The 72,089-nt window shown below is 35.4% G+C and overlaps 2 protein-coding genes and 1 pseudogene across 2 annotated transcripts in view; 2 read left to right on the forward strand and 1 right to left on the reverse strand.

Annotated features, from left to right (window-relative positions):
- Positions 1-5,605: 5,605 nt before the first annotated feature.
- Positions 5,606-37,544, forward strand: LOC120427759 (activating signal cointegrator 1 complex subunit 2 homolog). The gene is made up of 5 exons (XM_039592668.2): positions 5,606-6,049; positions 6,126-6,211; positions 10,706-10,813; positions 35,988-36,067; positions 36,324-37,544. The coding sequence occupies exons 1-5, from the start codon at positions 6,005-6,007 to the stop codon at positions 37,427-37,429; spliced, it is 1,425 nt and encodes a 474-aa protein (XP_039448602.1). The 5' UTR covers positions 5,606-6,004; the 3' UTR covers positions 37,430-37,544.
- A 3,741-nt stretch (positions 37,545-41,285) lies between these two features.
- Positions 41,286-44,382, reverse strand: LOC120427744 (keratin-associated protein 16-1-like; annotated as a pseudogene).
- Positions 44,383-71,703: 27,321 nt separating this feature from the next.
- Positions 71,704-72,089, forward strand: part of LOC120421728 (myosin-IIIb-like) — a 330,131-nt gene continuing 329,745 nt past the window's right edge. The window contains exon 1 of the mRNA XM_052709031.1: positions 71,704-72,089. This exon is cut by the window's right edge and continues 401 nt beyond it. The gene's annotated coding sequence lies outside the window, so the exon portion shown is untranslated.

A 72,089-nucleotide genomic window follows, 5' to 3' on the forward strand; every position in this document is an offset into this window, starting at 1 on the left:
AAATACTGCATTGAGCACTGTGACCTGGAACCTAAGGAAGTACCTAGATGTTGTGGCGAGAGAAGATTGATTGTTTGTCATGTGTGACACCTTTTTTATTGTGGTTGGAACAAATGTTGGATTTAGAACAGCAAAGTTTCAAAGATATGTTTTATGGTCAACACAAACCTTGGAGTAATCAAGTTTTCTTGGTAGTATACAGAGCTCTAAAGTCAATGTGGAACATCAAAAATTGAAAGTCGGACAGTGAAGTGATACGGAAAAATAAGGTAAGCAAAAGCAGTTTATGCAAAACATGCATGCATTTTTTGTCGCCACTTTCCTTATCAGGAAAACTGTTTCATGCACCCTATGCCATGCTTGTCAAACCATGAAACCCTTCTTCAATCGCCATGTTTTTCCTCACTAGTGCACTAGTGTCGGCGGCAACTTTGTGCCACTCACAAACCTGTACAATAAAAAAATGCAAAAAAATTAACACTTTCAACAAAACAACCACCAACTACAACATTTGTACAAGAAAATCCACCAGAAGCCATCGGCGTCTACTTCCGACAACAAATGTGCAATGTTTTCATACACTCCTCACACACACACAAAACGTTTCCGTCACTGCGAGGGGTGAAACACGATACCACTGCCATGTACTCAAGCCAGTATGTAAAATTGCACTTAAATTGCTGTACCTTTTCACGTATAGCAAACTTACTTAGAACCTTCTTGGCAATTAGCTGACGGGGCTTCTCTCATTTGAGCTCCTCCTTGATCGCCATCTCAGAATGGATTTCATTCATATACGCGTTGGCGTACAACAATCAAATTATCCGCTCAAGTCAACTGTGCACGACGAAACAGTGAGCGGTAGAGTTGCCAGTTTAATTTTTTGAAACAAATTAAGTTAAGGCATGCGCGAGCTACTGAATTTTCCGAAAAAAAATATACGATTGAGTTTGACAGGTGGAAACGTCGAAAACTGGTCTAAAGTGGGCACATTTTCACGCGAAACCGGAAAAAGATGACGAGCACTCTTCGATTCACGTGCTCTAAGGGGTTATTTTAGGCCTTGATCACGAATCCGAGGTTCATGGTCCGATATCTCTGACGGATGGGGCGGTACGACCCCTTCTATTTTACTTAAACAGTTTTTTTGTGAAAAATGTACATTTCACAGTATTTAAAAACGGCCAAAACATTCAATATTACGCCCTTTTGAAATGCTAGTCTTGATTTAAAATTTTTGAATATATTTTTTTCGAAAAGATCGGAAAATTTCACGAATGTTTCATATTTTAACATTGAAAATCAGACCATTAGTTGCTGAGATATCGACATTAGAAAATGTTGGGTTGTTTGGGTGAGACTTAGAAAATATCAATTTTCCTGGTTTTAAACCTTTGCATGGCAATATCTCAGCAACTAAGGGTCGTATCGACAAAGTTCAAAAAAGCAAAATATATAGAATTTTCTCAGCTTTTCAAAAATATTTTTTTCAAAGCTGGGCAAACATGAGCACTAATTTAAAAAAAATGAAAAACTGGGACTATTTTCAAAAAAGTTACCTAAAAATGGCTATGACTTGAAAACGGTGCACTTTATCAAAAAATCACTAAAATACTTTTTGATTGCTAATTCGATTTAACATCGAAAAATGAAGTTGTAAAAATTTTTGCGACCATCATTTCGATTTTTTGAAAAAATCTGTATTGATTCAATAAATCATAACTCGGTCAAAGATTTTTTGCCCATTCTGTCTGGAAATTTCTGAAAAGTTGGCATTTGATGTCCTCTAAAACATATCAAAAAATAAAAAATAAAAATAGTGTTTTTTTGCAAATCAAGTTTTGGTGACAAAAAGTGAAATTAAAATCACCAAATTTTTTTTTACCGTGTATCATATTTTTTCAGTGTAGTCCATACCCATACCTGCAACTTTGCCGAAGACACCAAATCGATCAAAAAAATCCTTCAAAAGATACAGATTTTTGAATTTTCACATATCATTTTTGTATGGATAGCTGCCAAATTTGTATGGAAAATTATATGAACGAACTAATGATGCAAAATGGCTTCTTTGGGCATACCGAAGGCACCAAAAAAGTTTCAGCCGGATTAAAAAATGCAAAAATTAAAATTAAAGAAAAAAGACCGATTCCTTAGAGAACTGCTCTACTTTCAAACCTGCAATTACTCAGAAAGGTGATTTTTTAATTTAGATAATTTTTTTTTTCATTTTAATATTAAGTGCTGCAGGATTACTTTTTAGAGTAAAAAAATATTGAACAATGACTGATCAGACAAAAACAAACATTTTGATGCATTCTTCACGAGTTATCGAAATTCTATGAAAAGTTTTTAGAAAACCTGTGGGTTGAAAATGAGAGTTTTTTTTTTATCTTTTTCAATATTTCAATGTTTTCTTGAAGATTTCTTCCATTAACCCTCTACTGCCCAATTTTTTTCGAAAATATTTATTTTACCCGTTTTCAGGAGGTCATTTTGAGCAACTTTTGATCTACGAAAAACTTAACTTCTCTTGTTTTATTTTTAGTATTTTAATTTGCATTTATCTTGTTTAGTTTATGTTTGTTTTTGGTAGTATTTGGCCTATTCTATCACCTTATATAAATACATTTTGCCAATCGATTTTTTTCACGTTTTTACAGTCACTCTTTCAATTTTTTTTTCATGTTTATCACATTTTCTGCTATATAATGGCACCATCATCATTTAAATTGTAAAAAAAAAAATGCGTAGAGGCATAGTCTGGGACACTACAAAAATTACTGCATACTTCTTTTTACTGAAAATATTGGAAATGTTAGTAAAAAACACTGCCAAAGTTGACACCTGAAAAATTTACATTTTTAAAAACATTGGCAAAGTCACATAAAACAAGTTAAACTTCCAACCCAGAAATTTTCTGAAATTCTAAGAGTTCTTCTTTCCAATGCTTTTTAAAGATCAAAAATCGGTTGGAAATTGATTTTTGGTGATTTTTTTAGATCGAAGCCCGTCTTAAGGCGGGGTTAGGTTGTAGAGGGTTAAGCAAATTAATATAATTAGAAAAATTTAAAGTCCCAAATCAAAGAAAGTTAAGTGCGTTTGATATTGTTAATTTACAAAAAAAAAAAAACATTTTACATATTAAATTGAAGAAAAAACAGCTTAAGATAAGATAAAATTCACTTTTATATTTTTTACAGTATCTGAGAATTGTGGATAAAATAATAAGTTTAGCTGTGTTTCCAAAATCATTTCGAAATAATAAAAAATTGCTATTATACTTGACAAAATCAGAAACAGAAATAAAGATAAAAGTTAATTTTCAATTACATTCCAGGTCGAATTTTAAAAAGTGATCAAAACCAATTCTAAGGTAATTTTTCAAAGGGACGTAACCTTGCTTTAAAACGCCCAAGGTTACGTCCTAGAGTAAAGTTATCTTAGAGTTTTGCAATGCATTAAATAATTGTTGGATCTGCTTTGCTTTTTGTAGTCAAAACATCACAAGTAGCAATAGGGTTTTGAATAACTTCAACCAGAAAATTTATGTTTATGAATATCAACCAAAAAATTTATGATTTTTTTTTTAGAAAATTCCAAATTTAAAAAAAAAATGAGTATGTTATTTTGGGGACCTTTTGGTTTATGATTTCCCTTGAATTGAGAATGTGCAAAATACAGTTGATGTGATATGAATAACTATCATTATGTATAAAACAGATTTCAATAAACATTAACTACCAACATTTTGCAGAGCGATGAATTTATGATGAAATTGCAAAAACTAAAAAAATATTTAATACCCGATAATAATAAACATATTATCAATAACAAAAAAATATTTCTGATAAATTGTAAAACTTTTTAAACAAATAGATTATTTATATAGACCAAATTTATGAATCATGAAATTATTTTTATCATAAAAGTTTTTTTTAAGTATCGAAAATTGAACCAATAGTTTTCTAAATATCGTTAGTTAAAAATTAAAGGCTGATTTTGTGACACATAAAAAAGTCATTTTCAATTCGAATTCTTTGTTAGGCTGTGTCTCGGAAACTAATTGTCCAATTTTCAGCCTTTCAATAATTTTTCAATTCTGTTATTAAATTTTTTGTCTGTTTTTTTGGACATTAAATAAACAGTACGTTTTCATAAATTCATTTCACCTGAACCAGATTTTGTAGTCATGGCCCAAAAGATTTATTTTTTTAGTCTCCTAAAACATATCAAAAAATTTAGAAAATAAATAGATACGGATTTCGGGAATTCAACTTTTAGTCATGAAAAGTAAATTAAAAATCGTTTTTTTTCTTATCCTTCAACTTTGCTGAAAAAAATAAAATGTCTTCTCAAGATACAAAATTTCATGGATTTGACACATTCTCCAGCGACGAAATGACATGTTTTGGCAATTGGGTTGTACATTTTGAACAAATCGCGAAATAATTTGGGGAAATCTAGAGAACTACTAAACTAAATTTGTATCGCACTTATTGAAATTATTGTTAAAATTTTTTTCGATTGAACATATGTGCACTTGTTTTTTGTTTCATGCGTTTCTTCATTGTTTTCTAAATGTTTTTTAGTATCTTTTATTAATTTTTCTGATTTCCATTAAAATTATTTTGAATAAATTTTCTCCTGGAATTTTTGTTCCTTGTTATGATTTGGCTTAGTTAACCCTCTGCAACCCAACCCCGCCTCTAGACTGGCTTCGATTTAAAAAATCACCAAAAATCCATTTTTCAACCAATTTTTGATCTTTAAAAAGCATTAGAAAGAAGAACTTTTAAAATTTTGGAAAATTTTAGGGTTTGAAGTTTGACTTGTTTTATGTGACTTTGCCAATGTTTTTAAAAATGTATTTTTTTTAGGGGTCAACTTTGGCTGTGTTTTTTACTAACATTTCCTATATTTTAAGTAAAAAGAAGTATGCAGTAATTTTTCTAGTGCCCCAGACTATGCCTCTACGCATTTATTTACAATTTAAATGATAATGGTTCCATTTTATAGCAGAAAATGTGAAAAACATGCAAAAAAATTAAAAAGTTACTGTAAAAACATGAAAAAATTAGATAGGCAAAATGTAATGATAGGAGGTGGTAGAGTAGGCCAAATACTACCAAAAGCAAACATAAACTAAACAAGATAAATGCAAATTAAAATACTAAAAATGAAACAAGAAAAACATAAAACAAGAGAAGTTAAGTTTTTCGTAGAACAAAAGTTGCTCAAAATGACCTCCTAAACACGGGAAAAATAAAAAAATTCGAAAAAAATTTGGGCAGTAGAGGGTTAAATTTCAAAGTTTTTTTTTGCGCTCCGAAGAAGTAATTTCACGTTACAAGAACTGACAACCCTAAACCTAAGCTGCTAAAACGAGTATGTACTTAACATTTAGCGTGCTTACCTGTAGCGCTCGCACGCGCGTGAAAAAAGGTATTGTTTTTCATTTTATGTTTCTTTTTCCCCTCGCAGCGCGCTTGTCGAATGGAGATTACTATCAACCGCTACACACACTTAAGTTACGGTTGATAGTGTCTGTCTGGCTGTAAGTGTTCAAGTCGGAGGGCGCGAAAACCTTTGAATGGCACCAGGGAAATTATTTATCGTTTGACCGCCGAACGGAACGGATCGCGACGTTTGTTGGGAAATTGTGTCACCAAATAGTTTGAAACCCAGGAAAACGTAGTGATAACACGTTGATTTGCGAAATAACCAGCAATGAAAGCAATGAATCTTCATTCCAAGTGGGTTGGTGTAACTTTCCCGCGGTAACGCGAGCACATGTGCAACAAAACAATGAAAGTGGAAACCAGTTGGCCCTTCTTTCGAGAGCTTGGCTGATAACGATTCGTGTTTTTATTTCTGAGGAAAGAGAAAGAAGTGTTCAACAAGAAAATTGATAGATTTCCATTTAGTGTGTAATTTTTGGTGATTGATTTGGGAGCGAGTGTGTGTAAAAAGCAGAGCAAATCAAAAAGCAATCGTTGAAAATATGGTTAAGCCAGCGTCTAGAATAGTGATCAAGTTTCTCGAATTAGTAAGTGTTGCTAAAAGCTAGCGAGGCTGGAAAAGTTTCATTGATGGAATGCTGTTGTTGTTCGTTTCATTCACAGCTAGGATGTGTTGCGTGCATTATCACTAAAATCATCACCGATCACGAGTCGCGGCGAGTGTTCGTGAGGAATCAAAAATTATCTAGGTAAGATTCTTGATCGAGCTGGAAGGAGGAAGATCAAATGAGTCATTCTGGCAGAGTTTAAGGGGATATCTATTCACCACTTGTACAATTTAATGGTAGGTGGCCACTCTCCACACTCTCCATATCTGCTTTTTGTATGAACAATTGTCCACAAAAGAAGGGAGGGGCTAAAATGTATTGGTGCCTTCCTCACTCCCTACCATAAATTGTTCAAACAAAACATCAGAAAATAATTGATATTCTACATGAAACTTGTTCGATTTGCCAACGATAGGTTGAATGCCTCAAAAAAATATAATAAACAAGCTAAACCCGACAAACTTCGTCTTGTCTTTTTTTGTTTCTTGACGTTTTTAGCTTGTTTGCTTATTCAGCCTCCTGCGATCAAAGTTAGATTTAACATAACTGTTCCCATACAATCTGTAGATTTTCCGGAATCGTTTCCAGAGTGGCCAAAGTTGTCACTTTTTGGCGAAGAACCTTCCTTGGACTTATACGAACCCATCGCAACAAAGAGCACCTCGATCCGACGCTTCGTATTATTCGCGTTCGAACAAAACCATCGAAAAAAAGATATCACTTAATTGATGCATAACATCACCTAATTTGATTTTCGGTCACTTATACAACATCCAGATAACACATTGTTATACATAACTTTAAAACTTCGTGTCAAAAATTGAAACAAAAATCAATAGCAACGTAATTCTTAACCAAGTCGAATGCGACAGCTAGTGCGGAAAAAAGTCAATTCCCGAAATCGTGAACTGTGTTCATGAATATGAGAACCACGAAGTAATATATTCACGTTTATACACTCAACCCCCGGTGGTTTGTCACTTTTTCGCTTGCACTTTTTAGTTTGTACCCCGATGGTTTGACAAAGTCAAACTAAAAAGTGATGAACTGTCACTTTTTACACGGGACACACACTAACTTTAAAACCAATCGTTTGGTAGTGTGTGTGAGCTCCGTGTAAAGAGGGTGTCAAACTAAAAAGTGACCCCGGTCGTTTGACAATCATTGATGGTAAACCATCGGGGTTTGAGTGTAGTGCAAATGCACCATTAGGGTGGAATCGAATTTTTTTTTTTCGGCAGCACATTTTTTGGGTCCCTTTTCGGATCCCAAACAACCTCCAAAAATTGGGGAGCAATTGGTTAAGCCCACGATTAGCAAAATAAAATTTGTATGGAAAATTCCATGAGGAAACTTGCATTTCCACATTTTTGAAATAACAAAATTCAATGCTATATTCCCGGATTTCAACAGATCAGAATCAGAACAGATCATCTCTTTTTTTGGCACCGTCCAAAGGTTTGAGATTTTCGTATTTTTTCAAACCTTTGTTTTCTAATGGCCATATGGAAATTGAATGTTGGTAAACTATCTAAGATTAATCCTAAGTCAAAAGTTGTTTGATGTCATTCGAATTGTGTTTGTTTTAGAAAATCACGTGAGGTGTATCGATTTTTGACCTGTAGTCACCCCAACTGAAGATACTTAAAACCTGGTATGTAATTTTTAAAGATTTAGCCGAGCTACCTTAGTCGAGAGGTTACGGGTTTCACCTTGTAAGCGGAAGGTGATGGGTTCGATTCCTGTCTGGCTCGGCAAGTTAGATCCCTTCAAAGAAAAAATCTGCTCACTGGTAATACTGACCGGTAGGGGATGGGTTTCGACTAGTGGCGTGCTGGATTTCCAATCCAGAGGTCGTGAGTTCGATTCTCGTACCGGGATGATGATGTTTTTAAAGATAATTTTTTTGTTTATGTTTTTATTATTCAAAATCTTTTCAACAATTTATTGAAGTGCAGCAAATATGTTTAAAATTAGATAAATGTAATTATTATAAGAAAGATTCAATAAAGTATATTTAATTCAAAAAAAAATGTTAAAAATTAGATGATGTTTCAAATGTAGTTTTTCATTCTTTTTATGGTTTAAGAATATTCTTTGTCATGAAATTATAAAAAATCGATCGGTATATAAAAATGTTTCTCTTATGATCAATGTTGTTATTTATTTATTAACGTGACTTTAACCTAGAGAGGTCATTTGTCACTTCATGATCATCAAAATAAAGCCTTTGTTTGCACAAGTTCTTATAATCTACATAGTTGCCTGTTTCGGATTAAGTTAACATTACCGTTTGATTATATTGCTTTATTTTTTGCTTTTTTATATTATTAATAATATTTCTGCCTTCAAATTAAATCATTAACCTTGTGTCTTTTGCAGCCGGCTGCCTAAGATTAAAACATAAACCGATAAACATTTCGCTTTTTGTCGCATCACCTATCACGGTGATTCCACTTTCCCGTGTCTTACCACTGCACAGTGGGATAAAATCGTGAAAAAGGCGATTACATCCACATCTCGGAACGCGGCTGGTTTCCCAAGTCCTGCCAGGTTCCAGGTGCCCCGGGGGAAGAATTGGCCACTTTGGCCCAGTAAAAAGGGCAAGATGCATGTCAAACTTCATGATTTTTCAAAACTAATGCATATAAACGTTGAGCATGAGCATGAGCATGAGCATGGTTGACTGCCAATGAGCTGCTACTCCGTTATTGACGGATCAGCTGAAGTTAAACAATGAATCAAAAATGATCAGTGGGAGCCAACCATCCGTTCACTGTTTAACCTCTGAAGATCCCTACTTTATTAGTCAATACCGGCACCCTCTCAAGAAGCCTGCAGTTCAACGAAAGGGAGGAATGTTAGTCCGATAGTTGAACACACACATGATTATTATTTTTTTTGGGTTAGTAGGATAAGGTATTGGCTTTTCGATGCCTCCCGAGCTACGATGCTATGGGGAGGACTTTCATAACAAACCCGTCGGCGAGCCTTCCGAGCAACGATGCTATGGGAAGGTCTTTCTGGTTAACAAACAAAGTCACTCACACACAATTATTTCACTCCACTATTAATTAATCCAAAATGTCAGTGCGTCTTTCGATCATTATATAGAAATGGCTTTTTCACCAAAAAAAATAAAACCTTATTCGAAAAAAATATACACAATTTACCCGACGCCGTGCCTTCCGATCAACGATGATATAGGAAGGGCTTTGAAAATAACAAAACAATTAATTAAGATCACAAAAAAATCACAAAAAACACCAATTACTCAACGAAAATTACGCTCAAGACACAAACTATTCAGTAAGTCATGCTATTATTCGATTACCACAATCACTCACCCCATACGAATAGCGACACAAAAGCACACCAAAAAATTAACCTGAATAATCACGACTTCGCGTCCCAACTTTCAGCGCACCAATGATGCTATTATTCGATTACCACAATCACTCACCCCATATGAATAGCGACACAAAAGCACACCAAAAAATTAACCTGAATAATCACGACTTCGCGTCCCCACTTCCAGCGCACCAATCTCAAAACTAATGCATATAAACGTTCTCTAAAAACAAAAAAATATGATTATGATTTCAAAAGAAGTATCCCAAATTCTTCAATTGGTCTTGAAAACGCTTCTTATGCATTATTTTTGAAAAATCATGAAGTTTGACATGCATCTTGCCCTTTTTATTGGACCAAAGTGGCCAATTCTTCCCCCAGGGCACCTGGAACCGGTCACAGTAGTTCAGAATTGATCACGTAATTGGACACTAGTAGTAGGCTGCTCTGTTGGAATCATGACGTTTTAAATGCAAAATGCCATAATTATTGGACCTTCCTGGTCAATCTTCCACCGGGGTCCCGGAACATGGTTCCTGTGGTCGATTTTGTACTGTCTTATCTTGGGGGATTTTTATACGTCATATTTTGTCTAGAGCACTTTTTCGTTGATATTTGGCCACTGGGATTTTTTTTAAAATCGTCGGAAAAAAAGTTCCGGTGAAAATACGGCCATATCTCGGTTCCGCGTGGTCCACGCAGGATGAAACCCCCTCCAATCGATTCCCAGGACTTTTTTACATAGTCGTGGCAGGACTTGGGGAACACTAGCCGCGTTCCGAGATGTAGACGTAATCGCCTTTTCACGATTTTATACCACTGTGCACTGGTCGTGGCCGGCACCGGTATTGATCAGCATGATCTTTGGGGGGGGGGGGGGGATCTTTGGAACATGCGAAGTGGTGATGATTGGTTCCTACTTTTCATCTTTCCATGGAGCATTTTTTGAAGTTCTGGTCACTTTTCATCATAACTAATCGTTTTAAAACTTTGAAAACAAAGTTTTTCAAATCGATGCCTCTGTGCTCTCTTGTACTAAACTTCCTGGGATTATCTAGTTAGCATAATAGAGCACAGAGGCATCGAAATGTTTACAACCTCATTTAGCAGGCCAGAATATTTAAAAAAATGATTTAAAACATAATTCAAGCAGTCGATAGAAAAGGTAAATGACAAGATCAAATAAAACAAAACCTACATTTAAAATACGCGTTTTCAAATGATACAAATAACTTTGAAACTTCTATTTATTCACATTTTGTTTTGCTATACCCATCTTTCCAGAGAATGGAGTCTGATTCACAATGTCACCTGGAGCAGCGGTGGCAACGCATTTACCAATATCGTCTACGGCGGTTACACGATAGTCATCGCACTAATGCTAATCACAAGGTCAGTAGTAAAGTCGTTAATCTCAGCAGTGGTTAGTAGGTATAGCTTGCTAAAATATTCGTCCCTCAACCGGTTCAGTAATGATTCACATGCAAACAAAACGAAAAAAAAGTCTCAAAGTTCTCATGCACTTGGTCTTGAACGGCGGTTAGTTGAAGTCACTAACAGCATATGAGAAAGATACCATCATCAAGCCAAGAGCGACTAAAAGAAACAATTGATTCGGCGTAGTTTTTCCCACAACCGTCGTCACACGTGTGTGCCCCTCCCACCTTTCCACCCGTTTCCTTCCCTTTGGCGTGCGATAACTTCATTACCGGACAGTTGTGACGGCGCACGGTAAAGCACACACCGTGTTTACCACTCGAATAAATCATTTCCTTCCTTTGAGGAAAAACAGGCCTTTATGGTTGGGTTAGGAGGTGCAGCGATACGTATGGTGGATGAACGACACTTCTTTTACGGCGTTTTGTTAAATTCCACGAGTTTAGGGTGGAGTTGTGATTACTAGCTTTGGGAAGTTTCAGCTGTTTACATTTTTTTTGGATTATTTTACAAAAAAATAAAAAAATAATATTTGAAATTAAAAAGATTTAAGATAAAGTGAGTAAGATTACAAAAGGTCTTGACAAATCAACTCAAATACATTGAAAATTTTGTTTGTTTTAGAGAGCAATTCTCGGAGATTTCGGTCATTATTTTTTTTTGTATTTTTTAATTCGGCTGAACTTTTTTGGTGCCTTCTGTATGCCCAAAAAAGTCATTTAACATCATTAGTTATGTAATTATATATAATATTATATTATTTTAAATACAAATTTGGCAGCTATCCATACAAAAATGATATATGATTTTTTTTTCTTATATGTCTTAGGGGATGTCCCCCAAATGCCAACTTTTCAGAAATTTCCAGAACGGGCAAAAAATCTATGATCGAGTTATGAATTTTTGAATCGATACTGATTTTTCAAAAAATCGAAATCAATAATAATTTTTCAACTTCATTTTTCGATGTTAAATCGAATTTGTAATCAAAAAGTACTTTAGTGAAATTAAAAAAAAGTGCACCGTTTTCATGTTATAGCCATGTTTAGGCAACTTTTTGGAAAATAGTCGCAGTTATTCATTTTTTCAAACAAGTGCCCATGTTTGCCCACTTTTGAAAAAAATATTTTTGAAAAGCTGAGAAAATTCTCCATATTTTGCTTTTTTGAATTTTGTTGATACGATATATTGCCATGCAAAGGTTTAAAAACAAGAAAATTGATGTTTTCTAAGTCTCACCCAAACAACGCTCCATTTTCTAATATGGATATCTCAGCAATTAATGGTCAGATTTTCAATATTAATATATAAAACATTCGTGAAATTTTCCGATCTTTTCGAAAAAAAATATTTTCAAAATTTTAAATCAAGGCTAACATTTCAAAACATTAAATTTTACGCCCTTTTGTCTCATTGATCCTTTAATAAACTTTTCAAAATTTATGTTAATCTTTCAAAACATGGATTGAAAGTGGTTTTTGGCATAATTATTGAGTTTTAAATCCATTTAACAAAAAATATAAAGTCATTTGGTATAAATATATGGATTTTACAAAATTTAAATACATTTGTTAATTAAAGTTTCAAGTTGGTAAAATTGATTAAAAATAATTAAGGCGAGTAAGGCGTCATCCATACAGTACGTACGCTCTTTGGGGGGGGGGGGTTCCGTAGGTGTGACAAGATGTGACGAAGGGGGGGGGGGGTTTGTGAGACTGTGACGTCACGCTAGGTTTTTTTATGAATGCATATTATTAATAAGAATTGTGTTCAGTTAAATGTGAAGTTCATTTCCTCAATTTTTTGCTTACTGTTATTAAGAAGCATCACATTATAATTGATAGTATAGTCAAAATTCTATTTTTTATTCAGCTTGAACTTTAATATTTTCCAATTTCTGGCTTGGTACAAACAAATTCTTTGAATGCAGGGTGTTCATAAGGAAACTGCTACAAATGGTATGGACTTATTAGACACAAAGCTGTGAAAAACATGTTTTCATGATTTTTTTATACTAAGTTATGCCAGGTCTTCTTATTTTAATTAGGTAAAAATCTTTTTTTTATATCGCTATGTTAATTCTTTAAAAAATATTTGAGTGTATTTTATTAGACAACCTATCATTTTTTGCCTTTCTTACTAAAGAAAGGTATAGGTTTTTTACTTTGCCAGGACGTCATTTCCATCTTCGTAAATATGTCGATTCAGCATGAATTTTAAGCGGAAAAATCGCCAAAAAACCACACTGCATCGATTTTCGACGCTCTATCGATTCACCTTGACAGAACTCGTCTATCTCGAACCCTCGAATTTTGAGAAAATAAATTCCGTGGAGGTCGAGTGATGTTCGTATGTGGTAAAATTTTGCAAAATTTTGTGTCGCGCCGTTCTCATATATCCGATTTCGATTCTTCTAAATTCAGATGAAAGCTAGTGTGCTGAACCTGGGCGAGTTGCCGCGCAAATTTCGAAATATCCATCTGTTTTTGGATGCGGCCAGACTTTTCAACAAAATACACAGTTTTCAAATGAAAATATGGTCAAATTTTTTCATTTTCATATATTTTATTTATCTCAAAAATTGCATTTTTCGAGCCCTACAACCTCCCAAATTTTCATCCAGATTCATAATATGGTTCTGGAGTTAGAGCCGTTTGATTGACCTACCATAAGAAAAAAAAATCCCTAAAAAAAGGTAAAAGCCCACCTGGTGACCTTCGCCAACATTTTTCATTTCTGATTTTATTCGAAATTTCTTGCTACATTCATAGTACAGACCATGAGTGAGCATCTGAAACAAATTCAACATCGATCGACAATCCTGATCAATTTTTAGAACGATTTACTTTTTGCCTTTCTTACTAAAGAAAGGTATAGGTTTTACTTTAAGCCAGGACGTCATTTCCATCTTCGTAAATATGTCAATTCAGCTTGAATTTTAATCGGAAAAATCGTCAAAAAATCACACTGCATCGATTTTCGACGCTTCGTCGCCAAGTCGACAAGTTGTCAAGTTGAGCTTCGAATACTGGCGCGAGAATGCTGGCGCATCTATTTTGTGGCTCGACTAATACTCATTTTGTAGTAGCTTGTCTACCGATGTTTCCTTCAATATGTAAGATATTGTAGCTTTTCTGTTTCTTTTGCCCTGTCCGTTTTTGCATAACTGTCCAATGTTTATGCAAAAACCTTTGTGACATAGAACATTCATCCGGCTACAATCAACTTGTTTCCCGTGCGTTTCTAAAATCGCCTAAATGTAGACTTCATTTTCGTAAGTTTATTTAACAGGGTTCATTGGATTCCAATAGGAGCTTTCTAAGCTTTTCATCGTTTATATCGTTTTCAAAGTGTTCAATGCTGGCGACTCCAACCCACATAGAAAAATGGGCGGAAAACGGCCAAAAAGCGGGGACGTTTTGCCTGAAAGCGGGCCCTATTTTCAGCACGCTTTTTCCCCTCGTTGTGGCCCATTTCGTGCCAGAATGCAACATTTAGGCGGGCGTTACGCATTTTGGCCGCTGTGTTACGCCCGTCTGTGGCACGCTTTTGGGCCCGTTTTGACCACGATAACGGGCCTATAAATGGGGGACCGACGTGCCGGAAACCGGGGGGTTTTTCCTTCCTGTTTACTTCGGATTTCAAGTTAGGGCGATTAAATAAAATAGGGTGACAAATAAACACGACAGATTATTTTTTTTATTTAAAAAAATATTTAATTAACAACAAAACATAAACCAATTACCTAACTAGCTAAACAAAATATAAGTTGGGTTAGTATGTTAACAGGACTTTAAATTGATTTTATTGGTAATTTGGACAAATTTAGTTAGATTTCGTTAAATTTAGTTAAACTTAGTTAAATTTAGTTAAATTCAGTTAAAATCAGTAAACTTTAGTTAAATTTAGTTGAATATAGTTGAATAAAGTAAAATTTAGTTAAATTTGTTAAGACTTAATTAAGTTTAGTTGAATTTAGTTATATTTAGTTACCATTGTAAAAATTAGTTAGATTAAATCAAATTTGACAAGGTTTCGTATAATTTCGCTTCATTTATTTCTAATTAGTAAACTTTGGCTAAATTAAGTTATATCAAGTGAAAATTAGTTAAAATAAGTTAAATTGACTTAAATTGAGTTATATATAGTTAATGTTAGTTATATTTAGTTAAACTAAATTAAATGTAGTAAAATTTAATTAAATATATTTAATTTTAGTTAGATTTAGTAAAATTTATTTCAATTTAGTAACATTTGATTAAATTTAGTTACATTTAGTCAAAATATGTCAAATTTAGTTAGATTAAGTAAAAGTTAATTCAGTTTCGTAAAATAACGCTTAATTTATTTCAATTTAGTAAAATTTAGTTACATTCAGCTAAATTTAGTTATATTTAATTAAACTAAGTTAAATTTTGTCAAATTCAATTGAATTTAGTAAAATTTAATTAAATTTAGTTGAATTTAGTTACATTTAATTAAAATAAGTAACATTTATTTAAAATAAGTTACATTTAGTTAGAATAAGCAAAATTTAATAAAGTTTCGTAAAACTTCACATAATTTATTTCAATTTATTGGAATTTAGTAAGCTTTTGCTAATTTTTGTTATATTAACTTTAAATTAGTTCAATTAATTTAAATTTAGTTCAATTGAGTTACATTAAGATACATTGAGTTAAATTTAGTTATATTTAGTTAAACTTAGTTAAATTTAGTTTTGTTTAGTTAAATTCAGTTAAATTAAGTTAAATTTAGTTGAATTATGTTGGACCTAATTAAATTTAGTTGAATTTAGTTACATTTAGTCAAAATAAGTCAAATTAGATAAGAATTAGATAAAGTAAAATTTAATTAAGTTTCATTAAATTTCGCGTAATTTATTTCAATTGAGTTAAATTTAGTTAAACTTTGTTAAATTAAGTAAAATTTAGTTGAGTTTAGTTAAATTCAGTTGAATTCAGTTAGATTTAGTTAAATTTAGGTCAATTTAGTTAGATTTAGTCAAATTAAGTTAAATTTAGTTAGATTTAATTAATGTTAGTTGAATTTAGTAACATTTAGGTAAAATAAGTGTGAATTAGTTAGATTAAGTAAAATTTAATTAAGTTTCGTAAAATTTCGCTTAATTTAGTTCAATTTAGTTAATTTTGGCTAAATTAAGTTATATTAAGTTAAAATTAGTGAAAATAATTTAAATTTAGTTAAATTGAGTTATATTTAGATACATTTAGTAAAATTAAGTTATATTTAATTAAACTTAGTTAAATTTAGTTAAATTTACTTAAATTTAGATAAATTAAGTTAAATTCAGTTGAATTTAGTTATATTTAATTAAACTTAGTCAAAATAAGTCAAATTTAGATTAGAATTAGATTAAGTAAAATTTTATAAAGTTTCGTGAAATTTCGCCTGATTTATTTCAATTTAGTTAAATTCAGTTAAACTTTGTTAAATTTAGTAATATTTAGTTGAATTTAGTTAAATTCAATTGAATTTAGTTAGATTCAGTTAAATTTAGTTAAATTTATTTAAATTTAGTTAAATTTAGTAAAATTTAGTTAAACTTAGTTAGATTTAGTCAAATTAAGTCGAATTTAGTTCAATTTAGTTAGGTTTAATTAAAGTTAGTCGAATTTAATAACATTTAGGCAAAATAAGTGAGTTAACTTCGGCTTAATTAAGTTATATCAAGTTAAAATTAGTTGAATTAATTTAAATTGACTTAAATTGAGTTAGTTGAACGAAATATAGTAAAATTTAGTTAAATTTAATTAGATTTAATTTAACTATAGGAATTTAGTTACATTTAGTCAAAATAAGTAAAATTTAGTTAGATTAAATAAAATTCAATTAAGTTTCGTAAAATTTTGATTAATATATTTCAATTTAGTTAAACTTAGTAAAATTTAGTAAAATTAAGTTAAATTTAGTTAAATACAGTTGAATTTAGTAAGATTTAAATAAATTTAGTTGAATTTAGTTACATTTAGTTAAAATAAGTAAAATTTAGTTAGATTAAGTAAAATTTAATTAAGTTTCGTAAGACTTAGCATAATTCATTTCAATTTAGTTAACTTTGGCTAAATTAAGTTATATTAGGTTTAAATTAGTGAAATTTAATTCAATTTAGTTAAATTGAATAATATAGTATAAAATATATAGTAGAACTTCGATTAATTTATTTATCTGTAATATTATTACATTTAGTTATATTTAGTTAAACTTAGTTAAATTTAGTTGGATTTAGTAACATTTAATTTAATTTAGCTAAATTGATTTAAATTTAGTTAAAATAATAAAATTTAGTTAGATTTAGTTAAATTACATTAAATTTGGTAAAATTTAATTAAGTTTCGTAAAACTAAGCATAATTTATTTCAATTTAATTAACTTTGACTAAATTAATTTATATTATGTTAAAATTAGTGAAATTGAATTCAATTTAGTTAATTTAAATTACATTTAGATACATTTAGTTACATTTAGTCAAACTTAGTTAAATTTAGTAACGTTCAGTTGAATTTAGTTAAATCGATTTAAGTTTAGTAAAATTTAATTGAATTTAGTTAAAATAATAAAATTTAGTTAGATTTAGTTAAAATTTAACTAAATTTAGTAAAATTTCGTTTAATTTATTTAAATTTAGCTAAATTTGGCTTAATTAAGTTATATTAAGTTAAAACTAGTTAAATTCAGTTATATTTAGGTCAATTTAGTAGAAATAAGTAATTTTTTTTAAGTTCATTACAATGTCGGTTAATTTACTTTAAATTGGATAAATTTAGTTCGATTAAGCTTGATTTCTTTGAATGTACTCAAATTTAGTCTTATTCTCTTTAATGTGGCTAAATTTGAATAAAATCAGTTTAAAAAAGTTGAATTAATTTAAATTAAGTCGAATTAAATTTAATTTAGAAAAACTAGGTTAAATTTAGTAAAATTAAGTAAAATTTTGCTGTATTTAGTTAAATTAAGCTAAATTAAGCAAAAATAAGTTGAATAATCTTTGACAAATTTATTTAAATGAAGATAAATTTATTCAAGTTGATTTGAATTTAGCTAAATTGATTAAAATTTAGTTGAATTGATTTTAATTTAGTAAAAGAATTGAAATTTAGTGAAATTAATAAACAGTAAGTAAAATTTAGTTCAATTTACGTCATTTTACTTAATTTTAAGTAAATTTATTCGATTTTTGTTTAATTCAATTTAATTCTGTTAAATGTAGTTATATTTAGTTAAATTAAAGTTAATTTAGAGTAATCTTGTTCAATTCAGTTAAATTTAGTTAAATGTAGTAAAAATTAGTATAAATTTAGTTAAACTTATCTAAATTGAGTTAACTTAACGTAATTTAGTGATATCAGTAAATTTTAGTTTAAATTCAGCTAAATATAATTAATTTTTGATAAATTTATTTAGATGAAGATAAATTTAGTTAAGTTGATTTGAATTTAGTTAAATTGATTCAATTTAGCTAATTTTAACTAAATTTAACTCAAATTAACAAATTTTTACTGCAATCAACTAAATTTATTCATATTACTAAATTACGTTAAGTTAAATCAATTTAACTTAATTTAACTAATTTTTATCACATTCAACTAAATTTAATTGAATTGAACAAAGTTACACTAAATTTACTTAAATTTAACTAAGTATAACTACATTGAACTGAATTGAACTAACATTAACAAAATTTACTTAATTTACTTAATATTAACTAAATTTTATTAATTTTTAATGAATTTAACTATATTTTGAATTATTTTGCTAAATTAAAATCAATTCAACTAAATTTGAATCGATTTAACATAATTCAAATCAACTTAACTTAATTTATCTTCATATAAATAAATTTACCTAAAATTAACTAAATTTAGCTCAATTTAAACTAAATTTTACTGATATCACTAAATTACGTTAAGTTAACTCAATTTAGCAAAATTTAACTCAATTTAACTAAATTTTACTACACTTAACTAAATTTAACTGAATTGAACTAAAATTAACTAAATTCACATAAGTTGGTTTGAATTAAGTTGAATTGATTCAAATTTAGTTGAATTGATTTTAATTTAGTAAAATAATTAAAATTTAGTTACATTCATTAACAATTAGCAAAATTTTGTTCAATTTAAGTAAATTTAGTGTAATTTTGTTCAATTCAGTTGTATTTAGTTGAATTTAGTAAAAATTAGTTAAATTCAGTTAAATTTAGCTAAGTTGAGTTAACTTAACGTAATTTAGTGATATGAGTAAAATTAAGTTTGAATTTAGCTAAATTTAGTTAAGTTGATTTTAATTTAGTTAGTTAACTTAACGTAATTAAGTTAATTCAACTAAATTTGAATCAATTTAACTTAATTCAAACCAACTTAAATAAATTTAGTTAATTTAGTGTAATTTTGTTCAATTCAGTTAAATTTAGTTAAATGTAGTAAAAATTAGTTAAATTTAGTTAGATTATGGTAAATTGAGTTAAATGAATTTAAGAGTGGCTAAATTAAGTTCAATGCAAATAAATTAAATATCATTAAGTGAAATTCAATTAAATTTATTTAGCTTTATTTACATTTTTTATGAATTTTGTTAAATTTATTTAAATTATGTTAAATATAGTTTATGTTAGTTGAATTTAGTTCTATTTAGCTAAATTTAGTTTATTTTAGCAAAATGTATTTAAATTAAATTGAAGTTTTGAATGAATTGAAATCAACTTAAATTTCAATAAATTTGGCTAAATTTGGATAAAATTAGTCAAATTTAATTAAATTTGGCTAAATTCAGTTGAATTGAATTATTTTAGTTATAAAAAGTATTAAATTTAATAATATTCAGTTAAATTTATTTAAACGTGGTAAAATTCAGTTACTTTTAGATCAAATTGGTTAATTTACGTTAAATTTTATTAAATTAAGTTAAATTTAGGTTGATTTGGGTTTTTTTTTATGCGTGCAAAAGTTAGAAAAAAGATACATTATTTTTAATAACTCCAAATAAGTAAAAAAAAAATTGGAAAATTCTAGATTATAAAAAAATAGCCTTATTTGTTTAAATTACATAAAATTTTCCAAAGTATTTTAATTATTTTAGATTTAGTTAAATGAAATTAAATTTAGTCGAGTTTAGGTAAATTTATTTAAAATAAGTGAAAAATAAAAATATAGTTAAAAAATTTCAAAATTAGATCATGTTTGTTAAATTAGGTGAATAGAAGTTAAAATAAGTAAATTTAATTGAAATGATTTAAGACTAGCGAAATAGATTTTATTTACTAAAGATTAGTTAAATTGAATAAAATTAGTTTAAAATCGAAAAATATAGTTGAAATTTGTCAAATATATACAATAAATTTCTTCGATAGAACTACTTAAAATAAGTCAAAAGACCTTAATTAAATTATGTTTAGGAAATTTTAGTTAAATTTGCGTATATTAAGTTGAATATTATTTAAAATAAATACGTAAGTTCAATTGAATTTTATCAAGATAAATTATTCTTAATTGAGTAAATCTCAGTTCGATTTTGTAAAATTTAGGTAAATATAGTTAAATTAAGTTGGGTCTCGTGGCGCAGGGGTAGCGGCTTCGGCTGCCGATCCCGATGATGCTATGAGACGCGGGTTCGATTCCCGCCTTATCCACTGAGCTTCTATCGGATGGTGAAGTAAAACGTCGGTCCCGGTTTCTCCTGTCTCGTCAGAGGCGCTGGAGCAGAAATCCCACGTTAGAGGAAGGCCATGCCCCGGGGGGCGTAGTGCCAATAGTTTCGTTTCGTTTTTTTTCGTTTTTCGTTAAATTAACTTAAATTTACATAAAATTTGTTAAATATTGTTACTCTAAGTAATGTTTAGTTAACCTAAGTTAACTTTAATATAGTTTATGTAAATTTAGTTAAATTAAGGCATATTTAGTTGTATAAAGTAAAACCAGCCAAATTAGCAAACATAAGAAAAAAAAATGCTCGTGGAAGCTTTGCCGAAGTGACCTCAGCCGGTACCGACGTCGTGACGCCCCCTGTGGAGATGCAGCATCTGCTGCAGCGAGTTAGACAGCACGGCCACGGTTGATCCGCCGAGGAACATTGAGTTGCCATTGGTGACGGCGCGGATAATTGGTTTGCTCCGGCGGCCGATTGGCTCAACCGACAGACTGCGCTGGATGTTGGGGCAGACGTACTGGACAAACTGCAGAATGTCCGGGTTGGCTACGAACGATTCGACGGCTCGGACGGAACATCTTGTCTCTAGGTGTGGCAGCTGTAGCTCTTGCTGGGTCAGAATGCGACGCTGTTGACTTGTCGGCTGCCGTTGCTGTTGGTTTGTGTCGGCCACGACGTTGTTCACGGCGTTCTTTATGAGCAGCCGGCGCAAGACCTCGCTCTACACCACGGCTGAAACGCGATCCGGATTGGGCGCCACTGTTGCCGGTGCCGCCATCGGTCCATAAACTCCTCACGTTGTCCCGCTGGCCTAACCTCTGCTTCTCATTCCCATCCGGCGACCATATCCTCCTCGATGACCGTGTCCTGGTGGCAGTCGTGGTGGTGGTGGCGGTGATCATCGCCGTAGCCGCGGTGTTGGCCGTTTTGCTCGCCGGAGGTGCGCGTGCCCGTCGTGAAGACGGCTGCGGAACTTCCGCAGCTGCGATGTCGTCCTTGATTTTGTTCCGAAGCTGATTCCGAAGCACCTTGAACGAGGTTCCTCCTTGGTTTGGCCAGGGCCATAGCGGCCGTTTTAGTCTCCGGGATGCCTGCGGTGCGCCACTTGGAGAGGTGGCGGAGGAGAAAGCTGCAAAGTTGTCCCCGGTGGTTTTTCCACAGTCTGGGGAAATCATTCAAAACCTGTTGTCGGGAAATGTAGTAAAAGCTTGAATGATTAATTAATATAACTAATTACCTTCAATTCCGCCAAAACAAAAAAACGCACCAACTAACAAACTGTTTTATCACGTTTGAAAAAAAAAGCAAACACAAAAGTTTGACAGCTTGCGCGTTATGAAAAATAGGGTAGTGTGTGTGCTGGCGAGCGCGCATGATATTGGTGTGAGTGCGCAACACAAAAATCGAAATTTTTAGGGTGTGTGTCTTGGCTGAAGAATCTTAACTGGCACTGGCGATGCCCGATAATCGCCCGCTCCCCCCCCAAAAGTTAGAGTGGGAATGGCTTTCTTCCTAAGGTTCTCGCGATTGAGTGTGTATTGGTGCGATTGTTAAAAATAGCTATCTCTGACTCTGTCACTTTCGTAGAAGCTGAATGGCTAGCTTCCATGCACCGTGCGGCACACGCGGTTCACTTGTACCTCGGTTTTGCTTGTCTTGGTGCGCTTGTACGATGAACCAAAATACCAACACAGTCACACAAAAGGGCTCGTACCGAAACTAGAAAACCAAAACCGCGGTGTGCGTTGTTGGGAAGCTTGCTATGATCGCGTTTGTCATAATCGCTTGTTTGATTAGAAACGTACAAACATATTGTACGATTAAAAATATTCTTTTGGTGAAAATTGCGTTTTTTATTTCTTTTGGAAATCATATCATTCATAATACTCATAATATCATCATAATACTTTGCTTTCATCATAAGACTTTCTTTTGTGCTGACGTTATAAATAAACAAAGTTGATGTTATTAATTGAAAGAAGTTCTACCATTGTTATATTCTTTAGTAAGAAAGGCTCTTTCTCACCCCAGGTGGGATTAAATCGGGTTTTCATATTAAAATTGAAAAAATATCAAAATGATGTGAGTTTAAAGATATAAAATTAAAATAAAAACTATAAAAAATCCCATCAAAAACAAGGGGGGGGGGGTCTGGCAAAATGTGACGTACTTTTTAAAGGGGGGGGGTTTGACCTTGAGTGACAAAGTGTGACATAGGGGGGAGGGGGGGGGGTTAATTTTGGCCGATTTTTGCGTGACATACTTTATGGATGACACCTAACCTGCAACGGAACTATACAAAAACATGACGATTTTTTTTTTTTGATTGTTCCCCAGCTGTCTCATTGTTCCTGCCAAGTGCGTCTACAATGAGACAGTTGAATAACTCGGGCTGAAGACGTAATATCGATGTTATATTTTGGTCAATGTTAGAACACATTAAAAAAAAGTAAATGCAACAATAGCTTATTAAAACATGCTGATAAAAAACACAAAAATCGTTGAATGCTAAAAACCAAAAGTGTCTTATTGATGACTATCCTACCCTACTTTATGGATAAAGCCTAGGATCTGTTACAAACTCACCCGAGAATTGTGTTTCGAATCAGTCTGAATTTTTAATGCCGAAAAAAAAATTCGACAAAGACGTTTCACTTGTGAAGGATTCGATTAAATAACGAAAAAGATTAAATGTTTTCAAAATGTGAACATTTTTTTAAAATCTCAGACCCAAAAGTTGATTTATGAATACATAAATACATTATGAGAGACAGTATTTCTCTGGCTAGTTTGCAATACATCTTTACAGCCATTGCGACCTCCGACACTTATTTGATTTTTCTCTGAAACGAATAAAGTTTTCCATATTTTTTTTTTCTGTAAATAGTATTTAACATAATTTAAAGCATTTTCGAATTTGATAATTCGATAATAGATCATGAACAGAAAATCAGCTTGTTTGGAACTGGTAAAGTAAATCTTTCCAAGTTCCTGAGGGGATCACCCGTGAAGAGTATCGGGGCCGGCATTTACAAAGCGGATTCAGTGGCAGTTTTTAACTCAGTGTTTCTCAACCTTTTGCGTTCCATTCCCCCCTTGGCTGATTTTTAAGAACATCATTCCCCCCCGCCCTCCTATTCGCACCTTTATTTTGAAGTTATTGGTTTCAATGCCCAAATTTTAGATGTTCACAGAAAGATTGCAATTTTCAATTAACAGCCACAGAAATTTTGATTTTTTATATTTGTCTTAAACTTAAATATGATTTGATTAATTAAATCTCTGAAAAATATCTTATGACAATTGTATTACATTTGTTTCTGTTTATTTTTACTAAACTGCTTTTGTTTCACGGTGTGTATTCTGGGCAACCTTAAGGAGAAAAAATAGTCATCGTTACTTTCAAATGTGTCTTATAGGAAATTTTCTCAGCTTTCCAATGCTTCTAAGAGCGAAATGTTTCATCGAGAAATTTCTGAGATATCTCTATTTTAAGTTTTTTGTTTAAAAATCATTTATTGAAAACTTTTCAATAACAGTTTAGAAAACTAGTCAAATGGTGTGTTTTATGTGTCTTTTAAAATGGGCAAAATAAGACAAGAACCAACTTTGTAAAAGGTTGCAAATTGCTAACTATTTTAAAAATTAAGTTTTAATTGAGTTTCTGAATATGCGGGAATTAATCAGAAATTAAAATCAGACAACCGTATTTAAATAAATGTTTACAAGAATTAATAGATTATTACAAAATTTTGCGTACAAACATCAGCCGTTTGCTCTGATTAAGCTTGGATTTAGCTGATACAATCGAATTTTTTGCAGATTTGAGATTGTAAAGGGTAATTAGATTTTTATGAATAAATATAATATTTCCTTAACCAAACATTAACCAGTTGCATGGATACCAAAACATGTTATTTACTTGAAATTGAACTACAAATTACTGTGTAGAATTTCAGGAGAAATACTTTTCATGAGTATGAAAGGTTTTTTTTAGTTTTTTTGTATGAAATGATCAAGTAATCAGCAATGTTATAGAAGTCTTATCAGTTTTAAAAACGTTTAACAAGTATCTTGACTTTTGTTCAAATAGCTTGTAATGGAGGCTTCTGTTTGATTTTTTGTTAAAATTAATATTTTATTTTTGTTTCAACCAACAAAATGTTTATGAAGGTGTTTTCAACATTCTCAGTTGAAACACAAAATTTTAATGCAACTTTCAACAGAAAAAAAATAAAAAATATATATATTTACTTTATACCTATTAAAATATGACTTTTGAAGCATGCAACAGTAATTTGTAGTACATTTCCGATTTTAAATCATGTTTTGTATCTATGTTAACGGTTAATGGTTAAATCCTTGTGATATTTCCTTAAACAAAGGAAATATCATATTTATTCATAAAAATGCAATGACAATCTCACACCTGCAAAAAAATGGTAGTGTCAGCCAAATTAGAGCAGACACGTGATATATGTTCACAAAAATTATGTAGTAATCTATTAATTGTAGTAAAATTTTCATTTAAATACGGTTTTATAATTCTAATTACTGAACAAATTCCACAAGTTCAAAACTCAGTTAAAATATTTTGCCTATTTTGATGAGTTAAAGCAACATAAAACACATCATTTGACTAGTTTTTTGAACTGTCTTTAAAACGTTTTCAATAAATTATGAAGGATTTTTAAACAAAAAACTTAAAATAAAGATATCTCAGTAATTTCTCGATGAAACATTTCGCTCTTAGAAGCATTGGAAAGCTGAGAAAATTTCCTATAAGACCAATTTGAAAGTAGCGATGACTATTTTTTCCTGATAAGGTTGTTCTAGAAAACACGCCGTGGTTTAATACTATGATCCATTAAAAAAAATAATGATACATGAAAAAAATGCTTGGAATGTTTTTTAAAAGACAAAAACTCACAAAAAATATTACTTGAAAATTACGTATTTTTTCTAAGCTTGAAGGTTGCAAAAATTCACAGCAATTTTTATAAATAGTATTCCTAAAAAATGTAAAAAATGCAAAGACCATAAAATAATATTTGAAAACATAACTTTTCCGACCAGAACCAGCGTTTATGGCTAAAAAGCTCGTTAATAAAGACAACTAACTAAACTAAACCCAACTTTTTCTGGAGAACTGTCCAATTATTGCTCGTGTTCAAAAAAAGGTGCAGGTGGTTATGTTCTACATGACCAATATGACAAAGAACATTGTACAAAATTCTAAAAATCATGCTATTTTTATTTATATTTTTTAATTCTTTGCCTATTTATTTAATCCTGAATAATTAATTCTAATTAAATTTATTCAATCAATGGCACCGGTAGAACCTTCCAATCCTGTGGCCAATCCTGTAAAAATGGCAATTTTAATCACCAGTATCAAAAACCATGAATTTTGATACCCATATTGCCCCAAGTCGAATGGTTCAATAAATGTCCCCCGGTAGAACCTTCCCTCAGGGCCATGGCCACTCCGGGTTTGGCCAATCCTGTCAAAATGGCCATTTTCATCACCAGTATCAAAAACCATGAATTTTGATACTCATATTGCCCCAAGTCGTATGGTTCGATAAATGTCCCCCCGTTAGAACCTTCCCTCAGGGCCATGGCCACTCCGGGTGTGGCCAATCCTGTCAAAATGGCCATTTTCATCACCAGTATCAAAAACCATGAATTCTGATACCCATATTGCCCCAAGTCGTATGGTTCGATAAATGTCCCCCCGGTAGAACCTTCCCTCAGGGCCATGGCCACTCCGGGTGTGGCCAATCCTGTCAAAATGGCCATTTTCATCACCAGTATCAAAAACCATGAATTTTGATACCCATATTGCCCCAAGTCGTATGGTTCGATAAATGTCTCCCCGGTAGAACCTTCCCTCAGGGCCATGGCCACTCCGGGTGTGGCCAATCCTTTCAAAATGGCCATTTTCATCACCAGTATCAAAAACCATGAATTTTGATACCCATATTGCCCCAATTCGTATGGTTCGATAAATGTCCCCCCGGTAGAACCTTCCCTCAGGGCCATGGCCACTCCGGGTGTGGCCAATCCTGTCAAAATGGCCATTTTCATCACCAGTATCAAAAACCATGAATTTTGATACCCATATTGCCCCAAGTCGTATGGTTCGATGAATGTCCCCCCGGTAGAACCTTCCCTCAGGGCCATGGCCACTCCGGGTGTGGCCAATCCTGTCAAAATGGCCATTTTCATCACCAGTATCAAAAACCATGAATTTTGATACCCATATTGCCCCAAGTCGTATGGTTCGATGAATGTCCCCCCGGTAGAACCTTCCCTCAGGGCCATGGCCACTCCGGGTGTGGCCAATCCTGTCAAAATGGCCATTTTCATCACCAGTATCAAAAACCATGAATTTTGATACCCATATTGCCCCAAGTCGTATGGTTCGATAAATGTCCCCCCGGTAGAACCTTCCCTCAGGGCCATGGCCACTCCAGGTGTGGCCAATCCTGTCAAAATGGCCATTTTCATCACCAGTATCAAAAACCATGAATTTTGATACCCATATTGCCCCAAGTCGTATGGTTCGATAAATGTCTCCCCGGTAGAACCTTCCCTCAGGGCCATGGCCACTCCGGGTGTGGCCAATATCCTACCAGTTTGGTCCCAACCCCATTTCCTTGAATCATTCTTGTTTCCGAGTGACCGTTCTAACAATGTTCTTTAAAACAGAATTCCTCCCAAGGTGGTGCACAACCTGTGTCTTTCAATGTGTGTATGTGTGTGTGAGCAATAAAATTACCACCGTCGATCCGTCTCTGACGGATTTTCGGTCAAAACTAACTGTTCAGAGGCTATCTGTTAGCTTATATAGTCCGCATGAAATGTGGCAACAATGGTGCAACATTCTCGCGTGACAGTTCCAAGAAAGCAGGAGACGAGGCAAAATTTGCACCATGTTGCCACATTTCATGCGGACTATATAAGCTAACAGATAGCCTCTGAACAGTTAGTTTTGACCGAAAATCCGTCAGAGACGGATCGACGGTGGTAATTTTATTGCTCACACACACATACACACATTGAAAGACACAGGTTGTGCACCAACTTGGGAGGAATTCTGTTCTAAAGAACATTGTTAGAACGGTCACTCGGAAACAAGAACGATTCAAGGCAATGCGGTTGGGACCAAACTATGTATGTATGTATGTATGTATGTATGATCCCCATACCCGCAGGCAACTTGGTCCTGGAACACATGTGAGCGCTAGGTGAACAATTCGATCATCTTTTACTCCGTAATCTGTACACCCACGTGCATAAGTTTTTTTGCACGAATTTTAATGCTACAAATACCGGCGCACATAATAAAATGGTTTCCCTCTTCCCGCCCCAAGCGCCGGAAATTTGTAGCGGGTGTAGGGACACTTTGCATAGACGCCCTTGTCCCCATCACGTCACTGAGGGTATGGAGCGACGAGAAATTAATAAGCATGTCCCCTCAGTCGAACCTTCATTAGAGAAGCAGGCAATCCACAACTCAAAGCGAACGACCAAGGGAACACCCTACCGCGTATATAGTAAGGTTGGCGTGGTTGTCTTCAATGAATTGTCAATATGTGTGTGTAAATGAACGTGTTTTCTGTATTAAAAAGGAAAGGTCTCACCAAGCAACAGAGTCTTCGTAACCAGATGAGCTTCGTAATTTGTATCTTGACGGATTCATTCTTGAGTTCGGCCTCTCCGTCGTCGGTTTCTAGGTAATTTCCAACCGTTTCTTCGAGATGATCTTCAGCTCAAGAGGTTTCGCACATTGGCCAGCTCCCGCAAGACCTCTTTAGGTCAGAATTTGATGGCTATCAGCTGCCAGCTCCTCCAACACGTTTGGATTTTTCACTTCCACTTCCGGCGCAGACGAAACAATTTCTTTCATTTTCACCGGGTACGCAGATAGTTTCGGCAAGACTTTCGTGTATTCACAAACTGTTCAAAATATATTTAAAGAAAACTTTACATTTGCTTCAAACTTTGAAAAAAATTAAAACTCCATTGAAATGACAGGAGCAAAAAATTTGCGTCCGACCCGCCGCGCAGCCTACTTCGATCTCCGGCAATGCGGTTGGGACCAAACTGGTAGGATATTGGCCACACCCGGAGTGGCCATGGCCCTGAGGGAAGGATCTAAGGGGGGACATTTATAGAACCATACGACTTGGGGCAATATGGGTATCAAAATTCATGGTTTTTGATACTGGTGATGAAAATGGCCATTTTGACAGGATTGGCCACACCTGGAGTGGCCATTGCACAGTGTTCGGAATGGCAAAATTAAGTGGAATAAATTGATAACTCTTTTATTTGACGTCCTTGCCAAATGGTGTCTTCGGAAGAGTTGTTGTACTTGATAAGGGCTATCTTTTGAAGTTATTGACATACAGGGTGACGACCTTCCAGGGTGTCAACCATAATTAACTTTGTTGGATGACGTTGTAGGGCTTTGGTGTCTTGGGCAAAGTTGTAGAGGAGAAAAATTCATGAAGGTTGGTCGAAGGCGCCAAATTTGTAGCTCCTAATCTACTCGAGATATACGCCAGTTTTGCAAAAATGGTCCAAAAAGCACTTTTTTGCAATTCCGTCGTGAAACTACTAACTTTTCCTGTCATTCTTGAACGACGAAATAGCCTACTTTTCTCTAATCTAATCTAATCTAATCTAACCCTAGCACAGCCAGTCTTTCGAGGGCATCCTGGAAAATGCCTTAGGTTGATTAACGCCTAGCATCCTCTTGTCATTATTAACATTTGCAGTGCCCCAATGCAATAAATTGCCTTGAAACATCACAAAACGTTAAAGCGGCCAGGCCAACTGCGTAAAGTTTACCGCAAAGATGATTCGTTGAAGTGGATTGAGTTTGAGCACGAATGTTCAAACAGCAATACAGTTCTGAATCTACAGGGGAGGAAGAAACGTGGGGATCCCCCGCTCACGTTCCTGTTTTTAAAAGCAATTAATCGTTGGGAGCACCATGCTAAGAAGTTTTGGTGCTCCGGGACCCTCGGGGATGGGACAATGTATTTCCACAAATGCCCTGGACACTATTTGCCGTGGTTAAAGCGCCACAACTCGCTCCGACGAAATAGCCTACTTTTCTGTACCAAAAATAACAGAATCGAATAGCAACACATTTCAAAATAAATGCTGAAAAGTTCTACTTTTCAGCACTGAAATGGGTGCTGAAAAGTTGAACTTTTCAGCACTTGTTTCGAAAAGTAACACCTTTCAACATTTTTTTGATTTGAACGATTTATTGACAAAATACATGAAAATTCGACTTAAAATTTCACTCAATGGGTGTTTTTCGAAATTGCAAAAAATGTTGTATGGAACTCGTTGCAAAACTTGATTTTTTCAGCACTCGTCGTATTTATCCAACTCGGTGAACCTCGTTGGATAAATGTACGACTCGTGCTGAAAAAATCCTCTTTTTGCAACTTGTTGCATAAACTACTATTTTGTGATAACTTAAAATGTTAGCGTTTTAGCGGCCTACTAGGGGAACAGCATCTAATTCCAGCGTGCCTCTAATGTTGGCAGGTCAGAACTTTGACAGTCAATTAACGCTTATTAGAAGCGTTTTAAACTGAAATCGAGTGCTAAATAGCTCAATAAGAAGTGAGCAAGCAAGTTTCTATCAAAAGTTTTGCAAAATTAGTCGTTTAAATGGTGAAAACCAGCAAATTGGACGGAATTAGGAGCGAGTGCTTAACCTGCCAAACATACGAGAATTTCCCCTATGTTCTTATGACATGAGTTGTTTATGACATAAAATTACATATCTTTGCCGAAAACAGCAAAATGTTTTGAGCCTTTATTGAGGAGTTATAACCATTTTTAAGTGATTTTGAGCCTATTTTCAAGTTGCAATGTTTTCAAAATGGCGCATTTTGGCGCAAAACCGTACAATGCACCTGAAAGTACACACTTTCAACTACATTTCCTGAAAATATCTCCGTGTATATATTTTTAGATATCTCAATTTGAATTTGCCGATTTTTAATCAATTTATTTATAAATGTTATTCGAAATCATAATGAATACATGGTGAAAATCGGTAAATTGAAGGGTAAATTGATCGATTTTTATGGAAATTACATTGTCTATGAAAAAATACGACAACCTTTCCAGAGTGACCACATATAAAAGGAAATACTTAATTTTAAATACGAACAATTATTTAAAATTTTCACTTACATTATTTTTGGGAAAAACATGTATTTATTCATAATTTTAAAATGTGTATCATAATTTTAAGCATGAACAATGTTTTACTGCGGGCGTCAATAATTAGAGTTCACGTGCGGTGATACGACCGCAAGATAATGGTCGCATGACAGCCGCAAGACAACCGCAGAACAAATTTTTGTAGTTGAAAGTGTGTACTTTCATGTGCATTGTTCGGTTTTGCGCCAAAATGCGCCATTTTGAAAACATAGCAACTTGAAAATAGGCTCAAAATCACTTAAAAATGGTTATAACTCCTCAATAAAGGCTCACAACATTTTGCTGTCTTGGGCAAAGATGTGTAATTTTATGTCATAAACAACTCTTCAGAACATAGTAGGCCGCTAAAATGCTAACATTTTAAGTTATCACAAAAAAAAAGTGCTTTTTTTACCATTTTTGCAAAAATGACGTAGTAGATTAAGAGCTACAAATTTGGCGCCTTTGACAAACTTTCATGAAATTTTCTCCTCTACAACTTTGCGCAATACACCAAAGCCCTACAACGTCATCCAACAGAGTTAGTTTTTGGTTGACACCCTGGAAGGTCGTCACCCTGTATGTCAATAACTTTAAAAGATAGCCCTTATCAAGTACAACAACTCTTCCGAAGACACCATCTGGCTAGGAGGTCAAATAAAGGAGTAATCAATTTATTCAATTGCCCTGAGGGAAGGTTTTACCGGGGGGATATTTATCGAACCATATAAATTGGGGCAATATGGGTATCAAAATTCATGGTTTTTGATACTGGTAATGAAAATGGACATTTTGGCAGGATTGGCCTCAACCGAAGTGGCCATGGCCCTGGGGAAGGTTCTACCGGGGACATTTATCGAACCATACGACTTGGGACGGTATCAAAAACCATGAATTTTGATACCCATATTGTCCCAAGTCGTATGGTTCGATAAATGTCCCCCCGGTAGAAACTTCCCTCAGGGCCATGGCCACTCCGGGTGTGGCCAATCCTGTCAAAATGGCCATTTTCATCACCAGTATCAAAAACCATGAATTTTGATACCCATATTGCCCCAAGTCATATGGTTCGATAAATGTCCCCCGGTAGAACCTTCCCTCAGGGCCATGGCCACTCCGGGTGTGGCCAATCCTTTCAAAATGGCCATTTTCATCACCAGTATCAAAAACCATGAATTTTGATACCCATATTGCCCCAAGTCGTATGGTTTGATAAATGTCTCCCCGGTAGAACCTTCCCTCAGGGCCATGGCCACTCCGGGTGTGGACAATCCTGTCAAAATGGTCATTTTCATCATCATTTTACATTGTCTATGAAAAAATACGACAACCTTTCCAGAGTGACCACATATAAAAGGAAATACTTAATTTTAAATACGAACAATTATTTAAAATTTTCACTTACATTATTTTTGGGAAAAACATGTATTTATTCATAATTTTAAAATGTGTATCATAATTTTAAGCATGAACAATGTTTTACTGCGGGCGTCAATAATTAGAGTTCACGTGCGGTGATACGACCGCAAGATAATGGTCGCATGACAGCCGCAAGACAACCGCAGAACAAATTTTTGTAGTTGAAAGTGTGTACTTTCATGTGCATTGTTCGGTTTTGCGCCAAAATGCGCCATTTTGAAAACATAGCAACTTGAAAATAGGCTCAAAATCACTTAAAAATGGTTATAACTCCTCAATAAAGGCTCACAACATTTTGCTGTCTTGGGCAAAGATGTGTAATTTTATGTCATAAACAACTCTTCAGAACATAGTAGGCCGCTAAAATGCTAACATTTTAAGTTATCACAAAAAAAAAGTGCTTTTTTTACCATTTTTGCAAAAATGACGTAGTAGATTAAGAGCTACAAATTTGGCGCCTTTGACAAACTTTCATGAAATTTTCTCCTCTACAACTTTGCGCAATACACCAAAGCCCTACAACGTCATCCAACAGAGTTAGTTTTTGGTTGACACCCTGGAAGGTCGTCACCCTGTATGTCAATAACTTTAAAGGATAGCCCTTATCAAGTACAACAACTCTTCCGAAGACACCATCTGGCTAGGAGGTCAAATAAAGGAGTAATCAATTTATTCAATTGCCCTGAGGGAAGGTTTTACCGGGGGGATATTTATCGAACCATATAAATTGGGGCAATATGGGTATCAAAATTCATGGTTTTTGATACTGGTAATGAAAATGGACATTTTGGCAGGATTGGCCTCAACCGAAGTGGCCATGGCCCTGGGGAAGGTTCTACCGGGGACATTTATCGAACCATACGACTTGGGACGGTATCAAAAACCATGAATTTTGATACCCATATTGTCCCAAGTCGTATGGTTCGATAAATGTCCCCCCAGGTAGAAACTTCCCTCAGGGCCATGGCCACTCCGGGTGTGGCCAATCCTGTCAAAATGGCCATTTTCATCACCAGTATCAAAAACCATGAATTTTGATACCCATATTGCCCCAAGTCATATGGTTCGATAAATGTCCCCCGGTAGAACCTTCCCTCAGGGCCATGGCCACTCCGGGTGTGGCCAATCCTTTCAAAATGGCCATTTTCATCACCAGTATCAAAAACCATGAATTTTGATACCCATATTGCCCCAAGTCGTATGGTTTGATAAATGTCTCCCCGGTAGAACCTTCCCTCAGGGCCATGGCCACTCCGGGTGTGGACAATCCTGTCAAAATGGTCATTTTCATCACCAGTATCAAAAACCATGAATTTTGATACCCATATTGCCCCAAGTCGTATGGTTCGATAAACGTCCCCCCGGTAGAACCTTCCCTCAGGGCCATGGCCACTCCGGGTGTGGCCAATCCTTTCAAATTGGCCATTTTCATCACCAGTATCAAAAACCATGAATTTTGATACCCATATTGCCCCAAGTCGTATGGTTTGATAAATGTCTCCCCGGTAGAACCTTCCCTCAGGGCCATGGCCACTCCGGGTGTGGCCAATCCTGTCAAAATGGCCATTTTCATCACCAGTATCAAAAAACATGAATTTTGATACCCATATTGCCCCAAGTCGTATGGTTCGATAAACGTCCCCCCGGTAGAACCTTTCCTCAGGGCCATGGCCACTCCGGGTGTGGCCAATCCTGTCAAAATGGCCATTTTCATCACCAGTATCAAAAAACATGAATTTTGATACCCATATTGCCCCAAGTCGTATGGTTCGATAAATGTCTCCCCGGTAGAACCTTCCCTCAGGGCCATGGCCACTCCGGGTGTGGCCAATCCTGTCAAAATGGCCATTTTCATCACCAGTATCAAAAAACATGAATTTTGATACCCATATTGTCCCAAGTCGTATGGTTCGATAAATGTCCCCCCCGGTAGAACCTTCCCTCAGGGCCATGGCCACTCCGGGTGTGGCCAATCCTGTCAAAATGGCCATTTTCATCACCAGTATCAAAAACCATGAATTTTGATACCCATATTGCCCCAAGTCGTATGGTTCGATAAATGTCTCCCCGGTAGAACCTTCCCTCAGGGCCATGGCCACTCCGGGTGTGGCCAATCCTGTCAAAATGGCCATTTTCATCACCAGTATCAAAAACCATGAATTTTGATACCCATATTTCCCCAAGTCGTATGGTTCGATAAATGTCTCCCCGGTAGAACCTTCCCTCAGGGCCATGGCCACTCCGGGTGTGGCCAATATCCTACCAGTTTGGTCCCAACCCCATTGCCTTGAATCATTCTTGTTTCCGAGTGACCGTTCTAACAATGTTCTTTAAAACAGAATTCCTCCCAAGGTGGTGCACAACCTGTGTCTTTCAATGTGTGTATGTGTGTGTGAGCAATAAAATTACCACCGTCGATCCGTCTCTGACGGATTTTCGGTCAAAACTAACTGTTCAGAGGCTATCTGTTAGCTTATATAGTCCGCATGAAATGTGGCAACATGGTGCAAATTTTGCCTCGTCTCCTGCTTTCTTGGAACTGTCACGCGAGAATGTTGCACCATTGTTGCCACACTTCATTCGTTGCTGACCCCTTCCGCAGTACCAAGCATGCAACATTTTCGTAACGCGCGACATTTTTCGTTTTTCTGGATTGACACCTCACCAGAATAGAGCCCTTAGGACAAAGTTCTTTGTCAAAATACAAATGCTTGGGAAATATTGTTTCAATAAATGTCAAACTTTACATAAATGTCAAACCTCTGAAAATTAAATTTTAGGAAAAAACAAATGTCGTTCTTACTAATCAAAGAAACTGAAAGTTGCATAGAATTGTCAATAATGATTTACGTTTTTTGTAAATGCTAAAGACATTGAATTTCTATTGAATCCTCATTCCCCCCCTAGAATGGCCAAATTCCCCCCCAGGGGGGAATTCCTCACTGGTTGAGAAACACTGTTTTAACTCAACTAATGTTAACATGTTAAGGTTAATGTTAACATTCCATAGGTCGCCTTCCTAAGGTGTCGTTGATAAGGTCCAGCTTGTTACGATGCACTACCTTCCCTTTACTAAACATCGAATCCAGAAGAGAAACGATCACCAGTTGTGTTGGTCCGAACCGGGATTTGAACCCCGATCTACCGCTTACGAGGCGGAAGCGTTACCACTAGGCTACGTGACTCGGTCTGGTCTGGTTTGGAACAGGCGCTTAGATAATATGGAGAATTGAATTGACTGATGTATAGTTACACATTTCTTTTGACACAAAATCTGTCTCCATTCCCAGATGTATTATTACTTACCTTACCTCTATCAGTTTCAGTTTCAGGGAAAAATAATGAAATATGCAGACGGTTTAGGGTGGAGTATGTGAATCCACCCTAAACCGTCTGCATATTTCATTGCAAAAGTCGGAATCTTGAAGCGACACCGTCGCGACTCGTATGACAATGTTTTCCTCATTGTTCACCTGTACACAGATAACCGTTGTCTCTGTCCACCATTTGCCGTTGATAGGTTCACGACCTACCCCAGCGTACACCGCCAGTTCTAACCAACAGTACAAACAATCAACCCTGCTGTTTGTATCAACTCAGAAGCTAAACAAAGTTACAGCTCAACATGCAGCACCATTAAAAACGACGTGGTTGACAATTGATTCTGCGCATGAGGTCACACGAGACGCTCGTTGACAATCGTCAAATTTGACCTAGCGCGTAGTATATTGTCCTTTAGCTGCAAACTTTTGTGACCAATGTCAACCCTCAATTTTTATTTATTTTTATTTTTTATTTCCAGATGTGTGGACGCCAAATCCCGACCGACGCTGTTCGAGAAGATTATTCTATCGCTGGGCACGCTATTGTTCTTCGCCGCCGGTAAGTCTGGTCTTGCATGCATGCATTGACGGACGGATGGACCTTCACATGTTTGGATGTCGGCAGGCTTGCGAAGCTTGGCCGTGACCGAATTACAGCTCCTTTTCTCTTTCGCCTGATTCTCAGTCAAAACAGAATCGGTCCTTCCAACTCAATAATTCTCAAAATTCCCTGAATCTTTTTAGTATTTTTCAAAGTAAAAAAAATAAGTCGTAAACCACCTCAAATGTTTCCACCTCTCTGTCCCTCTTCGTAGGTGGTCTCGTTTTCGCCTCCATCGACCAGGTTCACCCGGACCTCCATGACAACGCCATCATCCTGGGCTGCCTTTCGTTCCTGGTCGCCATACTGTTCATCATCGACCTGGCCGACCCCCTTGCCCGCATGACCTCACACATGTCCCAGACGGAGAGCGCTGGTATTTCACCTCAACACGAACTGCCTCCGGAGAAGCGCACCCTCAAGAAGGACGTCTCCACGGACACGGTTGAACCTGCAACGGTGACAGCTCAACCGGTGTATCTGATCGAACAGGACCATGACCGGTATAGGGACGCCGTTGGACCGGATCGGCACGGTCACCACCAGGACTATCCCGACGGGGCGGCTGGGATGTTGATCGGGAACCAGGGCTATCGAGAGCACCGGGATGAACCGGAACGGAGGAGTTACCGGCGGGAACCCCAGCGCCGTTACTTCGACCGGGACGAACCGGAACGTCGCAGCACGGAGTCCATCGTGGAGCGCAAGATTCTCCCCTCGGTGCAGGTTCCCGTGTTCGCCCACGTGCGAGCCGCCGAAGAGAGCCGTCGAATCGCCGGGAAGGAGATTCAGTATCTACCGATTCGGTACGAACGGCGGGAGTACCGTGACGCCGGTCAACCGCGTCCCCAGCACCAGCACCAATCGAAGGCACCTCCACCGTCCTACCACGACAACGATTCCTTCGTGGAGGACATAACCCCGTCGCGACGAAGCACGTACGTTCCCGGCGACAAGTACGACAACGATGTGGTGATGCCGGTGCACAACCCACGGCCAAGGCCGCCACCTCCAGCAAAACCATCCACGGCCTCACCGTCAAACTCCGCCAACTCCAGCTGTGACGGTTGTCGGTGTTCCCAGCGGAGTTCCCCACCCAAAAAGACCGGAGGTTTTCAGAGGCAAGTTCAACAGAAGCCTCAAAAGCATCAGCAGCATCAACATCACCAGCAAGATCAGCAGCAGCAGCAGCCGCCGATGCGGGACGAGCCGGACCAGGTGCCGATTAAACCTGGGTACGTGGCGAACGTGGCCCGGAAGTGGGACGATCGGGTGCGCAGCAAAAGTCAGCCCATCATCGGGTTGAACACGATGGTTTAGAAGCTGACGATTGGGAAGGAGTGTTTTTTGAATTTATTTTATTTACTAATTTAATTTTGTTTCGTTGCAGCAGAGTAGATTGTAGAGTGAGAGTTTAATAAAAAACGATTTTCGATAAAATATAACATACTGTTGTTTCTATTCCGATTAGAAAATATAAAGTCGTTTGTAATTAACTAACATTTCCTCGTATTTTTTGATATTGATGAAACTTTATGCGTTCATTTCCCTTGGTGAATCAAAATTTTTTCATCATTCATTTTTCTATAAGCCGCATTTCATGATACCGTCATCACGGGTGAGATTGGGTCTTGGAGTGAATTTGGGTCATACAAAAATGCTGAAATTTGTATGACCAAATCTCACCCCCAGACCCAATGTCACCCCTTATGACGGTAGTATATATATAAAAATAAATCTAGAGTTTTTTTTAAAGGTCTTATAAGCTATTGTGTATCATATGTTTATAGGACCCTTTCAAAAAAAAAAAAAAAAAAAAAAACAATAGAAATGCTGAAAATTTGAGCAAACTCTTACCGTCATCTGGGGTGAATCGAGACTACAATATGAATAGGGACAGCAGTGTTTAGAGCACTAACAGGTTTTAAATTTGGGAATGGGTGTACACATTGTCTTGGTCTGAGTGTGTTCTATCCGAAACCAACCAGAAAAATAATAATATTGTGCTCTGACATGGTCAAAACTGCTGTCCCAATTCGCCCCATATGTCCCAATTCGCACCAATTCCCAATTGACGGTACCCACTCTAGAAAGCTTTCATTTTTGATTACAGGAAACAAAAACTTGAGGTTAAGTTATGAGCCATAACTAGCTAACAGGGTGGCCACTCAAATCCCGTTTTCAAATTCCCGACCTTTTCCCAAATTTTTCAGAATCTCAAATGATATACTTTTCTTACACAAATACAATATAAAAATTAAGGTTATTAGCTAATTACTAAATATATTTAAAAACAATTTGATATAGATTAATAAATTTAACAACAACAAAGTTAAAAAAAATAACTTCAAAATTGGAAAAACTTATTATTTTGATTCAGAAGATAATTTGTGCAACCAGCCTCTTAGCCATATTTTAATACTTTATTATGCATAACATTTCAAGGCTCATTTTAAAAATTGGCAAACCTGAGGTTTTTGTTTTTCGGTTTTTAGTGGAACATTACAATGGTTTGCAAAAAGTTAAAACTAACCTTATAATTTTATTTCTTATCATAATCTGCTCAGAAAATGAGCAAAGTTTTAAAAAATAATGAAAAATAATCCAAATATCTTCGAATTTGTGTAAATAAGTAAATTTTTTTTATCATATGTCCTTGATTTTTTTGCTAATTTTCATACTTACTGTCCAATTTTTTTTTGAAACTGTCAACTTTTTCTGTCCTTCTGGAGAAACGAAACAGCCTACTTTTCTCTACCAAAAATAACAAAATGGAAATTTAATACCTACTTTTCCACACTGTAATGGGCAAAAAATAAAAATTGAAATAACAAGCCAAGGTTTCAACATTTGAAATAAAAAAGTGTTTTAAGGGTGCACAGCATCCAAAGAAGTTGTTGTCTTCTTATTCCAAAATTGTCAAACTTACGGACACAATCCTGCAAGAATCTGATTGTAAAAATAGTCAAACTTTGGTGTAAATAACTACGAAGACAGTAATTTAGGGGATGAATAAAAAATTAAATCGATAGTTCCCGTAATATTGAAGATACTAAAATGTCTGTAACAGAAATATGGGTGCAAAAGCTATGGTTGATGTGTACCGTTAAAATGCATTTATACTAGTTCAGTTGTTTTGCAATGATTAGTTTTCAAAAAATTAAAGAACTGACGAAAACAATTTTTTTAGCGAAAACAATTTTTTCGCGGCACTTGCGCGGTACTGTACATCGAAAATTCTAAAGATTTTTGAATGAACCCAATCATGCTAAAAATGATTGTAACACAGAGAAATGCATTTTTAATTCATTTCAGCTGATTGCACTTGCATTTCCATTGAAATTTTAAAGTTCTTTATATTTTTTTAGCTCTTGATTTTTAGAGCCGATTTTAAAGGGGGGGAGTGACAAAAACTTCTAAAAATATTTGTACAACCCCTAACCAATGTAAACATTGAATGTATCCCACTAACAAAATTCTAAACATACATTAACTGACATAAGGTGTAAAAGAGATACATTCAAAGTTTACGTAGGTTTATAGGAGCTAATAAAAAAATCCCGGGTTGTTTGATGTTGTTATTTTTTACCGAAATTTTTCAGTTTAAATAGAATTTATGGCCTCTCATTTCATGAAAATTTTGTTGAAATGTCAAATTCTTTAATTTTTTTTGTAGGTAACAGCCTAAATACAAATTTCTTGAATTTATTTCGTTAGGTTTACAAATTGAACATTTTTTTCATATTTTCCAATTTTTTCATAAAGTTTAAAAAAAAACAATTCCACGTTTTTTTTTTATTTAAAAAGAAAACGTTTGGCTTTATTTGATGCAACTTTTTCTGATCATTGAACATGAAGCATTATACACATTTGTTCACACTTGTTCAAATATTGTGTTCATGAATCCAACGAGGTTTACCGAGTTGTATAAATATAAATATATAATATTACATCATTTTTTGCATTTACGAAAAACGATTTTGGAATGGAATGTTATGTCAAACATCCAAGAGTTGAGTAAATTCACCGTTAACGGTGCACATCAACAAGAGCTTTTGCACCAAGATTTTTGTTACAGATATTTTAGTATTTTCGAAACTACGGGAACTATCGATATAATGTTTTATTCATCCCCTAAAGTACTGTCTACTAAGTGATTTACAACAAAATTTGCCTGTTTTTACAATCAGATTTGTGCAGGATTGGGTCCGTAAGTTTGTCAATTTTGGCATAAGAAGACAACAACTTCCTTGGTTGCTGTGCACCCTTAAAAACAAAAAAATATATCTTTTCAGCATCCATTTTAGTGCTGAAAAGATTATTGAATCAAATATGCTTGAAATTCTCGACTTTTTGACAAAAAAAAATCAAAATTTCTTTTTTACGTTCTTTTAGCGAATTTTGGCGAATTCCGGACTTTTTCCCGACTTTTTGCCAATTTTGGCGAATCCTACACCCAAAGTTAAAGAATGAGAGGATAGTCCTCACGAAAAGAAACGTGAGGAAAGTGGCTTATATGGACAAATGACCAACACTTAGTTACCGAACCATGGTGGCCCATACGGCAAAGGCACGGTTCAATATGCCGAAGGTCTTGGGTTCGAGTCTCGGTACCGGTACTTTTTTTTTGGTAGATGAACTTTGTTTGAAGATGAACCATGAGTAAAGTACTCTCGATAATTTCGGGATTTATCCTCTCAGTCCGCACACAGTACCATTTTACTACCGAATCGTGCTCTTTATCCTCTCGTATGCCGATGCCCAGTTCTGGGTGTAGACTTTTTCCCGACATTCCCGGCTTGAGTGGCCAGCTAGTTAAGGAGTATCCAAAAACACATGGGAAATTTAAACGAAGTGGACGGTTGGCTGCGTTCCGTTCAAACAAGGTGTGGGTAAGCACCCGCCAGGACCTTGAAATTTCAGAAAAATGATTTCCACGTGATTTAACAGTTCAATCACCCTTTAGTTTTAAGCACGGTTTTTGAGATTTAGGAGATTAATAATAATTATTTCTTAAGTGGAAAACCGAAGCGGATAATTTTCAGGCGCACAAGTTTTGAACAACAACAATTTATATGAAATGAAAAAAACGTAAGATTCGATACCGTAAAAACAACTTTTTATTGATTTCATAATCTTCCTTTAGTGTGTGCGTGTGCTAAACTGGTGAGTGGTGCTGCTGTTAGTTGGTAATTTTACAAATTCAATTGGCTAGTTAGGTTGCGATTAAGATTTAACGATTATTCATCGATTCTATATGGATGCTGCTGCTGCTACAGATGATTGCGAGGAGCGAATGACCTAACAACTCAACAAAAGTTTTTTGCAAACATATAACAAAACCTACTAATGCGACCAAGTCGGAGATGATTGGCACCACTAATGAAGGACAACCGCACAACTGGTGATGAGTTTGAGTGTGGTTTTCTACAGCTTGAGTTGTAGCTTACAGGCCTAGTGAAGGTTGATTTGAGGGGCTTGAGGGAAGATTCTAGCACGGTCCACAGGTTGGGTAGGGGGCGCACATGTCGCCGCAAGGCGGCGGCACACTCGGCGTGCAAGCGTCATCTGTCAAAATAAGGGGGGAGAAAGGGTCAAGTTAGCTGCGCTGAACAGCTCGAGGGGCATGACAACTTACAGCACGGCATACAGTTCGGCGTCGGCGCGCCACACGGTCCGCAATCACCCTGCGGGACGCAACCGCACGGATCACACACCGGCGGACAGCTGGGGTCGCACACGGGTCCGCAAGGGCCGCAAGGTCCACAGGGTTCACACGGCGCCGGGCAGGGTCCGCAAGGTCCGCAAGGTCCGCACGGAGGACACGAGAAGCAATCAACGCCGCACGGATTGCACCCACTTCCGGTGGTCGTCACGCGGCATCGCTTCGGGCAAACCGGGTTGCTCTTGTTACCCATCGTTACAAAGCGGAAGCGGCGCGCCCAGGTCGACGGGCAGCAGGTCGCTTCCGGCCTCGTCAGGCAGCAGGATTTGCCCTGGAAGAAGGAAAATGATCAGTGGGGAGTTGAATTTTAAGGGAAAGTTTAAGGTTACCTGACACTCGGATCGGGGACAATCATGCTGGAGACCGTTACGCTTGAGGCACTCGCAGTTGGCGATGAGGACGCCGCCGCGCAGCTCGCGGCTCTTGCAGGAGCGAGCGGGAACCTGGTGGGGGTAAACAAACATGGTGAGGGTTAGTTCTGGAAGTGTCAAAGCGGGGTGGTCTAAAGCAGGGTAAGGTACAAGGGTGGCCTGTACCTTACCACCGTTGTAACTTACCCTGAACCCTGTCCTGTGCGTGTGTGTGTCTAGCAACCCTTGGGACCACAAACGGGGTCACACGGCGAGCAGGCCGGACTCTTGGTGAATCCGGTGCACTGCGGGACGCAGCAGTACTCCGGCGGTGGTGGAATTTGCACGATCTGCGGTTTGGGCGAGCAAACCATGGTCGTGCAGATCTCCTTGGGTTCCACGATGGTCCGCGGGGTGCAGACGATCTTCGGGTCCGGCACGATCCGCTTGTAGTAGAGGATTTTCGGATCGGGGACGACGCGCTTCCGGTAGATGATGCACGGTTCGATGTAGGCCCGCGGTTGGTAGATTATCTTGGGCTCTACGATGGTCTTGGTGCGCGGGACCACGTGCTTGTCGACGACCGTCCGGCTGCAGTTGATGAGCTTGCGTTGTGCGACAACCCGCGGCGGTTGCTGCACCGTGATGAACCGTGGACCGCACTGGGCCGGGGGACAGATGGTGGCGCACTGGGGCATGCAGTTCAGATCGTGGGCGGCGTACGTCTTGGGGACGCACGGATCGCACAGACTTCCCGGCGCGCATGGAGGTGGACAGGAGGGACCCTTTGGGGCGTGCGAGGGATAAGGAGGGTTGTGGGTTTTGTGGGCGTGTGGCAAGGTGGACCGCTCAGACGGTCCCGTTCCCCGGATCTTCTAGTAGATTCGCCGGCCGCCGCAGTACATCTCTTCGTAGCGAATGTCCGGAATGTTGGGCTCCTTGCGGCGCAGGTTCCAGCTGTAGTGCAGCGTGTCCGTGCTGTCAAAGCAGATTATCGGACGCTTCCACCAGGACAGATACGACGCCGGGGAACGGGACTTCTGCGGGGGGGTTTATAGGTTATGTGTGCAGGTGTTACGTATAACTACGCTACGCGAGGGTAAATAAAAACTCTAAAACAACAACATTTTTGCGTCTTTTCGGGTTCCGGATGTCCGGCGACCTGGTCCCCGGCCGGAACCCTCTTCGAGACAAATCTACGGGTTCAATCACAGTTTTGAGCTTTGTTATCCAGGCGAGGAGAGAGAGCTAACTGTGTGACTAAGCTGTACACTTTTAAGGGTAATTAATTTCGCTGGCCACCGCTAGGTGGCCGAGGTCAACGCGGGATTCTACGCCCAAATCGCGCTAGGCGATTGGCAAAAACCCGTCCAACAACAAAAAAAGCCAAACTCGTTACGTCACGCGATACAACGCGCGCGTGACATTGAGCCAAATAACACACTTTGTTTGCTACGATCGCAAAAAAGTATCGATTTGTGCACGTCCCTTCCCCCCTTCCGGTTCCACCCAGAGAAAAATCAAGGCAGGCTATGAGGGTGTGATTGATTTTGCCCAAACTTCTTCGATGGAACCGGAAGGAAGTTTCGGGAAGGTTTGCGCCTCAAAATGGGAACGAAAACGGAGCGTTACGATCGGGGCGTTACACCCTCCTAGTAGTGGTGACGCAGACAGAGGTAGCAGAAGCGGTAACGGTGCTTCGAGCAACAGGACAGGGAACAGGAGTGGGAGTGGTCACACTTGTGACAGGAAGAGGAACAGTGGCATCTTACGCAAGGATAGCACGGGTAGCACGGGTCACACGGGCTGCAGCACGGGTCGCACATTTTCGCGGGCAAGCTTGACGGGGACGGAACTCTGCAACGACAGAGAGATTCCGTCAGCAATCTGGATTTACCTTCGAAGGGTCACAAACGGTTCCACAACTCACCAAAAAGTATTGATTTTTCTTCGGCCTTCAAACGTTTCTTCGCGGGTTATCCTTGATGGGTTCAGTTGCTTCTACGGTATCCAAAAGCTCCGGGAACTCTTCGAAACAGCTTCTTCTTTTTCTCGCACCGAATTCGCGTTAAGTCTTCTAGTAGCAAAAATAAAATTTCCTCTTTTTTTGCGGCACTTTGAATTTTTCTTGGGCTGTCTCCTCTTCTCGAAAGGGGTCCGTTCGTCTCGAGCTCCGGAAGGTTAATGCTTCTTGGGTGAGAAAATTTTCACCTACCCGCCTCGCCCAAACTGTTATTTTCCGTTACCATGGGATCAGCGCGCGGGGCGATCGTACTCGGCGCGGGGGAAATTTGAATTTTCCTTCAGCTTGCACGCAAGTTGGGCGCGGGTTGCTGAAGGGGGTGGCACTTTCAGAGGATGAGGTGCGTTTCAAATGCACGGTGGGAAGTGTAGAGCGATGTTGCGTGCAACGTGGGTCGGTGTTGTGGGTGGTTGACGTGCAGGGTGCGAACGTTTCAGGCGTTTCTGTGTGAAATGTGTTGACCAGGTGTTTGTATAACTTTTTTTTTACAATTTCTATCACATTTATCGAGTTTAGTTGTGATTTAGGATTCCTAGAATCCTAAATTTATTTATTTGAATGATATAAAATACAGTGAAAAGTATCGATTGGAGGTTTCACATCAGATATACTAAAGTGTCCTTTTTTCCAATGCTTAAAAGGTCAAAAAAACAGATATGTTTTTCTTTGATCGAAATCCGCCATGAGGCGGGGTTAGGTTGTTGAGGGTTTAAAACAAATTATTTAAAATCCTCAAAATTATTGAAACAATGTGGCAAAAAGATCAAAAATACATCAAAAAAATCAAGCTGCTCAAAAGACATTTGTTCCGCTTGTTTGTAGGAAAATTGTTATTATGCTTTAAAAAATATTTGCAAAAAAACAGAATTATTGAAGTTTAAGTAATATATTTAGTTCTTTAATAAAAAATTAAGTATTTTAAATTTGACCACATAGATTTTCAAATTCTCCATTTTTGTGAAAAGTTTGCTGGTTAAGTTTAGCACAATTTTGCCTAAATTAAATAATTAAAAAAAATTCATCATATTTTTCTTATTCTTTTTTATGATATAGTAAGCCTACACTGAAAAATTTTTTAAGTAGATTGAAAACTGGTTCGTTGAATATTACCACTTTTTTGAGTAATTGTTCCTGAAAAAATGTGTTAAAATTTAAACCTTACGAAAATTCACCAAATCTGTATCCATTCCCTGAAGAATATGATCAAATATTTATTCAATTAGTAATTTACAAAAAAAAAAAAAACAATCCAAGATATTTTAATGGAAAAAAAAACTTTTTACGTGGATTAATATTTAACTCGAAATCTAAATATTTTTTAAGTCCAAACGTTTTATAAACAATGGTGGAACATGAAATTTCGGATAGATTTGAGTTGATCACAAAACATATATCTTTGAAATTCAGTATAAGAAAAAATATTCCTCTGGTTTTTACACCCAAAATTCAGAGTCGAGATAATCGTTCTCTCAAAATTTATTGAGGGCTCAGTTCCAAAATCGATAGAATAATGGTACCAACTCACACCATCATAACAAATGAGTTCATTCGTTAGTTGAATCAATAAATCTCCAACAAGTGTCATACATCGACTTCTGACTTCTCCTTGGTCACCAAGCTGTGGTGGCCGAGGCAGCTAAGTCATTGGATTGGTTTATCAAAGGTCTCTGGTTCGATTCCCGTTGTCGACACTTTTGGTTTTTTGTTTGACGGATGAACTTTTTTTTGCAAATGAACCTCGAGAGAATAGTTCTATCGCCCATCTCGAGCTGTGTTCTCTGCGTCCGTGAATGGTATCACTATTCTCTCGACTCGAGACCATCATTCTCTCGGACTAGCGCTGACAGTTTTGGGTGTATAATATATACACTGTATATCTTTATTTTTGTGGAAGAAAGTGAATATGAAAAATTTTGAAATGTTTTGAAGTGTTTTCTTATGTATATATATTATTTGAAAATAGTATTCAAATGTTTAAAATATAAAATTATTTCCGAATGTCTATGACTATAAAAGTATCCCTTAAGGGTACACAGAAACCAAAGAAGTTGTCTCCTTTTTTCTTAAATTGTTGAACTTACTGACCCAATCCTGAAATAATGTGATAGTAAAAATTAACAAGTTTTGTTCTTAATCTTTATTACCGGTAACTCTGTAATTGTAACAAAAATCTGGTTGATGTGCACCGTTAAGCTTATTTTTAGGACTTTAAAAGTGTGTTTTCTTAGCAACAATGGAATGTGTGAAGTATGTTGATAAAGCATTGTTTGCATAACAAAACATAAAACAAAGTTGACATCTAGTTTTAATGTGAGTTTGAATTATGTTTTAAAAAAAGGTGATAATTGGGTCCTAAAATGAAGCTTAGATTGCTGATATTATTGTTTACAGCGATAAAGCTTATTTTTCTAAGTACAATGACCCTTTTTACGACCACAAAAAGTTTAAAATGGATTTTTAAATCAATTTTGAAAAATTTACCTCGCGGTCCTTCTTGACAGAAAAGCTCCTACTTGACAGCTCGTTCCAAGGGGACCATAGTTGATCCATCGAAAAAATGTTGTCTTGTCAAAAAAAAAAGCATTAAAATGAAAAAAAGTGATCAGAAATGTTTTTTAAGCGTGTTTTTTACCGTTGTACATTAACATTGACATAGGGCTTTAGTACCCAATTTTGTTTCATTCAAGTTGAATTCTATTTTTGGCCTCTGAATCAAAAATATCAACCTCAGAATATATTCAACACTGAGCAAAATCGGCCGATTTGACATTTATGACATTTTTGTTTTCTATTTGGCACTTTTTGGAGTTCTCCCCTTTGAACAAAGAAGCTTTTTTGTGTCATTAGTTCACCCATAAAGGGCTACATACAATGTGGAAGTTGTCCGATTAACACTGGAACGCCCAACGCATGTCCAATTTACACGGACGCCCAAGCCTCCCAAAAAAGTTGGAACGGTAACTTCAACACGCCCGTTCTCGGGCATAACTCAACCAATCGGGACGATTCTTGTTCCCAGTGATTTGTAGGAATGTCTAGATGATCCTAAAATTTTGCAGAACTTGATTTGAACAAATCTGTAATTTCTGCGACCGAAAACATCGTTCCAACTTTTTTTAAACGACTGCCTCCGCGGAATTTTCGGCGATTTTTTTTTACACGCAAAATTTTCAGATTTGATCAAATCAAGTTCTGCAAAGATCTAGAATCATCTAGACATCCTAACAAATCACTGGAAAGAAGAATCATCTTGATTGGTTTAGTTATGCCCGAAAACCATTGAGTTGAAGTTACCGTTCCAACTTTTTTGGAGCTTTGGGCGTTGGAATGTTAAAAATGGTACGTAAATATTTGAAAATCTGCACTTTCAAAGAAATTTTCTGTTCGATTTGGTCTCTTCGGCAAAGTTGTAGTTACTGATGAAGACTATTTAACAAAAATAATTTTGCCAATTTTTTTTTTTGTTTTTTCATTGTCAAAAAACAATTTCCATTTTTTGCACAAGATCTTAAGAGAAAAAGTACAATTTTCAAGAGATAGACACTTTTAAAGTTTAGTTTTTTTAGGTTTTTAGATTATTTTTATGATTGTCCATTCCTTAAAAAAATATTTTTTCTTTCCGAAAGGTTGACAAAATTTCTAATAAAATTGTCTAATAGACATTAAAGATTACTTTGATCCTCGGTCCTAACCTGGTCACAGCACCTAAAAGGACTTAATAAAAATAAGTTGTGAAGAAAAAAAAGACATTAAAGATTAGAACTCTGGTTGCTGAAATAAGGCTAATATATCTGAGTTCCGGCCTCCAAAAAGCGTATAAATAACACTTAAGTGCTTATAACTTTTGATAGATTTGTCAGATTATCAATGTCTTGGACGCGTTGGAAAGGTCTTTTAAATACCTTTCTGAAAATTTATAGCATGACGGATTTTCTTACAAAAACCACCCTTTTTACAATCTTCCGGACTTTTGTTAAAATCGTTTTTTTAGCCTAACATTTGAAGTACTTAACTAAACTGCATAATTTTTAATAGCGACTTATGGGACCCCAAGACGGATCGAATGACGCAAAAACGGACAAAATCGGTTCAGCCATTGTCGAGATAATCGAGTGACAATTTTTTGATCAACATCCCACCACACACACAAACATTTGCTCAGAATTTGATTCTGAGTCGATAGGTATACATGACGGTGGGTCTTATTGAGAAGTTCATTTTTCGTGTGATTTTATAGCCTTTCGTCAGTAACGTGAGGAAGGCAAAAAAATAAATAATTTATGTACAACTTTGGAGAAGAATTGCTTTACTTTTAGAATATCAGTTCATCATTTTTTGATCATCATGAGTTAACTATGAATAATGTTAAATTAAAATCAAAAACCAAAAACTATTTAAATGAAAAAAGAACTATGAGTTCCTTAAAAAAAGCATAGCTACGTGCCAGCTCAATTGATTTTGTGATCATCAAAACGAAATCAAATCCAAAATTCGACACATTTTCTCGCAAATTGCCATCTATTTTACATTAAGTTCACCGTATTAGTTGATGGGCAAGTTGCACACAGAAGACCCTCGAGTTGTGTGGCAAAAGCTCATTTTCGGATTTTGTGAAAACCACAATTTCGATGTTATTAGACACACGCACGAACACACACACACACACACACACACACACACACACATTTCACATCACATCAAATTTTCTGATCTGCTGCTGCTGGGGCTCATAATTAGATGCTGGTTGATGTTTACATAAATAAACGTATGCTTCGTCCCATCTCCTCAAAAGTTGGGGCCCCCCACATCAGAGAGATGAAGATCTTTCGGTACAATTGGGCAGTTTTGTAATGGAAATGAGCTGTAATTACGAGGGGCGGCGTCGTCGTCGCCGTTGTAACGAACATGTAGGTCAATTCGAGACCACCTCATTTGAAGACGTCTAATTGCACCGACATCTTCAACTTTTGGCGCTCCAATGATGATGATTTCAAAGTCAAACGACGGTGCCACGTTCTTCACCTTTTTGGACGCCATTTCCTTGACTAGAGGTTACCACTTTTCTTGGAACCGTTTTAATGGGGAGTGTGACCTCTGGCAGCACCGTTTACATTCATGACAAAAATTTAACTTCTTCGAAAAAAAAAATATTTAAGCTTCTCGTAAAATATCTAATGAAAATAAATTTACATCCTCTCACAGCAGAGCGCACACTTCTCAAAGTGTATCATTAGACAACTCAATTAACCTCCACCCGCTGCATCGGCATTACCGGGTAAAGCTTAGAATTAGTGTCGGCTGCAAAAACCCAACCATGGACCAACTTCTTCGCCGTCGAATGACGGTTCAAGTTCAAAGTGATCGCGGATCAACGATGGGAAGCTTAAGTGAACGGCTTACGCTATAGCCCAAGGAAACGACAAAACTGTGAAAAAGAGGTGTGAAAAAGTGCAACTAATTGGGCGATTTAAAAAGGGGGAGGTTCGTGGGTTGACCATGATCTTGATCTATCATGAAATGAATGTTTTTCGTCTCGGCTGACAAGGTGAAAACTTCCGGAGTGAGGGGCGTCTTGATCAAGACTTGATGGTGTGTTCTTAATTATCTTGCAAACTTTTTCGTCTGCATATAGTTTTTTGCGCAGTATTAGATTTATGGCATTAGATCAGGGGTGACCAAAGTATGGCTCGCGAGGTGATTTTTTGTGGCCCGCGAACCCGTTTTGAATTATCATGTAAAATGGCCCGTTGATCACTTGTAAAGTGATTTTATACTTTTTCAAAATAGTCTAGTAAATAAAATCAAACATTTTTAGAAATTTTGGCTTTCAGTATTAAGGCAGACAAAATGTTTAAATCGGAGGAATAAGGCTGTTCCTAGTATTTTACAAAGCTTTTTTCGTCATTCCTCTTCTCCCCCATTCCAAAATTGGCTCGATGATTGCAATTCAACTTTACGGCTGCTTAAAACCTTTTCTAACATTTTTTGTTGAAATGTTGAAATTCTAGCTCTCAACGATTTTTTTATTAGGCACACTTAATTTAAAGATGAAGTTATTCCAATTTATACTCTTCACATTCTTTGAAGAGTAAATGATTTTATTTGTATTTTTTTATTTGGCTCAAACTTTGTGGGGGCCTTCCCTATAACCAAATAAACTATTTTGTGTGATTGGTTCATCCATACAAGTCTCCATACAATTTTGGCTGCTGTCCATACAAAAATGGTATGTAAATATTCAAACAGCTGTAGCTTTTGAGTGAATTTTCTGATCAATTTGGTGTCTTGGGCAAAGTCGTAGGTATTGTTGAGGACTTTTGAGAAAAAATAGGTACACGGAAAAAAAATCGCAGATTTTTTAATCAACTTTTTTTTCACTTAAACTCAATTTCCCAAAATACGTATTATTTTTGATTTTCGAGATTTTTTGGTATGTTTTAGGGGACAAAAATCCGCAACTTTTGAGCCATAGAGAAACATGGTCAAAAAATCTGCCGCCGAGTTATGAATTTTTGAAAAAAACAGTGATTTTTGGGAAAAATCTAAGTTTTATGCAAAAACAAGTTTGACATTTTTTTTAATGCAAAATTGAATTTGCAATCGAAAAGTTCTTCATAGATTTTTTGATAAAGGGCTCCGTTTTCAAGATTTAGACACTGAAAGTTTGATTTTAGCAAAATATTTGCAGTTTTTCAATTTTTAAAAATAGTGGCCATAAGTGACCATTTCTAAAAATATTTTTTTGAGAGGTTCAGAAAATTTGCTATGAATTGTCCAAGAGACATTGAAGATTGGACCTCGAGTTGCTGAGACAGAGCCGCTTTTAGAAGAAAAAAAAACACGAATATTGAAGTTTTCTTAATCTCACCGAAACAACCCACCATTTTCTAATGACCATATCTCAGCAAATAATGGTTAGATTTTCAATGTTAACACATAAAAAATTCTTGAAATTTTCCGATCTTTTCGAATAAAATATTTTGAGATTTTTTAAATCAAGACTAGCATTTTTAATGGGCATAATATTCAATGTTTGGCACTTTTAAAATGTTAGTCTTGATTTAAAAAATTTCAAAATATTATTTTCAAAAAGATCGGAAAATTTCACGAATTTTTCATGTTTTGACATTGATAATCGGACCATTAAGCTTAGAACAAGATTGTCCGTTTGACGCAGTGGTGAACGCAGAACGCTGTGCCAGTTAGATTTTTCTATCAACTGTCAGTCGAACAATCTAAAGGGGTTGCTTTGTTCAATGGTCGATGACTGGCAGGCTATGATGACAGGCGCAAAATTTTGCGTTTGCGTCCAGGTCTGACGGACAATCTTGTTCTTACCTTTAGTTGCTGATATATCGTCATTAGAAAATGGTGGGTTATTTTAGTGAGATTAAGAAAACTTCAATTTTCGTGTTTTTTTCTAAAGGGGCTCTGTCTCAGCAACCCGAGGTCCAATCTTCAATGTCTCTTAGACAATTTTATAGCAAATTTTCTGAACTTTTCAAAAAAAAATTTTTTAGAAATGGTCACTCATGGTCACTATTTTTAAAAATTGAAAAACTGCAAATATTTCACTAAAATCATTGGATATATCTTGAAAACGAAGCTCTTTATCAAAAAATCTGTTGAGTACTTTTCGATTGCAAATTCAATTTCGCATTAAAAAATAATGTCTAACTTGTTTTTGCATAAAACTTCGATTTTTTTCCAAAAATCACTATTTTTCAAAAATTCATAGCATATAAACAAAATCTCGAAAATCAAAAAAATATGTATTTTGGGAAATTGAGTTTTAGTGAAAAAAAATGAAAAAAAATTTTTTTTTTCCATGTGCCTATTTTTTCGCAAAAGTCCTCAACAATACCTACAACTTTGCCGAAATTGATCAGAAAATTCACTCAAAAGTTGCTTGAAAGCTGTTTGAATATTTACATACCATTTTTGTATGGACAGCATCCAAAATTGTATGGAGACTTATATGGGTGAACCAATGACGCAAAATAGCTTATTTGGTTATAGGGAAGGCCCCCACACAGTTTAAGTCAAATCAAAAAATAGAAAAAATAAAAATGGCCGAAATTTTCCGATTTCGTAGAGAGTTGCTCAAATGTATCTTTTGCAGGTAGGTTTTTTTTTGATCAAATCGCTAATAAAAAATAAAAAAAAGTATATGTATTTGTGATCAATTTTTTTTAATGAAATAATCATTATTTGTAATTAAGTTATTCCTCTAGCACGTGTTGCATCACTTTTTGTATAAACTGATCATAAAATTAACTCACAGCTACACTACTCATCAAAATGACTTCACCGGTATGCGTTTCGCAAATCTCTACTGAGCAGTTCGCTACGGAATCGATCTTTTTTCTTAAATTTTAATTTTTGTATTTTTTTATCCGGCTGAAACTTTTTTGGTGCCTTTGGTATGCTCAAGGAAGCCAATTTGCATCATTAGTTTGTCCATATAATATTCCATACAAATTTGGCAGCTGTCCATACAAAAATGATATGTGAAAATTCAAATATCTGTATCTTTAGAAGGAATTTTTTGATCGATTTTGTGTCTTCGGCAAAGTTGTAGGTATGGATAAGGACTACACTGAAAAAAAATGATACATGGTAAAAAAAAATTTGGTGATTTTTAATTCCACTTTTGGTCATTAAACTTGATTTGCAAAAAAAAACAATATTTTATTTTTTTTATTTTCTGATATGTTTAAGAGGACATCAAATGCCAACTTTTCAGAAATTTCCAGGTTGTGCAAAAAATCTTTGACCGAGTTATAATTTTTTGAAACAATACAGATTAAAAAAATCGAAATACTGGTTGCAAAAATTTTTCAACTTCATTTTTCGATGTAAAATCGAATTTGCAATCAAAAAGTACTTCAGTGAAATTTTGATAATGTGCACCGTTTTCAAGTTATAGCCAGTTTTCAATTTTTTACAATCAAGACTAACATTTCAAAATGGGCGTAATAATGAATGTTTGTTCCAAAATATTTTTTCAAAAGTGGGCAAACATGGGCACTATTTCACTAAAGTACTTTTTGATTGCAAATTCGACTTTACATCGAAAAATGAAGAAGAAAATTTGTTGTGACCGGTATTTCGATATTTAGAAAAATAAAATAGTATCAGAACACATCAGAATTCTTTTTTTTTGCAGATTAGTGACAAAAAGTGGAATTAAAAATCACCATTTTTTTTACCTTGTATCATTTTTTTCAGTGTGTGTGTGTGTGTGTGTGTGTGTGTGTGTGTGTGTGTGTGTGTGTGTTTGTGTGTGTGTGTGTGTGTGTGTGTGTGTGTGTGTGTGTGTGTGTGTGTGTGTGTGTGTGTGTGTGTGTGTGTGTGTGTGTGTGTGTGTGTGTGTGTGTGTTTGTGTGTGTGTGTGTGTGTGTGTGTGTGTGTGTGTGTGTGTGTGTGTGTGTGTGTGTGTGTGTGTGTGTGTGTGTGTGTGTGTGTGTGTGTGTGTGTGTGTGTGTGTGTGTGTGTGTGTGCAACCAATCAAACGGGACCACGCGGCCGCTTCTTACAAATTGAGTTCTTTCCATGTATAGAATTTGACATTCTATACATGCAAATAACTCGCATAGGCATTTGAAAGGTGTTAGCTCTGCCGAGCTTCGGTGACCCATTTCTACGCTAGCTAGCCGAGCGCGAGGTACCTCAGCTTTATCGACAAGCCCCGCCCTGAAGAACGTTTGCATCAATCAGATTCAAACGTTATTTAGAACTTCCGAACCTTTGTCAAAAGGACAAAGACCCAGCGCGTATATAGTTAGCAGTAACAGTATTCCTAATTCCAGTCATAGCTCATCAAGCCACGATGGACTAGTGGTTAGCCTTTTTGTTTATTAACCTGGACAGCGGATCGAACCCCGCCTCGAGCAACTTTGATTTTTCGTTCATGTTCAGGAGTTTCACGAATTTATATTTCTTTAACTTTCTCGTTGGGAGCAGATGGGAATCGAACCCAAGACCATTCGCTTATAAAGCGAACACCGTAACCATTCAGCCACGGCCACTCCTTCAACGCTTGAAATTAAATAAGATGCAAAAAGGAAATTCCTCACCGGGTTTGAACAACAAGATCTTGAACAGCCGTTCTATGCCGGACATCCAAATTACGGCCACAGGCGGCGATCCTGACGGATCCAAAAATTCAGACTTCCAGCTCCACATAGTTGGCCAACTTCCAGTAATCCTCTTCAGACCAGAATTTGATGACTAACGCTACCCAGCACCGTTCTGTATAAAGCTGTCCGTAACGCGAATTCAGTATTTCTCTTGGTTCCCTTGGCAGTTTGATTGTCTCCTTCTCACTTTCACTTCCGGCGCGGACCAAACAGTTTCCTTCTTCACTAGGAGCACAAGTTTTAGAACATTCGCAAACCGTTTAAATAACTTTAAAGACATTTAAATTTTGCCTCAAACATAAAAAAATCAAAACTACATGTAAATGACAGGAGCACAAAAATTTGCGTCCGACCCGCCACGCGACCTACTTCGATCTCCTTGTATCATTTTTTTCAGTGTAGTCCTTATCCATACCTACAACTTTACCGAAGACACCAAATCTATCAAAAGATCTTTCAAAAGATACCGATGATTGAATTTTCACATATCATTTTTTATGGACAGCTGCCAAATTTGTATGGAAAATATGCACAAACTAATGATGCAAAATGGCTTCTTTGGGCATACCGATGGCACCAAAAAAGTTTCAGCCGGATTAAAAAATACAAAAAATATCGAATGACCGAAATCTCAGAGAAATGCTTTTTTCTAATAAACTGATCATAAAATTAACTCACAGCTGTACAACAAGTACTCATCAAAAAGACTTCACCGGTATGCGTTTCGCAAATCGCTACTTGATGAGTGCAATTAAAACCTTTCCGCAGGATTGGATAATAATTTGATTAAGTTTTTCATCACCTCCTCCTTTTCAATGGTGCTGGTGGTGATATGTTAAGAGGGAGGTTTTTCAATTTAAACTCACCGAAAACAAAAAACATTGACCAAAGTGTGTGTGTGTGTGTTGTTGTGTTGTGTTGGATGGGACTAATGAATGGAATTATAATAATTAGAAAGAGGAAGCTGTGATGGTCGACGGTGGCACTAGTGACCAACTGATGGCTGGGGTGGAATTGTGGGCCATTCAGATGGATGTTCGGTAACATCACACAAAAAGTTTCAGAAGAAGAAAAAAGCCACCAAGATTGCCCAGTTCGACGTCGTCGTGCTAACTTGTCGCACTCGCCATTTCGGCGTTCCGAGAAAAACGCGTTTTAAAGCTTGACCTTGTATAAACGAAAACAAGAGCACGCAATGTAAAAAAACAAACACGTTTTGTTTGGCTGACCATTCTGTGGATTGTCCCGAAGTTTGGTTTAAGTTGGTTGCTGGAGTCCCGAGTTATAATTACAAATGTTTACGGTAGTCTAACTTGTACGTGCGTCAAACGCGTTCTGATCTGAAATCCCTTTGGCCAATTGTCGCACTTACATCAATTTTCAGGGAGTGACAAGATAGCACGACAAGATTGAAACTACTTTCATATGAAAAATGGCAAAAATCCGCGGAGCTTGTTTGGTTTTTATTGAATATCTCAGGATTGAAATCTAATTTTGGGGATCTGTGAAGGTCAAAAGGTGAGGCATTGTGAGTTGCACAAAATGGCGTTCTTAACTCAATTTGGCCCAAAATGCACGTACGACAAGTTAGCACGACGGCGACGAGTTGCTGTTGTTGTTGGTTTTATGTGACTGCTACTGTTGGTTGGTTGTTTGGTTGATGGTTATTACATTATTGTTTGCCAGCTTTGATGAGATGATGATGAAGATGCAGCAGCGCAGCATCATCAGACTCAGATAGCTGGAGAATGGAAGGGCGTTTTCCTCTTAGTATGTAACGCTCCACTATTTGCGAAGGAGGTTCGCAAAAGTTGTCAAGAGAGCTGTTCAAGTCATCTTCCTGCTGTTTTAATGATTTTTATTGCTAATTACATGGACTGTTATGGACATTTGCATCATAAACGAAAAGAGTCTGGGTGGAAAGTTTCCGGAACTCAAAAAATGTTTGCAATAGACTCGTTAAGTTTTTATATCTTTTTCAAGCTTTCGATAATTTTGCATTAATAAATAAATTTATATAATATTGTATTGCTCCATAAGAATCCGTTTGTCTTTGTTTTAAATAAACAAAACTTTGTCAAATGAAATTTATTGTCATAAAATTTTAAAAAAAAATTTAAAAAAGCATTAAAATATCCTACAATTTTTTAAAACATTCAACAATCAGTTTTCCTCTCCTAAATTCCTCAGATTTACGACTTTTCTTTTTCACACCATTGTGTGCTTACATAGTCTTCCCTTCTCTTCTTGTATTAAGTCACGTTTCGCCAAAGTCCAGTGCTCTAATTATTCCAAGAGGCGCTGAAATTATTGTTTGCTTAGTGTAATGACTTCTTGCAAATACATCTTTCAAAAGTCACACAACTCCTCCCTCAACATGACACAAACCGTTTTGTTTTGGCTTTGTTGCCGGCTGACGACGACAGGTAATTAGCTAAAAGTAATAGTGACTTTAGGGAACCCCATGCGGTCAACGTCGGACAATAAGTCGTTGCCTTAGCGAAATTAACAGTCGTACAAATGCAGACTTGACTTGAGAAAAAATACATTCCAGACGTTGGCCTCAAGTCGTTGAGACTTTGAGTTGTGACATCAGGTTCACGGGAATGTGAATGAAGTAACATTTAGTGCATAAATGGTTTTTAATTATTAGGGAGTGGTAACAGCTTCATTTAAGTCTGCCACAAGGCAGTAATTACAAGTTCAAAAATGTTTTGGGAAGGGATTTCTAAACCTTCACACTACAAAAAAATAAACTCATAATTTAGAATTATCCACGAAAAGGGGTAAAGATTTCCTGAAAAGTGTCCACGTAGTTAATGGATGGTCCCTTATTTCTATGAGTTGAGCATTATTTTAAACATGAGGTAGTTCTTTATAAATAAATAAGCTTTTGAAAAATAATTCCTATAAGTTTTTGCATTCCTTTAAACATGACAAGTTCGTTGAAAACAAATTGGTATGAACATTATTTCATTCAAACATGAGCAGTTATAAAAAATGACTCATTGTTGAAAAAATGTCAACTAGTTTTTGAATTCCTACAAGCATGAAAAGTTCAATTTTTTTAACACTGGAACACCCAACGCATGTCCAACTTACACGGACGCCCAAGCCTCCCAAAAAAGATGGAACGATAACTTCAACTCGCTGGTTCTCGAGCATTACTCAACCGATTGGAACGGTTCTTGTTTCCAGTGATTTGTATGAGTGTCTAGGTGATCCCAAAATTTTACAGAATTTGATTTGAACAAATCTGTAATTTCTGAATTTTTTTCGCGTTTAAAAAAAAAATCGCCAGAAATTCCGCGGAGGCAGTCCTTTAAAAAAAGTTGGAACGCTGTTTTTGATTGCAAAAATTACAAATTTGATCAAATTAAGTTCAGCAAAGTTCTAGAATCATCTAGACATCCTATCAAATTACTGGAAAGAAGAATCATCTTGATTGATTGAGTTATGCCCCAGAACCATTGAGTTGAAGTTACCGTTCCAACTTTTTTTGGAGCCTTGGGCGTTGGAATGTTAAGAAGATGATATTTATTTCTTTGTAATTTGCATTTTTTTTCCTTCCAAAAAATGGCCTGTACTTTCAAAATAAAAAAAATACATTTTAGAAAAAAATGTTGTTGCAACACAAAAAAAAAGATGATAATATTCATCAGGGAATTGTGACAGATTTGTGTCAAAAAAAAGATAAATTTTACCCCAGAAAATGTTGAATTTTCATCAGTTTTGGCTTCCTCTCCGAGGAATGCCATATAAAATCACTTGAAAATTGGCCAAAAAATTGCACCTCGATTTCTCGGAAATGGCTGAACGGATTTGGACACTTCCGGTTGCATTCGATCCCTCTTAGCTTCCGATAAGTCGCTATTGAAAATCTTCCCCGTAGCCCTTTCCTGTCAAAAGATATTTACGAAAAACGATTTGCAAACCTAAAACCGAAAAACAAAAAAACGATGAAAATTTTTCAAAATTGCTTCACTTTTGCATAACTAGGTAGTCTGGAATGTCCTCCATCCCTGGCTGAAACGGGACAAAAATCCATTGAAATTTGCCAAAGTTACAGCCACTTTAAGAAAACTGTTTGCATTCAGCCGCCTTCAAATCGACTAAAACGAGGCCAAAATTAACCAAAATGTCGGCATGTTGCACATTTTTGGAAAGCTCTTTCAAAACCCAATCCACTGAGATACATATCTCGACGAATTATTAAGCTTAGTCGTTAATATCTGCGGTAAACTGCTATTTTTGACGATACCAATGCATTATCACATGCTGGTTCGCTCATCCGGCTAAAAAACCCACAACTATTATACTTCATTCGAAAGCATTTTTCATCGTGCTTCGAATGTCATCTTAGGAAATAAAATTCCCTTTGTAAATCGCGTCCAGCATGCAAAGATTCCACCCGACCTCAAATCAGGTCCAGAATAGCCTCAAAAACGTCTTAGCCAAGCCAAGACAAGTCAAGTCATCTCGGGAAATGACTATATATTATGTGTTCTTAGATACCTATCCTTGAGCCATCGATCGACTCCGTTAGCGATACACTTTTTACCCTTTCTTAAATTTTCGCTTTAGCTACGGAATGTGAGAGCGGAATGCGAGAGAGGGAGAGAGTTTACGGAAATTATGACTCGTTCGAGCACTGCATTAGTTTTTACGCCGTGACAGCATTAGACAGCTCGCGTGCATTGTTTACATGGATTTTCGTCGACAGACCGTAGGCGTATTTTACTTTTACTGGGATAGAATAGCATTCGATTTAGTAAGCCTATAGACTATATACATTATAAAGTAATATGCTTTCTATCAAAAAGGATCGCAAAGTTATTACTTTAAATTGTTTTAAAAATCCATTTTAAATCCTTTGCGGTCGTATAAAGTGTCATGGTACCCAGAAAATTAAGCTTTATCATTTTTTATTTTTTTTTCATAAAATTATTTTTATTAGGTCTTTTCGGTACTGGGACCTGGTTAGGACCGAGCTTTATCATTGTGAACAATAATATTAGTAATTTAGTTGAATTTTAGACCTCAATCAACGAATCGTCTATATATATTCAATGTATATTATACATGTACATTCTCAATTCATAAATTTGTGTATGAACCGAGAAGAGGAAGCCCCCATTCACCTAGGTGGATTAAGTAACGTTTTTGATGAATATTCATCAGGTTCACATTTTTACACATTTTGCCTTCCTCACTGAGGTAAGGCTATAATCCTGCTCGAAAAATGAACTTAGAATGAACTCAGAATCGAAAACTGAACAAATGTCTGTGTGTGTGTGTGTATGTGTGTGCGTATTCCCCTTGGTGCTCAAAATTCTTGCCAAGTTTTCTCGGCACTGGCTGATCCGATTTGAGTCAAATAAGTTGCATTCGATCCGGTTTGGTGCCCCATACTGCACTATTGAATTGTTTGAAGATTCGATAAGTAGTTCAAAAGTTACGTATAAAAAAGTGACAGAGTTGCGAATCGGATCTCAAGTTAGTTTTTTTAAGTAATATTACTCAAAAAAGAGGTAAAATTCAACCTTGATTCAGTATATGAAAAAAAGTGTTGAAAAGAATTTTGATAAAAAAAATATCAAATTATTTTGGAAAGTTTTATTTAGTTTCAAACATGACCAGTTAAGAAACCCCATTTTTGATGGTTTTGCATTTTTTTGAATGCCTAATCAATAATCAGCAGTTTTTTTACTAAAAAATCCAGATTTCAAAATGAGCGATTCTTTGCGAAATCTTGACTAACATTGCAAACGGGCGTAGTATTGAATGTTTAACCCTTTTAAAATGTTAATCTTGATTCAAAAGTTTTAAAAATGTTGTTTTCAAGAAGAATCGGAATATTTCACGAATGTTTCATTTTTTAACATTCAAAAACTGACCATTAGTTGCTGATGCATCGGCATTAGAAAAAAGAGGGTTGTTTGGGTGGAACTTAGAAAACATAAATTTTACTGTTTCTATTTTTTAGCCGCTGTATCTCAGCAACCAGTGGTTCAATTTTCAATGTCTCTTAGACATTTTTAAAGCAAATTTTATAAACTTTGAATAAAGTTCAATTTTTCTTTAAAAAACGATCTTTTAATGGCTAAAACGAGGCAATTATCAAAAAATCTGTGATGTATTTTTACATTTCAATTTCAAATTTATAGTTTGAATGAAGTGAAATAGTTTTATGCATAAAATGTTATTAGTTTTTCCAAAAATCATTTTTTTTCAAAAACTCATTTTTTTCCAAAAAAGTTTTACCCAAATAATTAGGGTAGTGAATTTTCAAGGCAAATTAATAAAAATTTCGCAGCATTTTAGTTTTTGAAATCATGGATTTCACGATAATTTCACAGCACTCTAAAATCTTCTAAAAAAAAAACATGAAAAATGTTTTGTTAAAACATAATTATGTACAAAACACATTCTAAAAAGCAAGAAGTAGTAGAAATAAAATTATCAATTAAAAATATTAAATTTGTAGAATTTTCGTAAGCTATTTTAATATTCTTAAGATTTTAGAAATTGATTTTGCTAAAATATCTCTAAAACGAAGCAAATCCTAAAAGTAGAATCAACTAAATAAATGTTATAAAAATTAGTTTTTTCATAAATTTCAGCACAAGATTTTTTTTCTAATTTAAACAAAATTCAGGCAAACTTTATGTGCAGTGTTAATTATTGATACATTGAGCATTATTGCAACGGACAATATTTGAAAAAAAAAAACTGTTTTAGTTTTCCTTTGCATTTTTTCATTTTTTTTAAACTTGAAAATGTACGAAAGAAAAAATCAATGCTTTATTACTCCGAAAAGATTTTTTTTACAATAATTATTTAAATTTCGTGGCATTTCACGGTATTAACTAAATTTTACGGCCAGGAGCAAATTTCACGGATTACGCAGCTTCCGCGAAATCGCGAAAAATTACTAGCCCTACAAATAATTTATAATACAAATAAAATCCATTTACAATTGTGGTGGAAAATTTCTCAAATGATAATTTGAATTATTTCTAATTAAAAACAAGATTCCTTGAACAAAATTTTCTTACTTTAAAGAAAATAATGGTTTGCGAATAAAAAAAATATAAAAAAGTTTCTTTTTTCAAATCAGTTCATCAATTCTTAAAAAATCTTTTTGAATAGTTTTCAAGTAAAAAAATTATATGACATTTTTCCTACAATTTTAATTTCAGCAAAAATATGCCATATTTGTACCAATTGGGATCAAAAATAAATTGCCAGCTACTTTTTTTAACCTAATTTTGAGATATTTTGCTAAATATTTCAAAAGGTTCAATCTACATTGGAAACCCATGGCACATTGGTTGTTTTGAAAAAAGTACTCTAGGTATAAAGTTGTCTTCGAATCAATAATTTAAAAACAGACATTTTGATGAACCCAAAGCCATTTAATTGAATGTTGAATGTTGAACATTTTCAAAACAAACAAAAAATCTTTTAAATTTTCTTTAGAAATTATGAAGATTGGACTTTTTGGTAGCTAAAACACAGTCACAAAAAAAGATAGAAAAAGGAAAAAACGTATTTTGGCTCATCACTCAAAAAATATGGATCATTTCCGGACCTTTTCGATAAAAAATACAGACTTGGGCATCAATGAAAAAAGTAAAAAAAATCAAAGTTATCAAAAAACAAACCGAATGTAGATTAAACTCGGATATGGGGCCCTATTTGAAATTTATGTAAAGAACTTCTTGATTCCACATTTTAAAAATACATTTAAAAACAATAAGCAGCTCGAAATGTTTTTTTAAGCTTCTAAATTAAAACCAAAAATATAAATTGAAAAAAATATTTTTGCGCAAAGCCCCATTTTTCAATTTTGCTTAAAAACTGACATTTATTTCGATTCTCAACGTTCTGCTCCAGCTGAAAGTAGTCAATTGGGTCCTAAAATTAGGCATAGATTGCTGATATTATTGTTTACAGCGATAAAGCCTATTTTTCTGAGTACAATGACCCTTTGTACGACCACAAAGAGTTTAAAATGGATTTTTAAATCAATTTGGAAAAATTAACCTCGCGGTCCTTCTTGACAGAAAAGTTCCTACTTGACAGCTCGTCCCAAGGGGACCATAGTTGATCCATCGAAAAAATGTTGTCTTGTCAATATTTTTTTTTTGCATTTAAATGAAAAAAAAAAGTGATCAGAAATGGTTTTTAATCGTGTTTTTTACCGCTGTACATAAAAATTTACATAGGGCTTTAGTACCCAATTGTTCTTTTGCATATGCAAGTAGCTAGAAATACCATCAACCACAGAAAGATACCTCCTAGGTCTGTCCAGCAGTGACTTCTGTGCTTATTATTTCCCAATCAGCAAACAGTTCTGCAGCTTCAACCTGTTGTTGTTGGATCTCAAGCCGGAGTCGGAGTTGGGGGGCTTCGCTGCGAGGGGGAAACCTGTAATTATTGCTGAATGTTGCATAATTTTCGCACTCGTGCAGATTGTGTGTGTTATTTGCAGTTTGCCAACCGCTTCTTCAAACGTCCATTACCGACACGAGGCCAATCGAACAGTTCTTAAGTTTAGCCAGACGGTTTTCTTTTGTTTTTTTTTTGCACCACGGATGAGCTCTTTACTTTCAAGCCTTCCGAAAACATAATATCTTTTTTGTTGTCACCGTGAAAATTAATGAAAAAGTTTTACCACAAATAATAAATTTTACAAAACTTTATCTTGTTAAAATTGTTTAAAAAATATTTAAAAATTTCAAAAAACCAGCTTCAGTTTTTGTCACAGTCATTGATGACCTTCACAGCCTTACTCTCGAGTGCCACCAAGTGTTGATGGATGCGCACAACTTTTGAGCACCCAACAAAACTTATGTGGGTGGTGAAGCAATGCTCTTCGAATATCCGCAGGTGATCGCGAAACGTTGTGCGAGAAGCCATATAAACTGTTCGTCGCCGGTTTGCTCAACAAAGTTAGTGGAAATACGCAATGATCTGCAGCAGCAACAGAGACGAAAACATCAACAACAGCAGCGGATCGTACAAGGTTTAGAGGCCACTCGTGGAAAGTGATTAGTTGTGCGGCTAGCGGGAAATGGGTTTGGTCTTCTTCTTACTTTGGGCAATCGGTTTCACACTCGTTCAATTGGATGGCGTAATCGGATGGTTTTCGATTTTCGAATTAATTTTCCTCTAGTTTGCCATTTTTTGGGTAACCCTCGAAAGACGGATACAATTTGAGTTTTTTTTGTAAAAGAAATTCAATACGATTTCTTTTCTGGACGTTTTTAATCACAAATTTTAAAATTGAAAGACGTTTAAGAAATTTTAGAGCAAAAATAAAGGTGAAAATAAAAAAAAAGTTTCACGTTTGAATTTATTGCATAGTTACATTTTAAAATTGTTTGCTGCGACCTACAGTCCAGACTTGATCATTGACCGTATGACTGTGTAAGACTATTGTAATTATTCATTTGTTAGATGAACAGGAAACCAACCACTCGAATTGGATACATTTAGGGTAGCTGGACCTGTTTTTTTTCTTATTGCGATTATTCGGAGTATACATTGAGTCCATTCAGTTAATTGAGACTGGCCAATTTCTTGATTTAATAGTGGTCTGGGGCACTGAGCAACTTTGTCCCTCTTGTTTACAATTTAAAAAATTAGGGTAAATGTGAAGTAAACCCTCTAAATCTTCAAAAGGTTGCGTTGTTCAATATCGAACATTTCGGTACTCAAAAATGTATTGGTAATCGAAAAAAAACGATACTTAATCCACCTTTAGGTGGTTGGTGCCTTCCTCACATTCATAAAGTCAATACATTCAGTAAAAATAGCAACATTCCCTTAACATGGTTTGGTTAACAAATCAATTTTATTACTGATTTCTTTTGATAGGGTTCGCAGACCTTCAATTTTTCTGGCTCATCGGCAAGGTCTGATAAAAAAACCTATCCAACGAAAGTTCACATGGAAGATTCAGACATAATTTTTACTGAAATACCTGAGATCCGGCATCCAAAAAGTGTATAAATAACACTTAAGTGCTAATAACTTTTTAACACTTAAGTGCTAATAACTTTTTATAGAGTTGTCAGATCCTTGATGTTTTAGTCATTTGAAAGGTCTTTCAATTATCTAACTAACGATGGGTCGCATGATGGACCCGGACATCATTTTTACTGAAATATCTGAGATCCGGCCTCCAAAAAGTGTATAAATAACACTTAAGTGCTAATAACTTTTTATAGGGTTGTCAGATCCTTGATGTTTTAGGCTCATTTGAAAGGTCTTTCAATTATCTAACTAATGATGGGTCGCATGATGGACCCGGACATCATTTTTACTGAAATATCTGAGATCCGGCCTCCAAAAAGTGTATAAATAACACTTAAGTGCTAATAACTTTTGATAGGGTTGTCAGATCTTCAATGTTTTGGGCTCATTGGAAAGGTCTTTTTAATACCTTTCTGAAAATGTATAACATGATAGGGTTTCTTGCAAAAACCACCCTTTTTACAATCTTCCGGACATACGCAAAAATCGTTTTTTAGCATAACTTTTGAAGTACTTAACTAAACTTGCTGATTTTAAATAGAGACCTATGGGACCCCAAGACGGATCGAATGAGACTTATACGGTCAAAATCCGTTCATCCAGTCCGGAGATAATCGAGTGACAATTTTTTTGTCCACCCACCTACACACATCCACACAGACATTTGCTCAGAACATGATTCTGAGTCGATAGGTATACGTGAAGGTGGGTCTACGAGGTCGAATTAAGAAGTTCATTTTTCGAGTGATTTTATAGCCTTTCCTCAGTAAGGTGAGGAAGGCAAAAACAATTTATCGCAGTTTTAGTGGAATAAATTTACAAAAAACGCTCATTTAATTTTCAAAAAATCATACCTCGAAATTATCATAATAAACTCCTCCCACTTTTTAGTATTTTATGTCAAATTTTCCGAGGAATCCGACAAAAAAAAATCAGACATAGGTCCAGACACCGTCAAAACGGTATTTTAAAGTTTCAAACGACCTTTTCAAGTATTAGGCTTTTTTTTTGGTCTTCAAACTATTTCTTCTCAAAAAGCCAACTAATTACTTTCAGAAAAGTTTATTGGACCATTTAAAAAAAAGACTCCAGAACTGATCACAAACTATTCACTTTAAAATATTTATTTAGAATACTTTATTTGACGTTTAGTTTGTATATTAAATCAATTATGGCTAGGGCACTTTTAAACTTTTAATCAAATTTTAAATGTTGGGACTTTAGACCTAAAAAAGCATTACTATTTTTTAAATTGATTTTCATTTCTACAAGAATTCTATAATAACAAACTTCACCTTCCTATTTTTTTCATTTTTTTTTAAATAATTTAATAGACAAAAAGTAAAAAAATATGAAAATTATGTGGAAAGCATCGAACAGTTATCCAATGAAGTTGGACGTAAAATTCAATTCGGGCTCATACAATTTTTGAGATAAAAAAAAAATGCACCGTTTATTTTGAAAAAAGGCCCAATAAATAATCAATGGTGATTCAAACTTTAATTGGAATGTTAACAAAAGATCGAATACTAAAAGTCGAATGGACAAAAGGTCGAATACCAAAAGTTCGAATGGAAAAAAGGACGAAAGTGGACAATAGGTCGACAGTGGATAAAAGGTCGAATAGACAAAACGTCGACAGGACAAAAGTTCGAATAAAAAAATCATTTAAATAAACAAATATGTTGAGGTGAGCCTAAAAACACAAATATTGAAAAGCGGCTATAAAAAGATGATTTGAACGTTTTCTTTTATTCCACTTCAATATTCTAAAAAACTTTGAGGTCTACTGAATAAAAACATTTATCTTTAAAAATATAAATAAATACGATTGATTTTATTTATATATACAGCATTGTAAATTTGAAGGATCTAAAAGTCTCTAAAATATTCAAACGATTTTTTAAAATAAAACAAAAACTTACAACATATTGTAGAAGTGGTATTTTTTATAAGAACCGCTATTATGTGAAATAATGGAAAAACTCAAAAGAACATCAAGACAGTCAAAAATAGGTTATTTGATAAAAAAAAAAACTCAAAAAATGTTATAGATGTGGACCTTTAAAAGAACTGTTCGTGTTTGAATGAATGGAAAAACTTCCAAAAATATTTTGACAACCAAGGATTGGTTGATTTTAAAAATAAAAATTGGCTTCCAAAATATTTTAGAAGTTCAACATTTTTTGGAAGGAACTGCTCATGTTTGAAAGAATGGAAAAACTCATCAATATATTTTGACAATCAAGGATCGGCTGATTTAAAAAATAAAATAAAAACTAGAAAAATATTTTAGAAGTCGAACTTATTTTGGAAGAACTGCTCATGTTTTAAAGAATGGACATGTTTTCAAAAACTGGTTTAGAAATTTTTCTGTTCATTTAAATTAAAAAATGATTATTGCTAGCAGAATGGATAAACCAAGGAAAACCAGATTAGTTTGTGAGAAAATATTTTATTTCAAGAAGTTTACAATTATAATTATTTGTTTTGTTTTTTTTTTTCATTCGACCTTATGTGCTTTCGACCTTTTGTCCATTCAACCTGAAGTCCATTCGACCTTATGTCTTTCGACTTTTTATCGCACATCACTTTAATTGCTGTGAATTTGCGTTGAAGAGAAATAAAATTCCGAATGATAAGTTTTTCTAAGCGCTACCCAATCGGCCTTAAAAGAAACTGTTCGAAAAGAGAAAATGTAGACATGACAAATATTTCGTCTGGAGATATTTGTCGGAAAACATTTGATACTTTATAAAAATTACATTTTTTAAATACAAAATTTGCTATATAAAAAATAAATAAATATTGAAATGAGGAAAAGTTTCTCAAAATCTAATTTTAGTTAGCTTATTATTTTTCCTCCACACCATTTTTTTCTGAATAATTCAAATCATAACCTACAACTTTGCCGAAAACACCAAATCTATAAAAACAACTAAAATGGTTTATTTGTACCTAAGGAAAATAAAATTACGATGAAGAATCGATTTGCGAAAATGTACAGAACTGATTAAAAGTTTGACAGTAGCACAACTGTAAGAATGTTTGTATTTTGTGATTTTTTTTTTTTTTAATTTTGGAAGTTAGGCTTGACACTTTAAAAAATAACAGGCCAAAATTTTTTAACTTTAAAGAAACTTGTTTTGTAAAAATAAACATCTCAGTACATAGTTGTATGGAAGGCATTAGTTTTCAAAAAAACCAAAAATTTGAAAACTTTTTGCATTTGTACATTAAAGTTTCAAATATTAATAAAATCCAAAATAGTTTAAAACAGGTAAAAGTACATAATTATTTATTTTTAATTTTTTAATATTAACATTATTTGACAGTTGAGGGTTACTTGCAAGGATCACCTTTGATTGGACGTTTCACATCGTTGGAAATATTATTTTGGTCAAGCTGTTACAAAAAGAAAGCTCCATCACTCTCGTTTGCCAATAGCTATTTCTGGTCAGTCTATATTTAGCTTTAAAATTACTGTTAATTTATAATGTCCGCGAATTGGAGATGACCGTATAACATCGCGTCAATAATGGATGTCGTAAAGATATCGCTTCCTCTTCAAGTTGCTGGTTATCTTTGATAAACCAAGATAAAACGGAAGTTAATTGGTGCCGGTTTTTAAAGAAATGATTTATCAGGCATTTTTCGAGTATTTCTGTTTTTTTAAACAGCATTTTAATTGGACTTTTAACAAATTCTCCGAAAAAAAGTAGGCAAACTAGAAAGAAATTCGATTGCCTCAATTCACTTTCCGTATCAGGTCCCAGAGGAGAACCCACTCGACTCGTTCAACAACTTTGGCTTAGCGTCTTAATGGAACATGCTGTTTTACAGCACCGACTCTCAACGACATGCTACTCTTTTCCACATCGAACCCGGCCCCCCTCTGAAAAACCAGTCAAACCAGCACGTGAGCACGTTGATTTACCACCTCTTGCAGTTGTAGTTCTTCATTTTCAATTCGCTTCATCTTATCTGCGGTTACAACCTTTCAAGATCTGCCCAATTCCGTACAGACACACTCGATGCCGACCCCGATTCTGGCGGCGGCCATTTAGATTCTGCGCTCTGAAGATCGCGATTTTGGCCAAACTCTTTGGTGGCTCTTCCCCTCCAAAGTTCGGTGAGTACTTTCTCATTTACCGCTAACTTTTCACGCTCGATATTGCATGTCCACACAGTTACCCTACCGGCTGGATCTGCCACTGCAAAAGCCTCATGGTCTGCAGCCTTGGGCTCCGACTGGTTTTGGAAGTGTTGTGATGTGCGAGTCTCGCGCGCACGAGGTTTTCCGCTGGCGAGATCTTGCGAGAGGTTGGGGAAGTTGTGGGGGAATGTTGTTTTTCAATTTTCCATTTCCAGCTGTGGGCATGCCTTTAATAACTGGTAGTTGCTGTGCTCTGAGAAGCTAACTGGGTCACTCCAGTGACACACTATGGGGCTGGATTTATGCTACTCACATGTGGGCTCCGGTGTGATCTCTTGACACAATTACTGTGTTACATCTGATAAAAAATTTAGAATTCAACGAATCCTCTCTGCGATAAATTTAATGTAGGCCTGGCCGTAATCCATCACAACCTATTTTTGGTCAAATTTCAAATTGTGACAAAAGAACACAACACCAACGACTTACTCAAAACGAGACTTGCTGCCTGCTTCGAGTGAGTTCCTTGACTCGAGTCTGGTTTCATACGTAGCATATATATTTTACTTTTTTCAATGTCAAGCATTTCTTTGCTTTAGGGCCGCAGGAAGAGGAAGTGTTAACTGATGTGGAAAACTGGTTGGTTAGTAAGCAAGCATGCCAGCCGTAAAACTGGTTGACCAGCGGCAGATTGTGAAGATCTGGGAATCTGGGAAAGACTTGGAGCATGATGATGGAGATAAGTGTAAAAGTGGTTGGGTGTGGGTGAACGGAAAAAGTCTGGTTTATGTTTGAAGATCATTCATCACTTCCCCATAATTGGGTTTGTTTGCTCTGCTGTTTAAATGGGACAGTTTTTACGGTTTGGGGAGTTTGCTGTGTTAAAAAGCGTTTGAATATTAAATTAAATTAGCACCAGGAAGTAGTGTTTTACCCAATTAAAAAATAACAACATTTTGAATAAAAGTTCATTTTTTGGAGCCAACTTTAGCCGTGATGCCAATTGCATTTCTGCACTAAAATGCGCACATAAAAAGTTACGTTTCTGCAGCTTTTACCTGTTGGACAAAATTTATGAATTGTCATAAGAAAAATAATTGTTCAAGCTGTGAGTTAATGAGCTCAAATTATCGCTCAACTGATAGATAACTTATTCCGCAAGCAAGGTGATAAAAACTATTACATCCATTATTGACGATGTAACGCGGTCATTTCAAAGTCGCGAACGAAAGAAATTAAATACAGAAACTATTTTTAGACCAGACAGAAATTGATTTTTAAGCAATTATCGTCTGGCTTTCTTTTTTATGATGCAGCGACGATTCGATTTTTCAGACTTTATGTTTCACCTCGGCTCATGTCTAGGTCGAGGTCGTAGTTCAAGCCTCAGAAAAGCTGATGGTATTACAGCATAATTCAAAAAAAATAATCAAAAGTTATTTTTTTGGTTATTTTTCTTTGTTTTTTGTTTTTTGTTTTTTTGTTTTTTGTTTTTTGTTTTTTGTTTTTTGTTTTTTGTTTTTTGTTTTTTGTTTTTTGTTTTTTGTTTTTTGTTTTTTGTTTTTTGTTTTTTGTTTTTTGTTTTTTGTTTTTTGTTTTTTGTTTTTTGTTTTTTGTTTTTTGTTTTTTGTTTTTTGTTTTTTGTTTTTTGTTTTTTGTTTTTTGTTTTTTGTTTTTTGTTTTTTGTTTTTTGTTTTTTGTTTTTTGTTTTTTGTTTTTTGTTTTTTGTTTTTTGTTTTTTGTTTATTGTTTTTTGTTTTTTTGTTTTTTGTTTTTTGTTTTTTGTTTTTTGTTTTTTGTTTTTTGTTTTTTGTTTTTTGTTTTTTGTTTTTTGTTTTTTGTTTTTTGTTTTTTGTTTTTTGTTTTTTGTTTTTTGTTTTTTGTTTTTTGTTTTTTGTTTTTTGTTTTTTGTTTTTTGTTTTTTGTTTTTTGTTTTTTGTTTTTTGTTTTTTGTTTTTTGTTTTTTGTTTTTTGTTTTTTGTTTTTTGTTTTTTGTTTTTTGTTTTTTGTTTTTTGTTTTTTGTTTTTTGTTTTTTGTTTTTTGTTTTTTTGTTTTTTTGTTTTTTGTTTTTTGTTTTTTGTTTTTTTGTACTACAGAAATTTTTAATAAATTTAAATCGAAATGGAAACAAACTATACCAAAATAGAAGCTCATTATTTTTTTACATGGAAAATAAAACAATTCTCTAGCAAAATCATGAAAACTCAAGTAAAGTTATATAAAGGTAAATGATCTCAGCAAAATAATTGCAAAAAGAGAAAAAAATAGAGCAAAGCAATGAAAAATTAAGGCTTAACAGCAATAAAGATCGAAAAAATATAAAGTTTATTAAAAAATATTTAAAAAGTCAAGTGGATCACCAAATTTTTAGACTTTTATATGGTCCTTAAACTTAAAAACAACTCTGAAACTGGAAAAAATACTTGCAAAGGATTGAAACAATTTTGAAAGTCTTAAACTGGCAATAATGCATGAAAAAAAAATTAGGTTAGGTACACAATGATGTTGACACAATTTGAATAAGCCAAATCGGTGTGTGGTTCATTAGAAATTTAAACAGAAATCCTTTGCTTCTTATTTTCCGTGAAAAGTGATCCCTTTACATAACCTTCAATTTGCTTAAAAGTCACGTCGCAAACCTGTTACGAAAGTCGAGACTTCATCAAATTTCCCCAAATAGAGAAGGTTCCACACTTTGCGCGCGCTCAAATTCGCGCAAACATTCACATCACCAACGAAAGGCACGTTTTTCAGCAGGAACAAAAAACTGAACCTCACCATGTCCTGCTGACCAAACAAAGCCAAAGACAAGATGTATTAAATTTTTCATAACTTTACAATCTTTTGTCCAAAACCAACCGCAGAACACGTCCCAAGCGCTTCAGGTTGCACCACCACTCTGCTGCAACAAACACACGTCAAAACAAAACAAAGCCGCGGTTCGCACAAAACAAAAACATAAACATAAAACAGCTGAGCGCGTCGCAACATGATCGGCGATCGTTTTGTTTTTCCTCATTCTCCAACGCTCTCGCGATTGCGAGCGAAACTTGGCCCAAACTTGGCAGCGTGCCGCTCTCCCTCTCGCGCTCGCTTATCAACGCTGCTGGAACACAGGTTCGGCTCCGGGCGTCGCCTGCTACGACCGTCAGTCTACCGAACCTAACGTTACCGAGTGGATGTGCGATCGAGGTGTCCGCGGAGAGCGAGAGTGGAGTTGCGCGAGAACCGTTCGAGTGTTTTTTTTGCGCGACTGCTTGGATTGCGCTTTGCATGCAAGTTCTGTTTCCGTTCAGCGCGGATCTTCCTACGAAGTTGCGTGTACGGTGAAGATCGCCTACCTTGGTGAAGAATGATTGTCTGGGTTACGTTTTCCGATGCAAGGGAAAACGCGATTTACCATGACATGAGAAATTCGCACCCCGGGGTGTTCGACAGCAGTGAGCTGGAAGTAGCCGGCTAGGTTGTAGTTCAATCGACTAACAGTTAATTAACTGTTTGTGAAGTTGTGAGGAAGAGTGTTGTGTTGTGGTGTGTTG

Source organism: Culex pipiens, chromosome 2 (assembly GCF_016801865.2).
Source record: "Culex pipiens pallens isolate TS chromosome 2, TS_CPP_V2, whole genome shotgun sequence".
Lineage (NCBI taxonomy): Eukaryota > Metazoa > Arthropoda > Insecta > Diptera > Culicidae > Culex > Culex pipiens.

Coding starts and splice junctions, on each gene's coding strand:
- LOC120427759 (XM_039592668.2), top strand. CDS start 6,005: ATGGTTAAGCCAGCGTCTAGAATAGTGATCAAGTTTCTCGAATTA. Junction 6,050..6,125: donor TGATCAAGTTTCTCGAATTA/GTAAGTGTTGCT, acceptor TTTCATTCACAG/CTAGGATGTGTTGCGTGCAT. Junction 36,068..36,323: donor GCTATTGTTCTTCGCCGCCG/GTAAGTCTGGTC, acceptor CCCTCTTCGTAG/GTGGTCTCGTTTTCGCCTCC.